Source organism: Kogia breviceps, chromosome X (assembly GCF_026419965.1).
Source record: "Kogia breviceps isolate mKogBre1 chromosome X, mKogBre1 haplotype 1, whole genome shotgun sequence".
NCBI classification, from domain to species: Eukaryota; Metazoa; Chordata; class Mammalia; order Artiodactyla; family Physeteridae; genus Kogia; species Kogia breviceps.
In genome coordinates this window covers 73,153,088-73,211,416 of record NC_081330.1, presented here as the reverse complement: position 1 = coordinate 73,211,416, position 58,329 = coordinate 73,153,088, and the positions used below count along the sequence as shown (strand labels likewise).

The window sequence follows — 58,329 nt, the reverse complement described above, 5'->3', positions numbered from 1 at the left end:
CAACTGCTTCCAATATGCCAGACACTGTTACAAGATTTTTGCATGTATTATCTGGTTTAGTCCCCATTTTACAGGTGAGGAAACTGAGACACAGAGAAGTTACATTTGGTAACAGTTTAGTACCTGAAGATTTATTAAGAATTAGGGCTGTCTAGCCTGGAGACAAGAGGATTCATGGGTCTCTTGTCTTCAGACTTCTGTCAGAGTCCAAGAAAATTTGGATGTGGCCCCAGAGGACAGAGCTGGAACCCAGGAATGAAAGCAGACTTGGACTCAATACAAGGAAAAAAATCTGTCTTAGGAATCAGAGTGGTCTGTGGCTAGAACAGGCTTCCCGGGGAGGGAGAAGGATGTCTAAGCAAAGGCTGCATGGCCATTCAGGAAGGAGGGAGGGCAGGATGTGTCTAAAGTTCTCTTGTAGTGCCAGCGGGCTGGTACATCTCCATTTTCTGGCTGCACAAATGTGGGAACTTCCCTGGTGGTGCAGTGGTTAAGAATCCACCCACCAATGCAAGGGACATGGGTTTGATCCCTGGTCTGGGAAGATCCCACATGCCACGGAGCAGCTAAACCCGTGCACCACAACTACTGAGCCTGTGCTCTAGAGCCCGCGAGCCACAACTACTGATCCTGTGTGCCATAACTACTGTAGCCTGTGTGCCTAGAGCCCGTGCTCCACAACAAGAGAAGCCACTGCAATGAGAAGCCCACGCATTGCAACGAAGACCCAATGCAGACAAAAATAAATTTTAAAAAGAAGACCCAAATGTGATACCTTTAAATTCCTCTGGGAATCCACTCTTCAGCTGCTAGAGAGAAACATGTCTCTCTCTATACTCAGGAAGCCCCCTGTGGCCTGCTTATGGTTATCTTCCTTCACATGTTTCTCAATTATCTTACCCACCTCCAAGAGGTTTGGGCCATGCCTTGCAAAAGAATCCTACCCACAGTCTTTCCCCATAGTTTCCTACTCAGGCCTTGGGCTGATATTGTTGCTGTGGAACTGCAGACCGAGAGCCAAGCAATGACTCTTTCTCAATAGGGTGGTCAGACCACACCGGATGACCAACAGGTCAGTCACCACCAGCCAGGTCCACATAGCCCAAAGGATCCCATGCCTCATACACGGTAAACTATGGTCACCCATTAGTCAAGCCCAGCAGCTGTTCTGCTACCAAGATAAATACTCTGGCCTTCCTCTAAGTCTGGCCCTAAGCAGAGCATCCAGCAGTGGAGAAGATTGCTAGAAGTGGTCAAGCTCGTGAGGTGGTCAGGCATGACCCTCAGAGTCACCCCTTTCACAGCTTGCAGGCTCTGGTTATGAAGGTCCAGACTGGCCAAGGGATAGCAGCCAAGGCCCTTGGTTGGGAAGGCTGCTCAGCTTGTAGCCAGAGGAGTCAAGGCACTGAGCTCCTGTGGGCAGGGAGGCTGTGCCTGGGAGTCCCTCATGCTATTGCCATACAGAGAGAGCTTCCACGAAGAGAAGTGCAAGCCTCGGAATGTCCCTGCAGTTAAAGTCAGCCCCATATTACCCGAGAGATCCAGGGAGCAAAGGGTGGCAGGGGCAGATTCCTGAATGTAAGACCCTGGGCTTCTTCCACGAAGGCCCAGATGCTTTACTAGGAAGACTACCCTGAAAAGACTTTGGGCAGGGCAGCTTTTGAGGAGCTCTTCCCCCATGGCACCATACCTCCAACACAGGTGCAAACCCTTGTTCCCCAAGTCCATGGCTCCCGGCCTGGGCATAATCTCAAAGAACCAGGTGGGCAATGACTAAATAATATTCCCCCAGAGATCCAGAGATGTCAAGGGCAGAAGGACAGTGGAAAAGTAGGGACCGGCCTCAGAACTGGTGATGCCATGGGGCAGTGGGTTGTCACATTCTGGAAACAGTTCCAGTCCATTATGAGGCGCTGAAGGGCAGGAAGCCTACCAAGGAAGTCTCCTGGGAATGCTGCCTACTTAGGTCAAGTGAGATATGCCAAGATAATGCGTTCAGGTTGGATATTATATCATGGTACCAACTGCAACCCCCAAAGCTGGGGATAGAGGATTTGATTCTAGGAAAGCCAGGGAGCTGTCAGAGAGGTTAAAATAGAGGAGATGGTATTGGGTGGGTAGAAGTGGGAAGGTACTCAGTCAGTTATGACTCGGGTCTAATACTTGAAACTGGTATGCCCTCAGCTATGGATAAGTGCAGACCACTGGGGCTCAAGTGGAGCTGCCACAGGTTGGGAGGCTGAAGGTGGAGATGCAATGAAGAGAATTCCTGGCCGAGATGAGCTCCTACAACACGGACAAGCAAGCAGATTTCCAGAATGTAGCTGTTGCTCGGGTTGATGCCCAACAGGAAAGGGGATCCAAGAAGGCACCCCAAGCCAGGTGAGTCATGTGGTTGTCTGAGAGATTTAGGCTCTCCAGTGAGCTGAGTTTGGTCACCTGGTAAGCAGTCATGTCACTGATGAGGCAATTGGCTGAGAGGTCCAGAACCTGAGGGTGACACAAGAACTGGAGCGCTCTGTCGTTAGCCAGGCAGTTATGGTCCAGGAGACTGGATGCCAGGGTGAGGAAGCTGAGCCAACAAAGCTGGTCGAGGGCCTCTGAGGCCAGAACCTCCAGCTGGCTACACCTAAAGTCCAGGCTTCGGTCGGGTCTCAGTTGCACCATCCCCTCTAGGGCTTTTACAAGGTTGTGAGAGAGGTCGAGTTGTTCCACACTCCCTGATAGCCCTGCCAGAAAAGTTTGGAAGCCAAGGCCCTGGCAGGAAACACTCAGCCTGGCTGTCAGGGAGGAGGAGAGAAAAGAATATCCTGTGAGCTAGACAGAGTGGGGTGGAGTTGGGGAGGAAGAGCCAAACCCCATTTACACACACACACACACACACACACACACACACACACACACACACACACACACACACACACAAGGTCTTGAGTACCTCCCTTGGCACTGTCATATACATTACCTCACTCCAAGAAACAGGAGTAGTTTTCCTGCTTTATAGATGATGAAAGAAGTGCAGAGAAGCAAAGTGACCTGCCCAGTGTACAGGATTTTAACCCAAGTCTGGCTGACTCAAAGCCTATGCCCTTTCCACTGTTTATCTTGCCTCCTTGAGCGTATCTTTTTCTAGTTCAAAAAACCCTTGTTCTCTATGGCAACAGGAAATTTGTTTCTATACATGAATGAATCAGGCGATCCTACAGTACAGTACAATCAATACAACCTTGAATGTTAGAGCTGGAAGAGACCTTAGAGACCATTTCTCTCTGACAATACTCTCATTTTATAGCTGGAACAACAAAAGGCTCAGAGAGGGGAAGAGGCTTGTCCGAGGGGACAGCAAACCTGAGTCTGAGTCTGCCTGCTCACCCTGTTCCCCAGGAACTCACCAAGTGGGCGTGAAGAAAGGAGGGAGAGGAAACAATGAATCCATGTATAGATTCCTTAGGTAGACACTGCCTACCCCTGGTTACTCTTTTTTTTTTTGGAGATGGGGCACCCACCCAGGACAGGAGAAACCTATTTCTAGCCTTTTCTCTTGGAAAAAAGGTCAACCAGGGGGGTTCTCCTCCCACCCCCCAACCCCACCCCACTCCCCCTCCCAAAATAACTTACTGGGTACAAATGCATTTTGAGGTTAAAAACACATGGGTCTAATTCCTGACTTACCAGTAACTAACCTAATAATCTTGGGCAAATTCTACCATTTCCCTGAGCCTCAGTTTCATCCATAAAATAATGACACTAATACCTCCCTCATTGGGTTGTTGTGGAGATGAAATGCAATGACATCTACAAAGCACTTAACACAAAGTACCCGTATATAAGTATTCATTTGTCCCTTTCTTACCCACCACAAACTCCTATATTTTCACCCCAGATTTGCCAGGAAGGCAAAAGTCCCCAGCATGGAGAAGATAGCAGCCTTGGGGCAGAGGGGCAGAATTTCTACTACTACCCATGAGGTGCACAGACAGCAAGGCCAAAAGCAGGCTGAGTTCTGAATGGCCCTTGCTGTTGGGCTCCTTTAGTTTTCTTCCAAACTGTGGGCCTGGGCTGGACCTTGGGTAGTTTTAAATAATCCCATGCCGAGTAGGAAGTACTGATAAAAGATGGGAAAAGCAAGAACCAACAATTCTCCCTGGGGAAAGATAATGCAGAGAAGGGGGTGAAGGTCTTTGAAAGTGAAAAGGAAATAGAGGAGAATTGCTGGGCTTTCCTAACGTATTGGCGTGCCAGGAAATGAACAAACTGGGATACCTTCTCTGACTGGCTTATAAGTTTCCCTCAGTCCTTGGGGACCATTATAGGGAAACCCCTTAAGTGGAAGGGAAATCCAGGCTCTGAGTAAATTCACCAGCCTCTCAGCGCTTGTGTCATGGGACTCCGTCTTAGAGATGAGAGGGAAGTCAGAGGATGGGGTCCATGCTGAATCTGGGATAGGCCCCTACCACTTGACAGGTATTGGGCTAGGTGCCCCTCCCTCCAGTCATTCAATTAATTGGTGCCAGGTGCTACGGGGACTAGAAGAGCCTCAAGTCTCACCTGTATTAAAAAAAAACAACAAATGTAACATAATTTCCTTCTCTGGACCTAGCACTCCTTCCTTTTTCAGGCAAGCTTTTAGAAAAACTTGCTTGCTGATTTCTTCCTCTGAAAAAAATCCATAGTCTTCATTGTTCTCTATCCCCACTACAACTTCCCCAATCTAAGCCCAGCTAATCTCTCACCTGCTTCCAGTCTCTGCCCTCCCTCAAGGCAGCTGAATCTCCAAGCCAGCAAGTGTAACCATCATTTCCTTGCTTTAAATTCTTTGATGGCTCCCCACTGCATGCCAGATCAGGTCCCAATCTTCTTCTCCATGAGGCCCTTTGTGATCTGTCCCCCCCGTCTTTATTTCTTGTCACTCCCCCACAGGAAACATGCATTTCAGCCATATTAACTACTTACAGTTAGTCAGGGATATACACATACTGTTTCGCGCCTTTTATTTGCACATACCACTCTTTCTTCCTGGGGTTCTCCTTCCAGCTTTACAGTCTGGCAGATTTTGACCTGACCTATGAGCTACAGCTGAAACGTGGTCTCTTATGCAAAGACTTCCTGGATCTCTCACCTTTTCTTGGCTTCAGCCTTCTAATCACCTAAGCGGCACCCTCCTCATACTCCCTAGTCAGTTCTTGTCATGTCTGGTCTTATTTATCCCCACCTCTGCCCCTGATTTTTCTTCAATTGAGCCTTCTTCCATACCAGGCACTCTGCTAATGTTGTATACATACATTATCCCATTGAATCTTCCTATCATCCAGTGAGTTTGGAACCATTATTATCCTCATTTTACAGCTGAAAAAACTAAGGCTTGAAGAATCTGGGTCAGTTACCCAACATCACCCAGGATACAAGGTTAATAAGCAGCACAGTAGAGATTGAAACCTAGGCTGCCTCAAAAGGCTTAACCCTGGCACTAAAGTACCTAGCCTTTACCCCTTTAAGGAGTGTAGTAACACCGCTTAAGGGAGAGGCTTGCTGGGCTGGGCAGAAGTGGAGATGAAATCTCTTTAGGTCCATGTTCCCTGATGTCCTAGAGGCTGCAGACAGTGACCTTGGAGCAGCCCAGTGGCTACTATCTATGGTTTCTTCCATTTGAGACAGAAAGCAGAGGGGGATAGGAAAGAAACTAGTACCTTTCTAAGGAGAAAAAGATGCAAAGCTTCAGGTACTAATGCTGCCTACTTCAACAGCTCACACAAAATCCCCTGGCCAAGCCTTGGCAGAGGTCAAACAGTCCTGGGCAAGACTGACAGGTGGCAGGGAGAAAGCTGGAGGTGGGGCGCGGGGGCGGGGGGTGTGTGTGTGTGTGTGTGTGTGTGTGTGTGTGTGTGTGTGCACGCACAAGCAAATGAAGCCAGAGTTCAGGCTCCAACTGCCACCTGGTGGTCAGCCTTAGAAAGGCAAGTGGATGGGGGCTGGCTGGAGCCCTGTCTTGGCACAAGCTACAGGGCAGAGAGACTGCTCAAGTGAGCTGGCCCTGGCTCACAGGATTCTTTCACTCACTCATTCATCCATCCATCTATCCACTCATTTCTTCATTCATTCAACAAAGGTGTATTGTACCAGGCACAGTGTAGGCACTGGGAATACAGCAGTGAACAAAACAAAAATGCCTGCTCTCCTTGAGCTCGTAGTCTAGTGGTGGGAGACAGACAAAGAATAAATACGTAGATGACATTGTGTATTAGACGGTGATGAATGATGTGGAGGTAAAAACACATGGGAAAGGGGAGAGGCAAAGGCTTTGCCATTTTAAATAAAGCCTCGCTGAGAAGATGAAATTTCAGAAAAGACTTGAAGGAGGTAAGGGAGGTAGCAATAGAGATGTCTGTGGAAAGAAGGTTCTGGGATAAGGAAATAGCCCAGGAAAGATTCTAAGGTGGGAACATATGTGATGTGATTAAGGAGCAGTCAGGAGGCCAGTGTGGCTGGAGCAGAGTGAATAAGGGGAGGAGTAATAGGAGATAAGCACAGAGAGGTAGGCTGGGGTTAGATCAGGCAGGGCTCTGAAGGCCTTCTTATATACTGAGTGAGATGGGAAGTCATGGAAGGATAACTTGCCCAGGATCACCCAAGCTAGCAACTGGCATTAGGCATTCTGTCTCAAAAGCCCGTGCTCTGCACTGACAGGGATATACACATAGACTAGTGGAAAAGAGAACCCAGAAATAGACCCAGACAAATCTGCCCAACTGAGTTTTGACAAAGGTACAAAGCAATTCAATGGAGGAATGATAGTCTTTGCAACAAATGGTAGTAGGGCAATTGGACAACAATAGGCAAAAAATAAACCCCAACCTTATACAAAAATGAGCTCAGAAAATAAAATTATAAAACATAAAGTAAAACATATAAAATTATAAAACATAAAATTATAAAACTCTTAGAAAAAAATAGGAGAAAATCTTTTGGACCTAGGGCTAGGCAAAGAGTTTTTAGGCTTGACTCGAAAAGCACAGTCCATAAAAGTAAAAATTGATAAATTGGACCTCATCAAAATTAAACATTTTGCTCTGTGAAAGACATGTTTGACTCACACAAAAAGACATGAATGTTCATAGCAGCCTAAAACTGGAAACAATCCAGATGTCCTTCATTAGGTGAATGGTTAAACAAACTGGTGCATCTACACCATCGGATTCTTACTATTCAACAATAAAAAGAATGAACTCTTGATATATGCAACAACTTGGATGAATCCCCAGGGAATTATGCTGAGTGAAAAAAAGCAATTCCAAAAGGTTATATACTATATGATATCATTTTTATAAAATTCTTGAAATAACAGAACTGTAGACATGGAGAACAGATTTATGGTTGCCAAGGGATCAGGGATGAAGGGAGGGAAGTGGGTGAGTGTGGTTATAAAGGGACAACACAAGGAATTCCTTGTGGTGATTGAACAGTGCTGTGTCTTGACTGAGGCTGTGGATACATGAATCTCCACATGCGATAAAATTGCATTAGAACTACACACACACACACACACACACACACACACACACACACAAATGAGTTCATGTAAAACTGGTGAAATCTGAATTAGCTCTGTGGATTGTATCAGTGTCCGTTGACTGGTTTTGATATTATACTGGTAGTTAGGATGCCAACATTGGCAGAGGTGGGGTAAAGGATGCACAAGACCTCCCTGTAGCTTCCTGTGAATTACTTCAAAATAGAAATTTCAAAACAAACAAAAAACCTTAGAACAAACCATTAGAGATTCTAAACAATAAACTTATAGAGTATTCAATCAAAAAATTTTGAAGACCTCCACTATGTCAGTTTAAAAAAACAAAAACACCTTAACAGATTTACTAGCATTCATACCTAAAAAAAATAAGTTCCTCAAGAGAAGATCAGAACTACTTATGATCTGACATTAACAAGGGGATATTCAAGGTGACAATTAGTCCAATATTGTTATTTTATAGATGGGTAAAATGAGGCTCAGAGACAGGAGACTACTTGCCCAAGGTCATACAGCAAAGAAGAATGGTGGAAATAAAATCCTCTTGGTTCCCGGTTTCAGTGAGGATGATAAGAGGCTCAGCAGGGGAAACAAGGTCAAGTGCCTCCCCTTCTGTGAGTCTTTCTCCCTTAAACTCTGTAAAATGTCTGGTTTGAGTATGTAAAGTGCCTAGCCCAGTGCCTGGCACCTAATTGGTACTTATAAACTGTAATTTCCCTACCCCCTTTGTTGAGAGAGGGGCTCCCATGCCTTCATTCAAAGCCAGAGGAAAAGAGACAAAGACTGCAGCCACAGCAGGGAGTCACCCTCACCTTCCTTCCAGCGCCCCCTGATTTCTAGACCTCTAGTAGGGATTGATCCTGGTTATGTCCTGGGGGTAAGGTTGAGGGTCACCATGGAGATGCCTGGGAGGATGGGGATGACATTTCTGTTTCTATGGTGACAGCCTGAGAAGCAGGATTTGATTTGGAAGAAAGGTTGGGGAGCATGGAGTTTTTTCCATGGAGATGGGGAGGGGGCTCTCTGAGTCTCACCTAGGGGTGGAGATAGGGGAATTAGAGAAGTGAAGCCACTCATCTCCATGGCAACAGATGGGGAAGGGGTGGAGTCACCTAGGGAACAGCGGGAGGTGATGTTTTCTATCTGTGATGCTAGAAGGCTGCTAGGGGTAGCGCTTAGAGCTATTTAAATGTTATAAGTGATCCTCCATGTACCACCTAAATTCATCTCTCATATCACCAGTATGCCTCCACCTTTTGGAAAGACTGACCAGTATACCTACTGTAGTCTCTCTCAGAGCTACTATGGGGTGCAGTTAAGACATTATCTAAGTTCTTTGGAAATAAGTGCTATACAAATGGGCATGCAGTAGCTCCTGCTTGCTTGCGATCCACAAGGGCAGGGGTTTTGTCTGTCTCATTCACTCCAGCACCTAGAACGGTGTCTTGCACATAGCAGGCATTCAATAAATACATGTTGAATGAATTAATTACCTACCTCTTGTTGCTTCCAACTGTAAGTTCCAATAATAGTGAAATGCTTCAAGTTCCCTACACATCCTGTCACCATTCAAGACTTAGTTTTGGCATCATCTCCTTTGAGATGTATCACTCTCAATGTATCACTATGTATCACTATAAAATCAAATACCACTTTACATTGACTTGTTGTCTGTCTCCCTCACCTGGCAGTTAGAGCTTCGGGAGCAAAGACTATGCATATTTATATCCCAGCAGCTAGCACAATGGCTGGCACATAATAGGTCCTTAATAAATATTGAATTAAACCAAATGCCTCCCTATTGCTTACAGCACATCAAGTCTACACACTTCTGGCTGACTCCCCATCCTCCATAATGTGGGCCAGCCTACTGATTCAGCCTTGCTTCCTTTTACTTTTTAGCACAATCTGTTACATGTTTATTTCCCCTTTCCTTCTTCACTAGGTCTGTAATTTATCCCCTCTTTTGTAGTATAGTATAGTGGTTAAGAGCATGGGCTCTGGAATAGGATCTGGATTCAATGGAGTTGGGTTCAAATCCCATGGTAAGGGAACACTAAAGGGCCAGTTACTTTAACCTCTCTGAGCCACAATTTCCTCATCTGTAATATAAGGATATAACAACACCTATTTCTTACGGCAGTTGTAGGGATTCACTGAGAAAATACATATAAAATACTTAGCACAGTCATCTGGCAGGAAATGAGCACCCAGAGAAGGTAAGGTATTATTGTTTTGTAATTCATTTAGCATTAAGTCCCTACCTAATGACCCCACAGTGTCAGGTGCTGTGCTGAGGTAAACAAAGTCGAACAAGACACTCTCCCTGACCTCAAGGAGCTCTCAGGCTACTGAGAGACAGCTGTGGATAAAGAAAACCATAGTCCAGTACTGTCATAGGGAGATGAATAAAGTGCTGTAAGAGCTAAGAGGAGGGCACCTCACCTGCAGGTAAACGATCAGGAAATGCTTCCTGGAGGAAGTGAGCCTTCAGCTAAGTTGTCAGTACTAAATACAAATTTGCCAGGCAGACAAGGGAGAGAAGGACATTGCAGGCAGAAGGCATGACCCATGTAAATGCATGAAGGCCTAAGAGGACATGATAGTTTGGAGAACTAGGAGAGTCCACTAAAGGTGGAGCTTAGGATCCATGGGTGAACAGAATGAAAAGGATGTCAGCAGCAGGTCAAAAAGGATCAGAAAGTCAGGTATGGAGTTTGACCTTTAACAGAATGCCCCCTCAGGGCTAAAGTTATTCCCTCCATTCTTACCAAATTCCTATTTGATTATTTGTTTACTGGTCTTTCCCATTGCACTGTGGGCCCCTTAAGGGCTCAAACCCAGTGTCTTGTTCTTTGAATTTCCAGTGCCTAGGATTTAGGTAGCACATAACTAATGTGGAAAAGAGGGGACTTGTGCAAGGTCACACAGCTACTCAGTAGCATAGGTAGGACTCAAATATCAGTCTCCAGAGTGTTTTTAACTGTTTTACCACATTCCTCAGAGTTGGATATAAAAGTAGGAATTTAAATCTTTCATTTAATTCAGTCTTCATTGTACTGGAGTTTTTCCTTTCATGGCTTAATGAACTTCTTGCTACTAGTCAGGCAAATTCAAATCTCAGATACTTAGTGAAGATAGTTTGAACACTAGGGATTAAGTCATTATTCCATATATAATTTTTGGCAAGTTACAGCCTGCTCTTGGCTTTACACTGTGCACAATTTGATCTCATCTAGTGTTATTGCTGGCATTTACAGGTACAAATATCAGTAGAACATTACTCACTCAAGACAAAACAGCAGTAGACCAAAGAAGGTCTAAATTGCCAAGTGCCTCGATTCAGACAGGCAGGAAGAGGTCTGCTATACCATTTCTCTCATGACTCACAAAATTTATCTGAGAGAACAAATCTGTGTTGATCCAGACATGACAAATGAACATCCATCATTTTAATCGGGGAGTCACAACAGGAAATACTTGAAGGTCATCTCATTTCTATAGCTATGCATAGATTACTTAAAATGTTTTCTACTATTTTCCTGGACTTTAGTTTCTCCCTATTCTGACTCACTCTGTATACTGTTAGCCAGTTAGTCATCCTAGCTCTGCGACTTTGGGCAAGTTACCTAACTTCTCAGGGTTTCAGTTTCTTCATCTGCTAAATGAGGGGGCTGTGCTAGGTTAGTGCTTTTTATACTGTGTTACTTAGAGCCCTTGAGTCCCTCAGAAGTGCTTTGGTGCCATGGGTGCCACCGCACAAGTTGGGGAAAAGATGGGCTGAGTTGGCAGGCTTCTGTGTACCTACTTCAAACACAGCAGCCCTTTTAAAAACTACGGGCCTGTCTAAAATTTGCTTTGGAAAAAGAGTTCCGCTACTACAAAAAGTTTAAGTGACATTATACTTACAAGATTTCTAAGGGCCCTTCTGGTTCCCCAAGCTAGGATTTTTTTAAAAATCTCTCGTACACAACTGGGATTTAATGTGATAAAGTGTTTACACACAGAAACACAATAAATGACTCATTTTTATTATTACTTTTTTCTGACCACTTTTTCATCTTAGTATTATCTCAATAAGATGCAATTCAATATTTAAAATGATGATGTGAATATATGATATGCACTCTGAAAGTAACTGGCGATTCTCATGAAGACTGTCATTTTGAAAGCCATAGAAAAATGGCTTGCAAAGTTCAAGACCAGATTCAAATTCTGCATATTTTTTTTTCTCTTAGGCAACAGTAAAGCTATGTGTTAATCCAAGCAAATGTGCAGGAACAAATTAACTTCAGTCTCACAATTACTGTTTCTAAGTCTCCTTCACAAGTACTGTCTTTCTTCTTTGTATTCTTGGCCAAGGCTGACCCTGAAAGTTCAGTTTACAAGACTCATTAGAGGTGCCAGACAAATCAAATTGGTGATTCACCAGAGCTTCCTTTCCTCCTCAGCTTCTAAAGCAGGTTGCAAGGCAAGGCATATTAGAATCACCTGGGAAGCTTTTTCAACCCACACTTATGCCCCACTCTCCTCTGCTTCTTGCCAAGCACTGGTTTAGCTTGGGGCTTCATTCTGTCCCACATGAAAGGTCTCTCCATCTTTTAAAATCCTACTCAATTTAAGATAGATGGAGTAAAAACAATTGAACTTAGAAGACACTGGCTTTGTCACAACTCGTTGGGCAAGTCACTTATCTGGTCTCAGGTTTTTTTCCTCTTATTTTTGAGATCCTCTTCCAGCTTTGAAATTCTGTGACTGCATGTCATGTCTAAGAAGCTTTCTGACTACTAACATAAAATGACTTGTCATTTCTTGGGTTTCCAACAACCTATGCAGTACAACATATCCCCTAGTTATATACTGTCCTATATTGCCCTCTAGTTGGTTTTACATGAATTTTTTTTTCTTCCCAATGATAGTGTAAACTACATTTAGTTTAAAAGCTTATTTTCCAGGGCAGGCAACATGCATTTTACTTAAATTAAATCTCCTATGACAACTTGGGGTGTGTCCTATGGTAATCAGTACATATTTATATTGATTTGTTCAAAGCAACGCGGTCCCTTCTTTCAAAGTCCTGGAATTATATTTTTACATCAGCGCTGTACAGTAGCTGTTAGCCACAAACGTGAACCCAATATGTAATTCTAAGTCTTCTAGTAGGCACATTAAAAAAGTGAAAAGATACAAATGAAATTAATTTTAATAATGTGTTTAACCCAATATATACAAAACATTAGCATTTCAACATGTAGTCAGTGTAAAAATTATTGAGATATTTTACATTATTTTTTCGTAATAAGTTCTCAAAATCCGGTGTATATTTTACATTGAAAGCACATCTCAATTCAAAATAGCCACATTCAAGTGCTCAATAGCCCCATGTGGCAAGTGGCTACCGTGTTGAACAGCACAGTTCTGCGTAATTGAGCTGCTTTCCAAGCCACTTATTTTTCTATTCATATAATGACACTGGGCACTTAATAAGTACTAGGCACTGGGCTAGCTGGAGAGGTGCAAAAATTAATCAGACTCATAGTGGTAAGAGAGACAGATTTGTAAATCACTAGCTGTAATACAATGTGGTAGGTGTTCTGATAGAGATGCACAGAAAATTCTCATTTGGCGGGGGAGAGGGGCTCAAGGAAGCTTGAGCTTCCTTGTGTGTGTAGGAGGGGTGACAGTAACTTTTGAATGTGTGTGTGTGTGTAAAAGGGGTTGGTAACAGTAACTTTTAAATGTGTGTGTGTGTGTGTGTGTGTGTGTGTGTGTGTGTGTGTGTGTGTGTGTGTGTGTGTGTGTGTGTGTGTGTGTGTGTGTGTGTAGGAGGGGTGAAGCGACGGGAAAGAGAGCAGGCGAGGATTCGCTGGGAGGAACCCAGAGCTCTAGCTGCTGGGTGGACGGAAGCCGTAGGGCGGCGCTACTTGCACGACTCTGGCCGCCCTGGCCCTTCAGGCCAGCGAGAGCCTTGCGAGGTAAGGCGCACGCCTGGCCGACTCCGGGGAAGCGCCCGCACCTACCCTCTCGCGCCCGCCCTAGCTCCGAATTCAGCCTCGTCACACCCGCACTTCAGAACCTACAGCACTGCCCAGACCCCGATCGGCGACGAGTAGCCACGCGAAAAGCAGCACCTGGGGTTTGCTTGTTTTTTGCGCGCTGTGTGTCTGTAACAGATGCCTACTACTGGTAATAGGCAGCCTGGTAAAATGAGTCTATGGAAACAGTTGCTAGGTTTAGCTAACATCCGCTTCTGGCAGTTGTCCAACGCTTAGGTAACAATGGAGCCACTGGAACAATGCTGCGCCCCTTCCGGTTTCGCTGCTGGCAGCCCAGTCCATCTGTCCCAGGGCCGGAAGTGAGGTCTTACGTGTTCTTCCCTGCCCCAAGATGGCAACAGCCGAAGACGAGTTACTGCTGCCGCGGCTCCCCGAGCTGTTTGAAACCAGCAAGCGGCTCCTGGACGAAGTGGAAGTCGCGACTGAACCCACTGGCTCCCGGATCATCCAAGATAAGGTGTTCAAGGGACTGGACCTCCTGAAGAAGGCTGCCGAAATGTTATTGGAGCTCGACTTGTTCAGGTACGGGGAGAGGGTAGTATGACTGAGAACGTAGGTAATAATAGTTACCAAGGACGGAACCATTGATCCTGGGTGCAGGAGACCTTTAAAACCCGGAGCCTTTCTTTCCTACCTCCCACTGCGACCTTGTGTACATTGTTTACATTCTCCACCTCTCTCCCGAGATACTTAATATCACACGATTCTGCTCCCTAGTGTTGGCTATTTGCATAGGCATTGGGTGTGAGGGCTCAGCCGCTGTCTGTGAAGAAAACTGGCAGCTGTTCCCGGTGCCTCTCCCTTTGTCCCACCCCCACCCCCACCCCAGCCCTTTCTTCCCCCAGGAAGCCAGGGCCACAGTTTGAATGCCCAGCCAGACTTCACAGCCTCCCCTTTGCTCTTTCCAGCCGAAATGAAGATTTGGAAGAGATTGCTTCCACCGATCTGAAGTACCTGATGGTGCCAGCATTTCAAGGAGCATTCACCATGAAACAGGTCAACCCCAGCAAGCGTCTAGATCATTTGCAGTGGGCTCGAGAACACTTTTTAAACTACTTAACTCAGTGCCAATACTATCATGTGGCAGAGTTTGAGCTGCCCAAAAACAAGACCAACTCTGCTGAAAATCACACTGCTGATTCCTCCATGGCCTATCCTAGCCTCGGTGCTATGGCATCTCAGAGACAGGCTAAAATAGAGAGGTGGGTCATTTGAAGACTGCCCAATGGCAGTGCTGTTGTGGGGGGAGGGGTGCATGGTTTTTTTCTGGGGAGGGTGGGAAAAATGGTGTGTGTCACCCTTTGGGTTCTTATTTAGCATAGACCCTGGTGAGAGCAAACTCCTGAGTTTTTCAAGAAGCCTCTGCCTTGGTTGAAATGATCATACCTAACTGTCAGACCCCTAGCACCTTATGGTTGCCAACAACAGCAATGTAGTTTAGCAGAGTGTCTCCCAGTCTCTCCCACATCACAGCACAGCAATATCACATGGTACAGTGAGGCAAGTATTTCTGAAGGGCACAAATATCTTGTAGCTATAGTCCATTTACGGTCAATTGATTGAGAAGCTGTGTTCTAACAATACTGGATCAGGTGTGTAACATCATGAACTAATCTTAGTACTGGCATAGCTTCATTATGTGACCTTGAACACCTTGCTTACTCCCTTAGTTTAGTTTTTTAAAACGAGTGCTCACAGTGTTTAGGAGCTGTGCTAGGCACTGGGGATTCAAACTGAGTATGGGCGTTTGTATGGATATGGGTAGTCTCTGCCTTGGAGGAGCATACAGTGTGGTGAGGAAAAGAGGCATAGAAACAGTATAAATTATAAAATGATGTGATAGGGAAATGCAGAAGATATCGGGAGAGCAGACAGGAGGGACACCTAACCAAAGAGGGAGCAGGAGAGAGGAGAAGGCTCCCTGGACGAGGTGACTCCTGTGATGAGTTGTTTAAGGATGCATAGGAGTATCATCTAGAGGAAGAGGAAAGGAGGGCTTTAGCCAGCAGAGATAATAGCATTAGTAAAGCTACAGGGACATTAAAGACCCCAGTGCAGGGGTGGGGAACAACTGTAAGCAATTAGGTGATGCTAGAACACAAAGTGGGTGGTGAAGAAGGGGAAAGAATGATGCTGAAGAATGTTGTAGGGTTCCGACCAAGGAGAGCTTGGGGTGTGAGGAAGGTGAAAGAACGACCTTGTTCCTGAGAACTTGGGAAGGAGGTTTGAATCCCAGGTCCAAAATTTAATCATTCTGATTTTGGGTAGGTTGCTTAATCCCTCAGTGCCTTAATTTCCCCAGATGTCAAATTGGATAATAATAGGTCATATAAAATAGAAGAGAAATGCATAAAAAGCTCTTACCACATTGTCTGATACAGTAAGCACTCAAAGTCAGCTATTGTTGTATCTTTGTAGCTGAGTACAGGTCGTGGAATGAGAGACCTGGGTTTGAGACCCAGCTTTACTTATAAGCCATTGGACTTTGGGTAACTTATGTAACCTGTCTGAGCCTCAGGTTTCCTCATATGTGAAGTCTAAGTAACAGTGGTACCTATCTCATAGGGTTAAGAGGCATTAATAAAATAAACCACATAAAACAGCTAGCACAGTATCTGTTACATAGTAAATATTCTATAAATGTTACCTATTATTAGGCTATGCTAAAGAGCTTGAGATTTGTTTGGTGACTAGGGATCCACTGGAGGTTTTTTTATTTCCTTAAAGAGTAGCAAGGTCATATTTGCATTTTAACTAGCATACTCTGGCAGCAGTTAGGAAGCATTCTGAGAGAGATTAGATCCAGTTAGGTCACAGAGGTGATGAGACTTTACTACTGCAATGGCAGAAGGGATGGAGGGGATATAGGGGAGAGTATGAATTGTATATTGAGACATGTTGCATTTAAGGTGCCTAGGAGACATCCAAGTCAAGGTATCTGTAGCATGAAGCTCAGAGGAGAGGCCTGGTCTAGAGAGCTGAAAATTGATTGGTTCATTTAACATATTTATTGAGCCTTTACTGTGTGCAAAGTAATGGAGACCCAGACAAAGTCCGTGCCCTCATGGAGCTCTTGTTTTGGTGAAGGAGACAGACAGTAAGCTAGTAAATAAAAATGTGATTTTAGGTGGTAAGGGCTTTAAAGAATAATCAAGTATGGTTAAGAGCTGGTGAGTGACAGAGAATGATTTTTGAGGAAATGGGATAGATTGATATGAAGTGGAATTCAGTATCATGTCCTTTGTAAGAAGGTAGGGGCAGCCTGCTGGCATATAACAGGTAGTTTAAACAGTGAATTTGGTATCCAAATAATCGTAATATATCCAAAAAAAAAGACTGTAAATGCACTAGAGAGATACAAATGATGTTGTGGACAAAGACCAGGGAGTGAGCACATCTGGTTGGAGGGTTAAGGAAAAGGTTTCCGAATGTAGTAGCATTTGAGGTGAGGCTAGAAGGATGGTTAAAAATGCAAATTACAGGTTAGCCTGAATGTAAAAGTAATATTACTCATTGTAGGAAGTTGGAAAACAGAACATTTTTTAAATTAAAAATAAGTCTTCATCCTAGCACTCAGAGATGAGCTTTGTTAACTATCTTTGTTAACTATATTTCCTTCCAGATACATAGTTATTTTAGTTAATAAATTTGGAAGAATACCATAAATATAGTTTTTTTATCTTTTTTTTTAAACCGAACATCCTGTTTTGATTTCCCCATGTCTTTTGAAGCCATGGTAGTTAATGGTTAAATAGTATTCCAGCTTACAATCATATCATAATTATTTAAACTAATCTTTTATTGTCAAATACTTAGCCTGTTTATGGGTTGATTTTTTTATTTGCTATTCTAAGTAATGTTATGAGGAAACATAACTGCATCTGTCACTGTTTCTGTAGGACAGATTTCTAGAAGGACCAGTGCCTAAATCAAAAGGTTTGAATCTTTTGACTCTTGATGATAATTATATTGCTTTCCACAATAACAGAGTTTCAAAGTATGTCCCACTGCAACAGTATTGAATGGCAACACTTAGAAAATCCAGATGAGCAAGCAGGAAAGATACCTCATTGTTTTGATTTGCATTTCTTTGGTTAGAAAGCTTGATCTTTGAACTTTTTTTTAAATGCCTGACAGACGAGATACCAACACTATCTTTTCGCTAATGGCTCCCATATTTGTATCACTAACCCAGACCTCTCCTGGCTTTGAACACCATACGTGGATGTTTCACAGACATCTCAAACTTAACATGCCCTAAATTGAACTGCTGGCTTTTTAATCCCCAAATGTGCCCCGCACACTCATGTCTTTACCATCTCAATAAACAGACCACCACTCACCCAGGTTTTAAGCCAGAAACCTAGGAGTTAGCTTCAGTTCCTCCCTTCTGAATTACCACATCCAGTCCATCAACAAGGCCTGCCAGTTCTAGCTACAAAATGTACCTTATGTCCTTCTGTTTCTCTCTTTCTCCACTATCATACCTTCATCTAGGCCACCAGCATCTCTCACCTGAAATATCCAAGCCATTAACTATAAAGACCTGGATGATCTGGCATCTGCCTCTCTCCAGTCTCATCATATATCATACTCCCCTTGTTCACTAGACTGCTGCCATAATAGCCTTCTTTCAGTTCCGAACAGATCCAGTTCTTTCCTTCTACAGAGTCTTTGTACATGTTGTTCTCTTTGCATGGAATGCTCTTTATTTATCTGTCTTTCTGGGCTTTGTCTTTCTCCCCTACTAGAATGTATACTCCATGAGAGCAGTAGCCATTTCTCTCTTGTTCTCTGTGGTATGTCTAGCATAGGGCTTGGTATATAGAAGGTGCTCAAAAAATATTTATTCTTGACAAGCAGGGGGGAACAACATGAGCAGAAGCCCAAGGCAGGGTAGTTGGAGGTATGTACAGGAAATGGAGAATAGTCTGATTTGGCAGAAGCTAAGAGTAGTATGGTTGGAGGACTGTAAGGAGGTGATGTGTATGGAACATTGAAAAGGAAGAGAGGGGCAGAAAGACAAGTTAATGTGTTATAATAGTACTTCAACTGGGAAGAAGTGATAAAAATAAAGTTACAACTATCAGAGATATTACTTTTGCAAGAAGCATTTATATGATTAGAAAACAAATTGTTCAAATCCTTATTTAATTTCTGTAGGTCCTCCATCCCCCATCTCATGACTTTACACAGTGAGGCAATCCTACATAAAACACCTAAATGGTATGTCCTCTGTCTCCCTCAAAACCTGTTTCTTCATGTATCTTCTCTACTCTAATTCCCATCTTTGAGGCGTAAGTATAAGTCTTGATTAACTGTACCTACATTCTTTCGACAAAAATGGAGAAGTAGAAGCTGGGTAAGTAATGAGTCTAGTTTTAGATTTACTGAATTTAGGTCCTAAAGTGACAACTGGATAGCCATGTCCATAGACAGATGGAAATGCATAACTAAAACTTATCAGACTGTTTTGCTGCTAGTGCTAAAAATTCAGGAGTGTCGCTGGGTGTGGATAGCTTGCCAAGAAAAAACATGTAGAGAGAAAAAGAAGCCAAGGATAAAACCTTGGGGCAAATTAAGGGAGAAGGAAGAGGAAAGAAAGAGCAGAGGTAAGAGACTCAAAAAGGTACAGGTAAAAGTACTTATAGAAAGAAGCCTGGGGAAGAGACAGGACAAATGTCATGTCCTCTTTGAAGCTTCTCTCTACCTATCTCCCCTCCCAGATACTGTAGCACTTAGTTTATGTTACTTATCAGGCCATAACAATCTGTTATTTTCTAGACTTGGAACCTCTAAAGGTCAGAAACCTTGACTAATTATATCCTTAGTATCCTAATTATATCATTATATCCTTGGTACCCAACCAGTAATTGGATCATAGTAGGTACTTGAGGTATCTTTGGGAAGGACAGATAGAGTGGTCATCAGAAAGATGGAAACAATATGGTATAGCAGAAAAAGCCTGGGCTTTGGAGTCAGACCTAGGGTAACCAGTCCAATTTCTGCCACCTAGTAGATGGGGCATCATCTAGCCCCCCTTAACCTCAATTTTTCCCATCAGATAATAATATACTGCTGCTTACAAAGCACTTTCATGAATATTGTTCATTTGATCCTCTTAACAGCTCCATGAAGCAGATATTATCCCATTTGAGAAATAAGGAAATGGGCTCTGAGTACTGACTTGTCCAAAGTTACATGGCTGGTAAATGGCCAGGCTTTAAACTCAGGTCTTCAAATTCCCAGTTCTAGTGCTGTTTAGAAAAGAGAGAAGAGTGGTCATTTGAAAAGGCAGAACATGGATCAAGGGAAGGTATTTCTAGGATAGGGGAAAGGCACCAGTAGTGTGAAAAATTGTAACTGCTAATGACAGGGAGGATGATTGATTGAGTGAGAGTTGGAAGAATGTGGATGGGGACAGGATTGATAGCCAAAGTGGAATGGTAAAGACAACATTAGCTCCTTAAAGGCAAGAGGAGAGGAGGAAAGGTGAAGCTATAGAGATTTTAAGGTAAAATGGGAAATTGAATTTCTACATTGGCTGGCCATCTGGTGAGCATGATGTTGGCATGGAATCCACAAAAGATGAGTAAAAAGATAGCTGAACAAGAGTGACCGTTCTGCTGAAGTTTGATCATATGAATTTGTAGTTGACTCATTTGACACAAATTTGTAATTCATTACCTCTCTTCAACAGCTTAGGAACAGAAAAGGGGAATGAATGATGAAAGTTGCCCGGAGTCAGAAGGGTGACAGGCACTGGGGAATTCTAGGGTGATAGGGAGTGTTTGCATGCAGTGGCTCACCATAGGAAATCTAGAACAGTGACAAAGGTCTAGGACAGTGGTTTACAATCTGTTCCTTTGAGCCGAAAGATTCCACCGCAGTGCCTGGGTAGGGAGCATGTTGGGAGCCCTCCTCTGATTTAACCAAGGCGGACTTTATCTTTTATTACTTTCTGGAGTTCCAAATAAGCTCTCATAAGAAGAAATGGTTCTTCTGCTAAGACAGAAAGGTTTAAAAAACACTGGCCTCAAAAAATAGGAGGTCAGGAACTTAGAAGTCCCAAAGATGACTAGGAGCAAAGTCATAGAAGCAAAGGAAGTAGAGAAGAAGGAAAGACCAGATAGTGTGACTAGACCGCATGCATGCAGAGGATGGGAAAGGGAGCACAGGAACCTTATTCAAAGGCCCAGTAGACTAACCAAGAATTTACCCTGGATTACATACATTCTAAGGCCCTGATATATATGTGTGTGTGTGTGAGTGTGTGTGTGTATTTTTTTTTCCTGACTTAGGTACATCCAGGAAAGAGGGTGGGGGTAGGAGTGGCACCAGAGTTAAATGTTCTCAAGTGATATCTGTAGTAGCATTCATGAACTAGGAATCGACCTGTGTAGTGTTTTACTCAGAAGACCACCTATGATGGTGCTGTGACAGTTATTTGTAACATTACATAAAGTGCCCACTTGTTGATTAAAAGGAGCAGAAGAGCCTAAAAGTTTTTATAATAAAGAATGTTTCCAGAGCAGAGGTTCTTGACTTTTTGTGGGTCGTGGACCTGCTTAACCTCTCCCCAGTAAAAATAAAAAAATTTAAAAAAAAAGGAGAAGAAGAAGAAGCATACACATAAAATTCTATACGAAATTTGGGGGAGTTCAAGAACACCCCTCCCTCCAAACTCTCTCCGTGGACCTCAGGTTAAGAACTTCAGATTTGGGTAAACACCCACAGAGGAGCGTCTGATTCTGGAGGTCTAGAGTGGAGTTCCAGACATAGATATTTCAAGATACTTCTCTTGGAAGTTGTGGAGTTTTCCCTTGACTCCTCTCTTTGCCTCAAGACCTTACATCCAATAAATCAACAAATACTGTTATATTTTAATTATGTCCACATCTCACCACCTCCCTATTTCAAGTCGCTGTCTCTCACCTGGATTGTGGCAATATCCTCTTAATTGATTTTCCTGCTCCACCCTTGCCTCCCCCCACCCCGAGTCTACACACAACAGAGTAGTCCATTAAAAAAAGTTCATTTCATGTATTCTATTTTAAAGCTTCCAGTGGCTTTCTCTTCTCAAAATATCATGACATTTGCTATTTTGTGTATTCTTGGCTACAGAGTTCTACAAATTATGGCCCTGGCTATCTCTCTGACCTCACTTCCTATTATTCTTCACACCATGCCAGCCACACTGACCTCCTTGCTATTTCTCAAACATGTCAGGCCAGCACTCTCCCACCCCAGGACCTTCATATTTGTTTTTCCCCCTTAGAACACTGTTTCAGATACTGGCATGACTTCCATCCTTATTTTCTTGAAGTCTTTGCTCAAATGTCATCTCTTCAAAGAAGTCTCTCCTGATCACCCCTACTTTCGCACCATCACTCTATCCACTTTACCTTGTTTTTTTGCTTCTTCAGAGCACTTCACCACCACCTGACTCATCTATTTCTTTTTGTCTGCTCACACTAGAATGAAAGCTTCAGGAGAGCAAGGACTTTCTTGTATGCGCTGTTGTGTCTCAAGCACTGAGAACAGTACCTGTCACACAATAGGTACTCAGTATATAGTTGTCCAATGAGTGATAGATGACATACTAGAACGCATCTTGGAAAAAGGCAGGCAGGGTGGATATGAGTCTTCAGATTATACTAGGATGAGTTGGAGGAGCTGGAAATATTTTGCCCAGAAGAAAATAAGAGATGACCATTTTTTAGGCTGTTTCACAAGGAATTCCTGCATCAATGACAGGTAAATGACCCCTAAGATTCTATGACTATTTGAAGCTGTAATTCCCAAATGGATATTGTATATACTAAGCACCTAACGTAGTAAAGGTTGATGTCATAAAATTACTAAGGCACTCTCATCGCAAAATATGATGGAAAGAGTTGCTCAGATCAGGTTACTTCGATATTTTTCTGGTTTCAGAATGTATTTTTCAGCTTCTGCTGATCCCTTCCTTGCCTTGTAGTCTTGAGAGAACTGCCTTGGTGGCAAATTCTGAGGTGTAGAATCTGTGTTTTTGCCTAAATGGAAATCGGGGTACCTGGTCATTTGTAAAGGTAAAATTGTATTGTGGCCTTCTTTGGAAGGAACACGTCTTTATTTTTAAGTTCATGGCTAATGCGTTTCTGTGGAACAGATACAAGCAGAAGAAGGAGGTGGAGCATAGGTTGTCTGCACTGAAATCTGCTGTGGAAAGTGGTCAAGCAGATGATGAGTGTGTTCGTGAATATTACCTCCTTCACCTTCGAAGGTGGATTGGTATCAGCTTAGAAGAGATTGAGAGCATTGACCAGGAGATAAAGATCTTGAGAGGAAAAGACTCTTCAAAAGAGGTAAGCCTGGTCACTGCCTATATCACTAAAAAAGCTACTGTCAGAGATTTGAATCTTCTACAGGAGAGTAATCAAATTAAAATCCTTTTAAGTCTCCATAAAATCATTGTTCTTATTAAGATTAGTGGAGGAAGGCTGAAGGTTCACTAGGATAGCTTTCTTTCTAGTTTATAGTATTGTTCCCCAGTGCTTTCTAACCTGTAACACACTTACAGTCTTTTGTAATTTTGTGACATGCCAGGAGGGAGGGAGGCTTCTCTGAAGTAAAAATTGGTTTGGGCTGTGAGCAGTCATGACTGCTGAAGGAAGGCATAGGAAGGTGGGCCTTGAAAACCTCTGCTTAACTGTCATAAACAGGAAGAGGGATAGGATGGGAATAAAGCAGAGTGTAACTGGAGAAGAGAGAGAAAAGAGTAAAAAGAAGATAAAGCAAAAGACATGGAATGTGTTTAGGTTGGGGGAGAAACCAGGATTTAACCTTACACAGTGATACACTCTCACACCTTAGGTCACCCAAGTATGAAACACAGCAAGGACATCTCTGCACAAAATGTCAGGCATATTAGTAAAGAAAACTTGGTGTAACCCCACTTTGGCTGTCTCTGAAGATCATAACTGTGTTTTGGAGCTGCTACTTCAAAATATTAGGCTCTGATGCCACTTATTTTTTAGTTCAGAATATAACATGAATTGAGTTGAATTTATCAGTTAGTCGCAGGCATTTAAGTCCTCCGAGAAACCTCTTGCCAATTCCGTTTGCACTAATTAGCCCAGGAGCTTTTGCCTCAGGGTAACATCAACCTAGTTTCTCCTGGAAGGATCAAAGAATGAACAATTAGTATTCTAAAGCCTTAAGGCCACTTGGGCATATCTAGATGAGTGGTTTTCAAGCATCATGAGGCTGGACTCTTCTGGATCCTCCCATCTCAGTTTTTTGTTTTTATGCTCTCTCATTTGGTATTGGGATTGGCTCTGGAAGTTATGGAGTTTAGAACCAAGTGAACATCTTTTCTTTGACCATAGTTTGTTTTGGTGTGCCCCTGGACAGCCAAGTTCCTTGAAACATTTCTGTGCACCTATATATGAAAGATACTAACCCATTCTTCCACCCTTGCATTTAGGAACATCCACTTCTAAAACACCCTAGGGAGCTCATGACAATAGCAAAATTACATTGGACAGGGTTTTAGCAGAAGGGTCTTCATAATTCAACTTTAGCACTGAAGGCCAGGCTAAGGAAAGGGGCCTCAAATTGAGCTCAAGGGTTTTATTTTTTTTTGTTGTTTTTTTTTGTTTTTTTTTGTTTTTAAATGGGAACAATTTAATGGAACATTTAATGGGAACAGCTCCACTTTGCTACTCTCTTGCTCACATGCCAGCCATGCCATTCAGACAGAGCTGAGCTAAGGCCAGGAGAGCTCCCTGGTGTTAACAAAGCACCTGGAAACCAAATAGCTCTGCTAGTGCCACTGTACCGTCTTTCCTGAATGTCAGGATACGGTGCAAGGGCAAGAGGTCAGAAAATCCTGAAGTGTTCTCACTGCCACAGCTGGCATACATCTGCCATTCCCGTCTGTTTCAAACAGCACATTCATTTTCTTGAAATATGTAACAAGCACTCTTTCACTCCACAATAAGAATATAAACCTAATCTGGGCCACTTGCCCATTTCTGCCACCTCTTATAGCCTGTGCCCTCAGAACCATTAATCAAGGGGCCAAAAGTGTGACAGGGCAGCCACACCACTGGTTTTCAAGCTGCAGAGGGATGATACATTAGGACTGGGGTCTTGGCAGGGTATGCACTGTGATCCCTTATAGAGCCTGAACTTCTTTTAAGGAGCTCAAGGGTTTTAGATGGAACATGGAAGAAGGCTTTGGAATCTTCCTCTTTGGAGGGGAGTATTTTATTTTTTTTATTTTTTTTTTTATTTTTTTATTTATTTATTTTTTTTTTTTGTGGTACGCGGGCCTCTCACTGTTGTGGCCTCTCCCATTGCGGAGCGCAGGCTCCGGACGCGCAGGCTCAGCGGCCATGGCTCACGGGCCCAGCCGCTCTGCGGCACGCGGGATCCTCCCGGACCGGGGCACGAACCCGCGTCCCCTGCATCGGCAGGCGGACTCCCAACCACTGCGCCACCAGGGAAGCCCGGAGGGGAGTATTTTAAAGTCAAGTAATTTTTCACTTGTGGAGAAATGATTCCTGGGAGAGCTTTCTCTTCCTCCCTTTCCAGCAAGATACTTGGGCCACCTCAGGAGAGCTAACCAACCTCCACCATTAGTATTCTGCAGATATACCTTAGAGACTGATAAATAGGGCTTTTCAAGCACCTAAAGACATAAGAGCCTGCATAGTGGGGTGGGCAGAATGACAAGTACACTTCTGATAATTAATTTCCTTTTTAGGCATCAACTTCTCACTCATCTCGTCAAGACAGGCCTCCAATGAAACCGTTTGTTCTCACTCGGAACATGGCCAAAGCCAAGTAGGTAGTATTAAAAAGTGGGTTGCCTTTGCAAGCCCCCTGCTTTTATGGTTCATTTACAGTGCATGAGTAACAGAAGGTAATGGCTTCACCTGGGGAGGTTGTTCTTTCATCAGAGGTATCTCCTCTGATACTTTCCCTGTCTTCATCAGACATTTCCCTCACAAACTCAAGCTTAAAAATAGACTAGAAAGAAAACCAACAAAAATTAATTAATTAACTCATTAAAAAAAAGTAGAAAAGAATCTAAGGGAGAATTGTAGACCTTAAAATTGTTTCTCACTGTTTCCTTCAGCTACAGTTCTCAAAAGGACATGTTTGCCTATCTAGGTTTTAATTCTGAGTTTGGGGATGCTTTTCCATAGGGTGGCAGAAGAGTCTTCTTCCTCTGTGTATCTTTTTTACCCTCCAAGTATAAATACTCCTTCCATCGTATCATCATTCCTCTGTGGGGCATTAGCCTCCAGGATTGCTTACTGGGAGATGATTCTGGGCTATTTATCTTCTCACGAAAGCTCTTGCCTTTAATTCTCCTTCCTGGATGCCTCTTTTTACATATCCTAACAGGAGTTTGCACAAATCCTCAGAAGATAGCTGGGTAGGGGAGCAAGGATGAAACAGACACAGGCTTTATCACTAAAGAGAAGAGGCTTTTTAATAGAGCTATTTATGTTTACTTTTCTAAATGCAGTGTGATTCTTGCAGAGTATTTGGAGCTGGTTATCCAAGTCTGGCATCTATGACAGTGAATGACTGGTATGAACAGCATCAGAAATTTGGAGCATTACCTGATCAGGGTATAGCCAAGAAAACATCAGGTATGGAGGGGTGGGAGGAGAGTAGTTATACTACTACACTACTGGTCCCTAACTCTTGAGCAATTAAATTCAGACCAAGTATTGTTGCCCTTTAGAAGCAAAAGAAGTTTGGACAAAGATTCTGAGTAATAGAAAGATTCTAGTCAGTATTTTATTTCACTGATTATTAAAATAGATAGCACATGATTTTGGGAGTATGGGGGCAATGGGACAGCATAGGGTTGTTGTTTTGTTTTGTTTTTTTTGTTTTTGTTCTTTTTTTTGCAGTACGCGGGCCTCTCACTGCTGCAGCCTCTCCTGTTGCGGAGCACAGGCTCCAGATGCGCAGGCTCAGCTGCCATGGCCCACGGGCCCAGCCGCTCTGCAGCATGTGGGATCTTCCTGGACCAGGGCACGAACCCGTGTCCCCTGCATCAGCAGGCGGACTCTCAACCACTGCGCCACCAGGGAAGCCCAGCATAGTTTTTTAATTTCTCCAAATATCATGGCATAAAAACAGACTGAGCAGCTAGATAGCAAAGCCAAAAATCCATAAATAGCAGTTCTGTTCTGGTAACAGCAGAGTAGGTTGTATCAGGCCAACCCCTCCTATAGATAACAATTACAGACTGAACAGAATATAACAAAACAGCTATCTGAAGGCCCTGAGAGTGACCAAAATCAGACATAGACTGTAAGGCAGTCAACACTTATATAAGAAGGGAATGGTACTTGGAACTTCTTGAGGGCAAGCAGTTTGGCTTACTGTGTTCTTGGTGCTCAGTTTGGTAATTAGATCATGGTAGGTACTTGGAGGTGTCTTTGGGAGGGAAAGGTGGAGCTGGTAGTCATTAGAAAGATGGAAGCAATATGGCATAGCAGAAAAAGCATGGACAGATCTGGAGTAACCAATTACTCCTACCACTTAGATAGGACATCATCTAGCCCCTCTGAGCCTATTTTCCTTATCCTATGTATTATCTCACTTAATGCTCTTAACAACCCCATGAAGCAAACATTCTTACTCCCATTTTAGAATGAGGAAATGGTGTCTGAGAACTAACCCAAAGTAAACATATAGCTAGAAAGTGGCCAGGCTAGGATGTTAATACAGGCCCTAAAATTCCCACTTCCAATGCTGTTTCTACTGTAGCGAAGAGAAGAGTGGTCATTTGAAAAGGTTTCCTGTTTTTTTATAGCTTTTCACCCATGCGCAGGCTACACTTGCTGTAATATGGAGGTAGGTAAAACTTGGATAGAAACCAGTCTTATCGGATGAGGAAGGAGAGAACTGAGTTCAGGGTGACTGTAGCAACTGAAAACTGAGAAGATATCCCAGGAGAGAACCACAGAGGAGGAGCCCTAATTGTATAAAGCCTGCCCAAATCTCTGGCAGGCTACTAAGCTATACAGGATCAACTCCAAGCACCCTCGATAGAGCTAAAATAACTGAATGGATAATCCAGCTACTGCCCAATGCAGAGGAAACAGAATTTGGAATTTTCATTCTAGACAAATGAAAACTAACTAAAATGAAAAATCAGTACTTTTTAGAGGAACAAAACAGAATTCATAATCTCTACAACATAACCATTCACAAAGTCTGGGATTCAGTCCTCAACTACTATATGTATGGGGGAAAAAAGAAAGAAAATGTGACTTATACTCAAGAGGAAAAGCAATCAATAAAGACCAACCCCAAGATGACTTAGATGTTGAAATTAGCAGATAAAGACCTTAAAGTAACTTATTTCTATGCTCAAGGGCATAGGGGAAAATATACTTGTAATGAATGAAAAGGTAAGAAATCTCAGAGAAGTAGAAACTATGGACAAAAAATTCTGGAACTGAAAAATACAATACCTGAAGTTTAAAAATCAAACCAGACTCATAGATACAGACAAAAAACGGGTGGTTGCCACAGGAGAGGGAGGTTGGAGAGGGGAAATAGGTGAAGGGGATTAAGAGCTATAAACCTCTAGTTATAAAATAAATAAAGCCATGGGGGTGTAATATACAGCATAAGAAAAGTGCTCAGTAATATTGTGATAACTATGTGTAGGGACAGATGGTTACCAGATTTATGGTGGTGATCATTTCATAATGTATGCAAATGTCAAACCACTGTAATGCACCTGAAACTAACATAATATTGTACATCAACTATATTTCAATTTTTAAAAATTGGATGAGATTAATAGCAGATTGGCAATGACAGGAGAAAAGGTTGGTTAGTTTGAAATAAACCAATCTGAAAAAAAAAGATTGGTTAAAAATGAAGAGCCTCAATGACCTGTGGAACAATGTAAAAAGGTCTACCGTATGTACAATTGGAATACCAGTAGGAGAGAAGAAAGAGAGAGAAGGAGCCAGTAAAAAAATTGAAGAAATGATGGCTGAAATGTTCCCCAAATCTGTGAAACACAAATTTAGAAATATCACTAAGCCCTAACTAAGCAGGTTTTAAATACAGTGAAAACCAATCATAGGGACATCATAGTCAAACTGCCGAAAACAAAAGAAAAAGAGAATCTTGAGAGCAGCCAGAGATAAAGTACATATTACACACAGAAGAACAGTGATATGAATTGTTGTCACCTTCCCATTTGAAACAGTGGGTCCCAGAGATAGTGAAGTAATGCCTCAATTAAACACCCCAATTTTATTTATTTATTTATTTATTTATTTTTATTTTATTTTTCGTTGTGTTGGGTCTTCATTGCTGCACGCAGGCTTTCTCTAGTTGTGTTGAGCGAGGGCTACTCTGTTGCGGTGCTTGGGCTTCTAATTGCAGTGGCTTCTCTTGTTGCAGAGCACAGGCTCTAGGCGCTTCAGCTTCAGTAGTTGTGGCATGTGGGCTCCGTAGTTGTGGCACAGGGGTTTAGTTGCTCTGCAGCACATTAGATCTTCCCAGACCAGGGCTCAAACCTGTGTCCCCTGCATTGGCAGGCAGATTCTTAACCACTGCCACCAGGGAAGTCCCTAAACACCCCAATTTACAAATGAGTAAAAGACCTTAGACACCTCACCAAAGAAGATTATATAGAGGGGAAATAAGCATATGAAAAGATGCCCAACATCATATGTCATTAGGGAATTGCAAATTAAAACAACAGTGATCCCACTACACCCCTATAAGAATGGTCAAAATCCAAAATACTGACAACACCAAATGCTGGCATGGATAATGGAGCAACAGGAACTGTCATTCATTGTTGGTGGGAATGTAATATGGTACAGAGACTTTGGAAGACAGTTTGTCAGAACTAAACATTCTCTTACCATACTATCAAGCAGTCATGCTCCTTGGTATTTACCCAAATGAGTTGAAGTTAGGTCCACACAAAAATTGCACACAAATGTTTATAGCAGCTTTATTCATAATTGCCAACATTTGGAAGCAACCAAGATGCCCTCGGTAGGCAAATGGATAAACTGTGGTACATACAGACAATGGAATAATATTCATTGCTAAAACAAATGAGCTATCAAGACATAAAAAGACATGGAGGAAACTTAAATGCATATGACTAAGTGAAAGAAGCTAATCTGAAAAGGCTACATACTGTATGATTCTAGCTACATGACGTTCTGGAAAAGGCAAAACTATGGAGAGAGTAAAAGGGTCAGTGGTTGCCAGGGATTAGAGGAAAAGGAGGGATGAATAGGCAAAACACAGAGGATTTTTGGAGCAGGTAGACTATTCAGTATGATGCTGTAATGGTGAATATATGTCATTATACATTTGCCCAAATCCATAGAATGTACAACACCAAGAGTGAAACCTAATGTAAACTGTGGACTTTGCATGATAACGATGCATCAGTGTAGGTTCATTGATTATAACAAATGTACCACTGTGGCTTGATGTTGATAGTTGGGGGAGGCTGTGTCTGTGTGGGGCAGGGGGTATATAGGAACGCTGTGTACTTTTCATTCAGTTTTACTGTATACCTAAAACTGCTCTAAAACTAATATCTATTTTTTAAAATTAATGCAAAGAGAGAAAGCTATAAAGTCAATGGAGAAATTATAAGGGAGGAAGGCAAGAAAGAATGGAGAAACAAAAAACAGATGAGATGAACAGAAAACCAATAGCAAAATGGTAAATCCCAATCCAGCCATGTCAGTAATTATGTTGAATATAAATGGAGTAAACCTTCAAATTAGAAATCAGAGATTGATTACCAGACTCAACTGCATGCTGTCTACAAGAAGTGCATTCTATTTGTTTTTTAATTGAAGTATAGTTGATTTACAGTATTAGTTTCAGGTGTACAGAAAAATGATTCAGTATTTTTGTAAATTATGCTCCATTATAAGTTATTACAAGATAATGAGTATCATTCCCTGTGCTATATAATATATCCTTGTTGATTATCTATATTATACATAGTAGTTTGTATCTGTCAATCCCATACCCCTAATTGCTCCCTCCCCACTTTCCTCTGCCCCCTTTGGTAGCCACAAGTTTGTTTTCCATATCTGTGAGTCTCTTTCTGTTTTTCATATCCGTTCATTTGTATTACTTTTTAGATTCCACACATAAGTGATATCATACAGTATTTGTCTTTCTCTATCTGACTTATTTCACTAAGCATAATACCCTCTAGGTCCATCCATGTTGCTGCAAATTGCAGAATTTCATTCTTTTTTATGGCTGAGTAATAGTCCATTCCCTGTGTGTATGTATGTATACATATATACATATATATATACCACATCGTCTTTATCCATTCGTCTGTTGATGGGCACTTGGGTTACTTCCATCTCTTGGCTATTGTAAATAGTGCTGCTATAAACATTGGGGTGCATGTATCTTTTCGAATTAGTGTTTTCATTTTTTCTAGATATATACCTAGGAGTGGAATTGCTGGATCATATGGTAGTTCTATTTTTAGTTTTTTGAGGAACCTCCATACTGTTTTCCACAGTGGCTGCACCAATTTACATTCTTACCAACAGTGTACGAGGGTTCCCTCTTCTTCACATCCTCTCCAACGTTTGTTATTTGTAGACTTTTTGATAATAGCCATTCTGACAGGTGTGAGGTAATACCTAACTGTGGTTTTGATTTGCGTTTTTCTAATAATTAGTGATGTTGAGCATCTTTTCATGTGCCTGTTAGCCATCTGTATGTCTTTGGAAAACTGTCTCTTTAGGTCTTCTGCCCATTTATTGGGTTGTTTGTTTTTTTGATGAAGAATTGTATGAGCTGTTCGTAATATTTTGGATAGTAATCCCTTATGGGTCACATCAGTTGTAAATATCTGCTCCCACTGTGTAGGTTGTCTTTTCATTTTGTCAATATTTTCCCTTGCTGTGTAAAAGCTTTTAAGTTTAATTATGTCCCATTTGTTTAGTTTTGCTTTTACTTCTTTTGCCTTAGGAGACAGAGCCAAAAAAAATATTGCTATGATTATGTCAGAGTGTTCTGCCTATATTCTCTTCTAGGAGTTTTATGGTTTCAGGTCTTACATTTAGTTCTCCTAATCCATTTTGAGTTCATTTTTGTATATGGTATGAGGGAATGTTCTAATCTCATTGTTTTACCTGTAGCTGTGCAATTTTCCCAGCACCACTTGTTGAAGAGACTGTCTTTTCTTCATTGTATATTCTTGCCTCTTTTGTCATAGATTAATTGACCGTAGCCTATTTCTGGGCTCTCTATTCTGTTCCATTAATCTGTGTGTCTGTATTCATGCCAGTACCATGCTGTTTTGATTACTGTAGCTTTGTAGTATAGTCTGAAGTCTGGGAGAATTATACCTCTGGCTTTGTTCTTTTTCCTCAAGATTGCTTTGGCAATTCAGGATCTTTTGTGGTTCCATATGAATTTTAGGGTTATTTGTTCTAGTCCTGTGAAAAATATCATGCGTATTTTGATAGGGATTGCATTAAATCTGTAGATTGCTTTGGACAGCATGGCCATTTTAATAACATTAATTCTTCTAATCCAAGAGCACAGGATATCTTTCCATTTCTTTGTATCATCTTTAGTTTCCTTCATAAATGTTTTATAGTTTTCAGAGTATAGGTCTTTCACCTTCTTAGTTAAGTTTATTCCTAGGTATTTTATTCTTTTTGATGCAATTTTAAGTAGGATTTATTTTTACTTTCTCTTTCTGATATTTTATTGTTAGTGTATAGAAATGCAACAGATTTCTGTATATTGATCTTGTATCCTACAACCTTGCTGAATTCATTTATTAGTTCTAATCATTTTTGGGTGGAGACTTTAGGGTTTTCTAGATATAGTACCACGTCATCTACAAATAATGACAGTTTTACCTCTTCCCTTCTGATTTGGATGCCTTTTATTTCTTTCTTGTCTGATTGCTGTAACTAGGACTTCTAATACTGTGTTGAATAGAAGTGGCAAGAATGGGCATCCTTGTCTTATTCCAGAATTTAGCGGGAAGGCTTTCAGCTTTTCACCATTAAGTATGACATTGGCTGTGGGTTTGTCCTAAATGGCCTTTATTATGTTGAGATATGTTCCCTTGATACCCACTTTCAGAGTTTTTATTATTAATAGATGTTGAATTTTGTCACATTGGTATTTCTACATCTATTGAGATGATCATGTGATTTTTATCCTTCCTTTTGATAATGTGGTGTATCACACTAATTAATTTGCATATATTGAATTAACCTTGTGACCCTAGAATAAATTCAGCTTGATCGTGGTATATGATCCTTTTTATATATTTTTAGATTTGGTTTGCTAATATTTTGTTGAGGATTTTTGCATTTATATTCATCAAATATACTGGCCTGTAATTTCCTTTTTTTATAGTGCCAAACTGTGGCATGGAGTGAGCAGGGCCAGAACATTCAGCTTGGGCTGGGGTACACACGCAGCAAAGCAGCTGTGGGAAACCCAGCAGCTCTGCTGCCATCAGAAGTCTGGGATGCTTCTGGGGTGCCTCTTGAGTAAATTCCAGCAATGGTCACCACTGCTGCCCCACCTGGGCTCCACCCCAGGGCTGGGTCACCTCTCCATCTCAAGGTCGAGTCTCGTCCCAGGTCCTGGCCACCCTAGATCCAGTGCCATCCTTGTGGCATGAAGTGAGCAGGGCTAGAATATTCTTTCAGCTCTGGCTGGAGAGCACAGCATGGCTGTTGCATGAAACCAGTAGCCTAGGACAGCAGGCTACTGGTTTCTCTACCCTACCTGGGGGCAGTCTACCCACACAGTACTCATGAGTGGAGCCCAGGCTTCTCTGTGGACTTCTGTGTATCTTTCTTACAGCCTTGGTTGTACAGGAGTCTTTCTGCCAATTTCCAGTTAGTTTTCGTTGAGAATTGTTCCACATGTTGATATATTTTTGATGTGTTTGTGGGGAGAGGTGAACTCCACATCTTCTTACACTACCCTCTTGATCTCCTATCAAGAGATGCATTTAAATATAAAGGTACAGATTGGTGGAACGTAAAATGATTTTTAAAATATACCATGCTAACAGTAAACATAAGAAAGCTGCAGTAGCTATATAATGTCAGATAAAGTAGACTTCAAGACAAAAGGTGTTACTGGACTTTCAAAAGGACATTTAGTGCTGATAAAAGGGGCAATTTATCTGGAAGACATAGCAATCATAAACATGTTTGTGATGAATAACAACCTTCAAATTACATGAAGAAAAAATTGACAGAATTAAATGGAAAAATAGACAAATCTACAGCCATAGTTAGAGATTTTCATACTTCTCTTTCAGGAACTGAAAGAATTTCTGGACAGAAAATCAGTAAGGACATAAAAGATCTGGAGAAAACTTGCAGCCACCTTAACCTGTTTGACATTTATAGAAAAATATATCCAATAGCTGCAAAATACACCTTTTTTCAAATGTACATGGTACGTTCACTAAGATCATATTCTGGGCCACCAAATAAGTGTCCATAAACTTTCTTTTTAAAAATGTATTTATTTATTTTTAAAATTAATTAGTTAATTAATTTGGCCGCATTGGGTCTTAGTTGTGGCACGTGGGATCTTCGTCGTGGCACACGAGATCTTTCATTGCGGCGTGTGGGCTCTTCATTGCAGCATGCGGGCTTCTCTCTAGTTGTGGCGCATGGGCTCTAGAGCACACAGGCTCAGGAGTTGTGGCACACAGGCTTAGTTGCCCCGTGGCAGGTGGGTTCTTATTTCCCCAACCAGGGATCGAACTCACATCCCCTGCATTGGAAGGTAGATTCTTAACCACTTACCACCAGGGAAGTCCCTCAGCCTTCATTTCTTTTTTTTTTCCTTTGGTTTGTGGGCCTCTCACTGTTGTGGCCTCTCCTGTTGCGGAGTGCAGGCTCTGGACGCGCAGGCTCAGCGGCCATGGTTCACGGGCCCAGCCGCTCCATGGCATGTGGGATCTTCCCAGACAAGGGCACGAACCCGTGTCCCCTGCATTGGCAGGCATATTCTCATCATATTCTCTTCAGCAGTTCCAGACTTTTTCCCGGACTCCCTCCCGGCTAGCTGTGGCGCACTAGCCCCTTCAGGCTGTGTTCACACAGCCAACCCTAGTCCTCTCCCTGGGATCTGACCTCCGAAGCCCGAGCCTCAGCTCCCAGCCCCCGCCCACCCTGGTGGGTGAGCAGACAAGCCTCTCGTGCTGATGAGTGCTGGTCGGCACCGATACTCTGTGCGGAAATCTCTCTGCTTTGCCCTCTGCACCTCCGTGGCTCCAAAGCTTCCCCCCCTCCACCCCCGTCTCCACCAGTGAAGGGTCTTCCTAGTGTGTGGAAACCTTTCCTCCTTCACAGCTCCCTCCCACTGGTGCAGGTCCCGTCCCTATTCTTTTGTCTCTGTTTTTTCTTTCTTCTTTTGCCCTACCCAGGTATGTGAGGAGTTTCTTGCCTTTTGGGAGATCTGAGTTCTTCTGCCAGCATTCAGTAGGTGTTCTGTAGGAGTTGTTCCACATGTAGATGTATTTCTGATGTATTTGTGGGGAGGAAGGTGATCTCCACTTCTTACTCTTCCACCATCTTCCCAATATTTTATAATAAATCTAAATGGAATATAATATATAAAATAGTAAATCAACATGTACACCTGAAACTAATATTGTAAATCAATTAGACTTCAATTTGAGTAAAAGAAAAGAAATGAAGGCTAAACTAGAAGAAAACAAGAATGAGTGAATATAACAGAAAATTCCTTTCTAAAGTAAAAAGGAAAATGTTTTAAATCAAAAAGATACAAAGATGAACAGATTTCTAGAAAAAGTGACAAATATGAAAGATAGCAAAGAAGACCTGACATATGGATAATAAGATTATCTGAAGAAGAATACCAAAGCAAGGAAATAGAAAAGAAAAGCTTAAAACTAATATTGGATGGACCTAGAGACTGTCATACAGAGTGAAGTAAGTCAGAAAGAGAAAAACAAATACCATATGCTAATGCACATATATGGAATCTAAGAAAACGGTACTGATAAACCTAGTGGCAGGGCAGGAATAAAGACGCAGATGTAGAGAATGGACTTGAGGACATGGGGAGGGGGAAGGGTAAGCTGGGACAAAGTGAGAGAGTGGCATGGACATATATACACTACCAAATGTAAAATGCATGGCTAGTGGGAAGCAGCCGCATAGCACAGGGAGATCAGCTCAGTGCTTTGTGACCACCTAGAGGGGTGGGATAGGGAGGGTGGGAGGGAGATGCAAGAAGGAGGGGATATGGGGATATATGTATACATATAGCTGATTCACTTTGTTGTACAGCAGAAACTAATACAACATTGTAAAGCAGTTATACTCCAATAAAGATATTTTTTTAAAAAACTAATATTGAGGAAACTTTAGATTTGCTTTTAAAAAGCACACCGTGTACCTAAGAATTTTGACCCAGAATGACCAGCAGCAAGACACATTCTAATAAAATTACTAGACTTTTTTTAAAAATAGAAATGCCTTGGATACTTCAGCAAAAACAGCAGGTGGGTTGTAAAGGAAGGAAAATTAGATCATCTTCAAACTTTTTGACACCAACACTTTATGCCAGAAGAAAATGGAGTAACATTTAAGATACTCAAGGGGAAAAATGCGAGCCAAGGACATTATATCTGGTAAAACTGACTTTTAGGTATAAAGGGTACAGGTATTTATCAACATGCAGGAACTCAGGAAATATCGGTCCCATGATCCCTTCCTGAGAAATTTGCTAGAGAATGAGCTTAAGACAACCAAAGTGATGAGAGAGACATTGATATAAGGACTATCAGTCAGCATTAAATATATAGTTACTTGTAGAACTAAGACTAAATGAGATTTGAAAGAGAGAAAGTATTAATGCCTATATGCCCAGTGCTCTGGTAATGTATAGTGTAACTTTTAATGGAGAAATGGGGAAAGAATATGCAAAAAAAAAGAACTGTTCTCAGCAATTATATTGGTAACAGTATTAGTGTATTCCAGGACTGTGTAATGTGAGATAATATTAACTGAGTAATTGTGAGATATTCAAATTCCATGATCCTCTGTCTTTGAGAGCTAAGACTTTTAGTGTGGAAGAATACAGATGTAATTCAAAAGAATTTGAGTTAGAAACAAAACACCCCTGTAGTCCTGAATATGAACTCATGAGAAATTTTATTGAAAAGTACACACTCACACACACACACACACACACACACACACACACACACACACACACTTTTGCTTTATCCACTGAAAAGGCTTAGAAACAATGACCAGCCCAGAAGCAATGAATACACCTACTAACCCAGGTTCTGTTCTTAAAATACCATTCCCATTAAAAGAAACCAGGATGTCTTAGAGAAATAGCTAATTCCAAGTTTGCAGCAGGAAATAAATAAGATGAGCTTGGAACATCTTGTCGTAAAGGATAGGAAAGAAGCTTTCAAAGACTACCATGGTCATATCAAAAGAACTCAGAAGCCACTTTGAAGACGTTTCCACTGGCCGAAGACAGTTTGGCTTGAAAAAGGATAATTGCCAGTAGCAACGTGCACATCTAGTTCCCAAATCTTGGTTTCTAATACTATTCTCCAATTAAAGGGCTTCTTAGAGAAATGGATAATTCTAGGGCTGGACAAGGAATATACAAGATGAACCTGAAATATCTTGTAGAACTAGAAAATAAAGAAGCACTCAAAAAACAACAACAGCAAACAAAAAACTATTGAGGTATGTTAACGTGACACAGGGCCTTCTGAAAGAACTTGCTGGCCAAAACTGGAAGAATGTGAGCAGGAAAATAACAGTATTGGATTATAACACAAGGAATAAAATGTGTCCGTGAGTCTGTAGTGATAGAAATAAATGATTACATAAATAGATGGGGACGAAGAGACCAATCTCCCCTATAGAAACATTCTAAATAATTTTTGTATACACCTGTCTCAAGGAGGTGCAGCATAACTCCTCACGCCTTAAATGTAGGCTATGTTTAGTTACTTGCTTCCAAAGACTATAGTATAGAAGGAGGGGGGAGCAGTTGGGAACCCTACAAACACTACCTTAAGTGATCCCAGTTAACATCAGCAGTGGTAAGTCATGTTGGTGGTGTGTAGCCTTGGTTTGATGTGATAAGGAGGAAACTTCACTGTGTTATTCTCTTCCAAAAGTCATAACCCTAGTCTAATTATGAGAAAAATATGAGGCAACCCCAGGTTGAGGGACATTCTGCAAAATACCTGATGAGTACCCCTTAAAACTGTCCAGGTCATCAAAAACAAGGAAAGTGAGAAATCCTCACAGCCAAGAAGAGACAAAGGAGACAGAGGACTAATGTAATATGGAATATTTGATGGGATCCTGGAAGCAAAAATAAACGGACATTATGTAAAACCTAAGGAAATCTGAATAAAGTATGAACTTTAGTTGTTATGTATGTATCAGTATTGGTTCATTAGTTATGACACACAAACCATAGTAATGTAAGATGTTAACAATAAGGGAAATTGGGTACGGCTGTATAAGAACTCTGTACTATCTTCTCAATTTTTCTGTAAATTAAAACTAAACTTAGAAAGCTTATTTGAATATTTTTTAGAAATCATTGCAATTAATTGAAACCCATCAAATATGTTTAAATCCATGAATTCATAACTATAGTTAAAACAAAAATTGTTCAATTTCAGAGGATGATAAGGAACCAATTTATTACCTTGAGAAATGGTAAATGAAAGCAGAATCAAGCATTAATCTTGTTTTCTTTTCCTGGGTGACTAAATAGTAGTAGATGAGGGAAAGCCTCTCTATAAAAGCATTCTACTTAATAAAAAAAGAAATGTTAAAGAGTATCACCATTTTGAAACCCTGAGAAAATTAACGAATCTAGGCATCGAGCATCAACAGCTGCTAACATCACAACATATGAGACACAGATACTGTGTGCCACCTGCTGGGGGAGGACAGCACCACCTGTATTCATGAGAAGGGATCAACCCTGAGTCATATCAAGCTGTGTGTCCACTTGCCAATCTGCAGAAATACAGAAGAACATGTTGGACTCCGTCATGACTATGCGGTTGGCAAAATCCAGATTTGGGGAAACTACAGGTCAAATGCCCCAGCCTCTTCAATAGAGAACTTGTAAGGAAAGAAGAGGATGGAAGAAGAAACCTTTAGATTAAAAATATATCAAAATATTTGAAAATGGGTAAGACTAACCTCGAAAGCATTATGCTAAGTGAAAGAAGTCAGACACAAAAGACCACATGTTACTTGATTCCATTTATGTGAAATGTTCAGAATAGGCAAATCTATAGAGATAGAAGGTAGGTTGGTGATTTCCAGGGAGGGAAGGAATGGGAATTAACTGCCAGTGAGCACAGGGTGTCATTTGGTAGATGCTCATGGAGAAGCTTTGGGGATGGGTACAGAAAATATATATATATATATATATATATATATATATATATATATATATATATATATATATATTTTTTGGTGGTACGCGGGCCTCTCACTGTTGTGACCTCTCCCGTTGCGGAGCACAGGCTCTGGACGCGCAGGCTCAGCGGCCATGGCTCACGGGCCCAGCCGCTCCGTGGCATGTGGGATCTTCCCGGACAAGGGCACGAACCCGTGTCCCCTGCATTAGCAGGCGGACTCTCAATCACTGCGCCACCAGGGAAGCCCAGAAAATCTATATCTTGACCCAAGTGAAGGCTATAAAGGTATAGCCTCATTATCAAATTTTAAGTTATATATATTTTTGTGTGATTTCCAGTATCTTTTATTTTACAATAAAAGGGTTAAAAAAAAACAGAACACAAGACTGCTAAGCTGTAAGGAGAGATCAGATTCCCCACATATTTCATTCTTTATCATGGTAATGAGAGTTTCTCCTGGGTAAATTCAAGGTAGCTAGGAAATGTTCCTTTACCTCAGAAAGGAAAGACAAAAATAGTGCAAAAGAGACCTAGTATTTGGTACACTGCATGACAAGTGCCATTTGGACCTCAGACCCTGATCCAAACGTGCAAAATAACACACATTCTTTTCTGGTAGGTTCAACTGCCCCGTGATTTCCAATTTTATACACACACAGCATTGAAGAACTGTAATAAAGGAAATGGATGAAGGAGGAGAAGTCACCTATAGTCCCACCTCCCTGGCGAATCACAAATCATAAAATCATAAATATTTTTTACTTTAGTGTTTTTGTCAGGCGAGTGTGATAACCACTATACTATGGAAACACTTCAGTGTTTTTGGTTTGCTGGGGTTCTGTTGGTCAGTTGGTGTTTTTGTTTTCTGTTGTGAGGGGTTGGCCATTTTAGCAAGAATTCTTTCCCAAAGTAGAATTCATTTTGAGGGGCAACTTTTATGTTTTTGCCTTCTCGTGAAAACCACTCAGAGGATCCTTTCTTACTATTATTTAACATGTCACCTGTTAAGTAATAGTAAGTACTCTTCCCAGTTCTGCTGGCCCCAGGGTAGGCAGCTAGGTATATATTCTTTGTTCTCTTGTTATGTGGTCATATTCAGAGTGGAGCTGGGGCCCATGACAGTCACTCTTTCCCTCACCCTGTTTTCTCATTTTTCCACTTGGGCAGCTCAGCGACAAGATCAGGAACAGGAGGAAGAGGATGATGAGCAGGCAGTCCACAGAGCTCGGGAGTGGGATGACTGGAAGGACACCCATCCTAGGGGCTATGGCAACCGACAGAACATGGGTTAGTCTCCCCACAACAAGACAGAACTACAGGGGCTTCTGTCTTCCCCACCAAGGAAAGCTGTGCAGTCTTCCCCTCCCTGGGCTCCTACTTCAGCCGTGTACAATGAAGGCAGAGATGCTTAATCTTGCTTTGTGTTCATTAAAACGTCAAACGAGTGTGTATTGGGGGGTTTCGGGGGGGGGTGCGATACGCAGGCCTCTCACTGTTGTGGCCTCTGTTGGGGAGCACAGGCTCCGGACACGCAGGCCCAGCAGCCATGGCTCACGGGCCCAGCTGCTCCGCGGCATGTGGGATCTTCCCGGACCGGGGCACGAATCCGTGTCCCCTGCATCGGCAGGCGGCCTCTCAACCACTGCGCCACCAGGGAAGCCCAAGTGTGTATTTGTACCCTAGATGATGAGCCAGCAATCTTGTCTTGGAATTATAATCCTCATCATCATATATTCCACTTTTCTTAAGTGGAAAGAAAAGAGTACTGATAAATGTTTCTGTATAATCAATGGCGGTGTGAATTCTCTTTGAAAAATAAAAGTCCCCTCTATCATGTGAGCCTGTGCAGAAATATGAGTATCAGCTGCTATCTTCCAGGTGGTGAGGGGAGGGGGTCAGCTGTGGGTCCCTGGGCTTATGGAGAGATCCTAGTCATCTCCCTTTGATGTGGGCAGTGAGTTACCCAGCATCAGAGCTGCCCAGACTGGCTGGAGCTTGCTTTCTCCTTTCTACCCCAGTGCTGTGAACTAACCCAACACTTGTTTTACAAGGGACAAGCACAAAAGCCAGGACTTGCCCTGCCACACGGCTCTATTTCCAGGAATTACAGCTGTAAATGAACAGAACATAACAATCCTATCTACCCAATCTTCTTTGCTTCAGCCATGAGAAATGAGGAAACCGATAAGGCACTATGAGAGCCATCCTTGTGTGAACATCTGAGGCCAGGGCCTTTACTCTGGAACTATCTAGAACCCTGAGGGTAAGAGCAGCTCAGGCCATAGCCTAGCTCTTAAGTGGGCTGCTGGAAGACCATTTTGGCCCTCTTTGCTTGTGCTGTGCCATACCTGGCACAGTCCCAAGCGGTCAGTGTGCCATGGCAGTCATTTTGCTAGTTAATAAGGTACCTGCAGTCATGCCAAATAACTGGAAGTGGAGGAGCGAGGACAGCACAGACGACAAGGAAAGGTACCTACTTTCTGCGGTCAAGAGAAGACACGTCCTCAGCTCCTGGGTTGATACCCTAGAAAAGCAGCCATGTGTGAAAACAAATGATCTGTATAAAAAACATACTTTTGTTCTATGTGGCTTTGGTACACTTCATTTTCTTTTAAGAAGATGACTCAGCCTTCCTATTCTAGCTTCTGCAGTCTAGCTTAGGACAGGGGTTTGAAAAGGAGACTCAGATCCCTCTCCTTTGTAGGGTGGTAAATAGAGGGCTGTCAGACAATGAGTAGGACGTTATGTTTAGTGGGAGATGACAGAAGACTACCAATAATATATTTATTGCTAAATATATACTGCTTAATAAAGGATTCATGTCACCCTCACAACATAAGCTCCTGAAACTTGTAGAGCACAGATTAACTTCCCCACAGATTTGGGAAGCAAACATTCATTTGTAGTTCTCTTCCAGTTATTGCCAGGCTGCCTCTAGCAATGGCCTATTTCATGCCCTTGAAACTCCACCCTGAGCTCATTCCCCAAATGGGCCAGGTTGGGGTTATCCCCTTGGTCTGAGTCTATGTAAAGATGGTCCTTCCAGAAGATCCAGCCTGATGAAGCCCCCTTCACATTCTGATATCTAAGAGGCAAACTAGACAAAGTGGGTTTGAATCCTGGCTTTAAAAGTTGAAAGCTGTGTGACCTTGGGCAATATAACTTCTCTGAACTGCTCCTCTGTTTTCTCTATGTTAATAGATGAGCTGTTTCATAGGGTTGTTGTGAGAATTAAATGAATAATGGCAGCCATTATAATAGGCTGAATAATAAGTGTTTTCCTCTGAGCTCAGTGACTATGGTCTGTCCACCAGGAAGGGAAAGGAAATGGACAGGTAGGTGTTGGAAACTCTGTTCTGTGCCAGGCACCAGACCCGGCACTTTCACATGCTATTAATACTCACAATGACCCTGCAAAATAGGTAGCGTTGTCCCCATTTTACAGATGAGAAAACAGGCCTGGAGAAGCTGAGTGAGTTCTTCAAGTTTACATTAGTAACAAGCTGTGCTTCTGTCATTTTCCATGTGCTTCCCAATTGCGTGTGCTTTTAGTTCTGCATCTTAAAGCAGCTTAAAAAGAGGGAGCAGCTTGAAAAATCCAAACCCAAACCATCACTTATATGTTATTGGAGCTCTAGAAATTCCTTTTTAGCTGACTCACCGAAGAAAAGGTTATGCCAGCCCGCTTCCCCCCTGCCATTTCCCCCTCAGCTCGGGGATAAGACAGAGGCGGTGAGCAAACCCACCTTCCTCCATTTTCCTCCCCAGTTCAGTCTGCCTGCCTGGCGGCTAGAGAAAACAAAAAGAGAACCACCTTCTCTACTTCCACCAGAACAAGGCGTTTCAGGGTCCTAGAGTGAGCTGGGTTTGGTAGACTCCGGGAAGCTAGGACTCAAAGCATTCCACAGATAACAGTACTGCTTCATCGTTTGCACTGCTTATTTCACGTATGCTGCATATTTCATTCTCACAACCCATCAGGCAGGAGATGATGCCTTCGTTTTACAGGGAAGGAAACTGACTTGGGGAAATGCAGTGAGTGATTTACTTCAGCACACAGCTAATACATAGACGGTGCAAACATATCCGTGTAGCCAAAATATTTGCCCTCTGTAGCTCTCACATGGAGGCCAATTAGTTATTTGGAAAAGGTGAACGCTGGGCACTGCTTCTTTTAATGCCATCATGTGGTGATTTGTCCTTTCCACTCTTATTCTTTTCAACACCCCTGTAAGAAAGACAGGGCAGGGGACTGAATGAGCTGATTTCAAGCCCAAGAAGTTGGAGTCAAGGGTTCTGAATTGAGTCTCAATGCTCAGGGCTCTGCCCCTCCCTAGCCGGGTGACCCAGGGCCACCCAGGTCACCGGGGTCACTGCTGTCATTTAAAACAACGTGCGAAGGATAAAACTTTTGAACCTAAATCCACCTCTCTATGCCAACTGAATTCCAAAGTCCTCCTCTGCTTACTGTGGGGCTCCGGTTTGCTCATCAGCACAACAGATACACTGCCACCCGGCTCTTTCAGACACCCAACAACAAGACGGCAGTGTGACCTTTGTCTCCTTGCAAAACAGCTCCCTCCAACACCTGCACATCATTTCCTCACAGATTGCTTTTCACCCATTCATCTAAGGTTTAACCTGGCTCAGTTCACTCATGCTCCATAGCAAGGAGGTATGGGTTCTGATACCAGCTCTGTCAGATTTAGCCCCTCCCAGACTCTGACAACATCTGGCCTACTTACCTCACAGGCCAGAGTAAGGAGCAAATGAAATCAAATATGGAAAAGCACTTTGAACAATTAGAAAACATGGCACAAATGTAAGTTTGGTGGCCAGAGGAGGGGATACATTGTTTTTTGTTGTTGTTGTTTTTTAAGAAGATGTTGGGGGTAGGAGTTTATTAGTTAATTTATTTATTTTTGCTGTGTTGCGTCTTCTTTTCTGTGCGAGGGCTTTCTCTAGTTGTGGCAAGGGGGGGGCACTCTTCATTGCGGTGTGCGGGCCTCTCACTATCACGGCCTCTCTTGTTGCGGAGCACAGGCTCCAGACGCGCAGGCTCAGTAGTTGTGGCTCACGGGCCCAGTTGCTCCGCGGCATGTGGGATCCTCCCAGACCAGGGCCCGAACCCATGTCCCCTGCATTAGCAGGCAGATTCTCAACCACTGTGCCACGAGGGAAGCCCGATGCATTGTTTTTTAAATTCAGTATTTCACAACTTATTTTAACCCCTGCCCCCCTATTGCTTTCTCAGTCTTCTATATATATCACCACCAGGAAAAAGGTTTGTGAACATGCTTTTCTTTGTGTGCTGGAGATGACCAGCACAGGAGAGAATTGTTACATGCAGTGGAAATTGAGAACCGGTGTTTACTTATTTGCCCACCAGGCCGCCTTTGACAAATGTATGTGAAAAGATGGTAAACAAAAGATTTCAGCTTCTTGTCCCAGCTGGCAATAAATCCCTCCAAGAGAGTACAACTCAGCAATGACTTAAGCCATCCTATTCCCGTGTGGTAGCATACATAACAAGAATTCGTGTATTGAGCACCTACTAAGAGTTGACTATTTCTAATCCTCACAACAACGTCCCAAGGTAGATATTATTATTGCCTCAATTTGTAAATGAGGAACTTGAGCTCAGAGAAGGGATTTCCCAAAGATCACTCAGCCCAAAATGTCGAGCAGGGCCTGGATTCCAGTTGGGCCTGATTCCACAGGCCACGTCCTTCCAGTCTGCCACACTCCCTGGGAAGCACAAGGCACAGGGGACATAGGAAGGTGGGTGAGATACCCCACTGGCACACTGCTCTGGGGATCACCCCTCCCCTTTCTCTGTCTAAATTCTGAGCAACAATTCTATCAGCTTTGCCGGCCAGGCCCTCTAAGGGCACATCTGAGACCTGCTCACTAGGGGAATACCCCAGACTCAGAACTCTCCCCTTCCTGGGGCCCTACATCCCTCAACCTGTAGAACATTCCTGCTCCCTATATGCCAGGCCCACCTGTTTCCAGCCCTATCTGATCTTGGTACAAGTGAATCTTTTAAACCCTCTCTCTATTCCACCCTCTCACTTAAGTGTTCCTACACATTTTCTGAGCCCCCTCTCTTGATCTACCAGGCCCTCCTGGACAACTAAGACCAGACCCAGGTTTTGAGCGCATGAGACTTGGCAGCCAGGGGCTGGGAGGGAGGATTTCTGCCTGAACTCTGAGGCCCTCCCACACTCAGCGACAGGTACCACCTCTGCTACCCTGGTGCACTTGTCCCCGACTCTGAGACATTGAGAGATTGGCAGAAAGACTCCTCACCCACTTTATGGAACCTGTCTTCTCCTTTCCTTGTCTACCTTCTGCCTGAGTGAGCTCACCCCACCTCCGGCTTCCATGACTCACCACATGTATGCTGATGGCCAGCGCTAGCCCTGACCTTTCTGCTGAGCTCCCTGACCCATATCCTATCATCTACCACATCGCTCCTCTCGATGAACAAAAACTCAAATTCAATAGCCTGGCAATGAACTCATAACACTCCCCACCCCTCTGGCTCCATTAGAGTTTCTTAGGGCCTGTCGCCTACTTAGTGCTCTTCCTGGGAAGTTCAGCACTGTTCCTGGCCTTCTGACAAAGCTGGCATTCAGTGTCTGCAGAATGAATTACTGAATGAATGAGTCCCATGATGAATCATGCTTCTTCTTCAGGCAGATTCACAATAATGCGCCTCTTTCTTTTCATACTCAAACAACTTTACATAAAAGGAAGCCCAGAATCTCTTCACCTTAAAGCAGCAATCATTTCTCTCTCAGACCCCCTTTCATCCTATCACTGAAGGGACCACATTTTCACAAAGTGTATTCAGTGGAGAGGTCTGCTTTATACTCTGCTTTGAAAGCTTACCATATCATATACTACACAGTCTACCTTATAATAATTTTAATGACTTTTAATGACTGCAGATTGTCTATAGGATTGCTATATAATAGCTTACTTAGCCAGGCCCAGATTTTGAACATTTGGATTGTTTCCAGGTTTCTACTGTTATTTCCTTTATTCATTTAACAAAGCAAATTACCTTATTTGCTTGGGCACGCATAAAATTCCCCTGGAGGAGGATGAGGGGTGTGGGATTGTTAGAGGCCAGGAGTGGGAAGGAGACTTTTCACTGAATTTCCCTACAGACTCTTGAATTTTGAATCATGTGAATATGCTGACTATTCAAGATATATATACCAAAAGCTTACTGTACATGAAACATCTCACTAGAAGCTGGATATAGCAGCGGAGTCTACTCTCTCAAACTAACTTCCTAATATGTGCTCTCCCAAAAGTATGCATAAGGTACCTGGGGAATCCAGAGGAGAGAGCAGGGTGGAGAATCTCAGACAATGACGTTTTCACAGTAACTTGAAGCATGCGTAGGACTTAGTCAGTCTGATAAGAGACCACCGTGGGCAAAGGCCCAGAATAGCAAAGGGCACTTCCTGGTTGGGAAAGGAGGCTGTATCTGGTGTGGTGTGAAATTTATGGGAAGTGAGACTTTCAAGGAGGGCAGAAACCAGTGGAGCAAGGGCTCTGGAGGCCGGGCTCTGGGCTTCGAACTTGATCCCGGAGGCCATGGGCACCTTTGGAGGGTTAGAAACAGGGCAGAGGGTAAGAGCTGTGTTTGATAGCAATCCTCTAGCAGCAAAGGACTAAAGGAAGGTAGAGCAGCGGGGAGCAGCCTGCTGGAGTCCAGGAGACAGTGACAAAGGCCTGAACTAGGGGACCAGCTGTCCCAATGAGCCCCAAACCACCCTGGTTTTAGCACTGAAAGTCCTGCGTCCCGGGCAACTCCTCAGCCCCTGGCAAATAGACATAGTCGGTCATTCTAGCCTGAACCAAGGCGCTAGATGCTGCTGTTCCCCAGAGCCTGCCTGCCCTGAGAAGTGATCCACTGACTTCCAAGAGATTTTGAAATACCCTGTTTTGTCCCACCCTCCACCTCCTCGGTCCCCACCTCCAGCCACTACTCCTGGGTTCATTTACTTTCTGTAGGTTCTTTCTAGAGCTGCTGATCTGCAGACATAAACCTGAGGCTCCCGTCAAACGAAACTAGTCCCTGTGCCAAAGCAAACCTGCAGACTTTTGTGTCTCCCCAGCTGTCACAAGACAGATCACTCTCCTTACTTCTCTGCCTGTTGAAGCCCATTGCAAAATGCCACCCCCCCCCACCCCGCACAGCTGAGTACCAGTACCATGGAAAAGCTCCTGGGTGGCAGACACTGCCTGAGAACTTTTCAGACATTACCACTACTCCTCACAGCAAATAAATATGATTAGTCCCTGTCTCCAGAGAGGAAACCGAGACTCAGAGAAGGGAAGTGTCTTGTCCAAGGTCACACAGCTACTAACTAGCCTTCCCCTCCATCTTCTTTGTGCTTCTTTGATAGCCCCAATCCTTGTATTGATGATGTGTGTACTTCTTTCACTCCCTGCCAGCCCCCTGACCCACCACACACGTGATTGTCAACCTAGAATAATGCCAGGCTTGTAGTAGAACCTCAATAAAAATTTGGTGAAAGAAGGAACTATGTATGTCCCTTGTATAGTACCTAGCCCATTGACTGGCATTAAATAGGTTCTCCTATTCAGGTATTGCTGAAATTGCAGTACCAAACCAAGTAAGGGTATGATTGAAGGGGAATGATCAGAAGAAAACACATTATGGCAAAACCTCAGCTATCCAAAACTTTCTAGAAATGAGTCATTCTGAAGGCTGAGGGTGAACCTTCAGAATCCAGGAAGAAGAATCCTAGGGCTGCTTCTTTCTCAGCGTTTCCCTCGCTTCCACCCACTTCTTCTAAGCTCCCCGGTCCCCTCACTCTCCTTTTCCTCCCAGTCTTCTTTGGTTTTCTGTTGTTCCTGCAAAGCTTCTCAGCTTCTGGTTTGGCGAGCTAATTGCAGTCTTCCCCTTGCTGTCCTTCCATGACTTCTGCACCCTTTCTCCTCACCACAGCACCCCCGCTTCCATAGAGACTTCCCTGCCCTCCTCAGGCTGGTGGATGCTTCTCTCATCTGCGTCTGCACACCCCACGGCACCCCATATGGTTGTCTGTGATTCCATCCACCTCACATGCTGGACTGTGAGTTTCTTGAGGGTTAGACTCATATCAGCCCTAAATGTCTATGAATGAAATTACCAGACCGTTTTGTGCTTCTCGGCCACCTCTCCTTTGGTACTGCTTACTCCGAGGCAGCTAAGGGTTTGCTTGTTGGTTGGTTGGATTGTAATTGGGAAATCATGAGTGCTACTTATTCAGTATTTGTCTGTTCACCTACTTCTCTTCTTCCTGCTTCTACTACATTCATTGGTGTTCATGTTATACTTGTCCAGTTGGCTCAGGAAGGCTCCAGCTCAGACAGTATGCTCTTTGTTTTGGAGGGGATAGGGCTGGCAAATCAGGGTCATGACCCAGCCCTGCCAGTCCATCTTGCTTAAGGAACTAGGAGACCAGACCTCATTATTTGCTCCACAAGCATTTACTTGAATGCCTACACTGTATCAGGCCCTGAGCCAGACATTAGGGAGACAGAAATGGAAATCGGTGTGTCCTTGCCCTGCATCTAGCACCCTGTGTGAGCCCTTTCTAGGCCTCTTCCATTTACCCATCTGAAAGTGAAGCGGGGTAGAGACCTGATTTGTAAGCAGCCTTGGAGCTGGCAGCATTGTGGAACTCATCTATCTGGGATACTCTCGCCCTCCCCACATCTGTGCTTTGCCCTGGAAGAGCCCAGGCCCACCTCTTACCTCTCTCCCTTCTCCCCTGCAGATTCTGAGCAGACGTGCTCTAATACGTCTCACCCTGTATGTGGCCAACTAGCCCCCAAGAAGCAACTTGGTAACCCCAGCTAGCCAGGGGGAAGAAAGAAAGAGGAAGAGGAGGAGGGGTGGCATGTCAAGTGGCCATGGAGGGTACATTGGGAGAGGACAGTACATCCCACGGTGCACCAAAACCGTCCCCTAAGCTCAACTCTGAAGATTCATATTAGTCAGTCTAATCGAGGAGGCCCAAGCCAGAGTGGGAGGTAGGGAGGGAGAGAGAGTTCCACTAATATTCCTGGAAAAGGATAAGGAATCAATATTTCCTTGTACTTGTAGGACACTTGATACCTTTTTGTATTTGATTTTCCTAGCAACCTTTTTGATTACATTCAGAAGACTTTTTTGAGCACCTACATTAGAGGCCTTATGCTGAGAATTACTGGCCTTTTCCTTTAGGAAACTTATCAGAAATTCAAGTGTATAGACAGTTTTGTAAGTTTTTAAAGTCTGTCTCCTCCACTAGACTGTGAGTTCAATGAAGGCAGGAATCATGCCCATCTTCTTCCCCAATGAATCCTCAACACCTAGAATAGCACCTGGCAAATGGTAATCACTCAACAGATAGTTACTGAAAAAAGGAATCCACGGGCCTGGGACCTGGAGACAATCTTTAATTTTGAAAAGGCTGGTGTGCAGAAGCAAGCCTTTTAGCCTGAAACATAACAGATGTTCAGTAGACATTCATTTAATTAAACAAAGAATAATAATAGGAAACAGTTAACAGTAATACCTCCTGTGTGCCAGGCCCTGTGCTAAGTGCTTTACATTCACTCACTCAATCCTCAGAACAACCCTATGAATCAGGTACTATTATTATCCCCATTTTACAGTTGGGGAAACCGAGGCACAGCAGTTTGCCAACTTGTAAGTGGCAGAGCTGAGATCTGAACCCCAGCTATCTGGCTCTGAAGTCCATCCCTTTAGCCACTAGATTGCCTCCCAACAACAGATCTAGAGAGGCAGAGCGATTCCCCCACAGCGTCCGGGGAGGAACTTGGTGGAGCCAGGACCGAAAGCCAGGTCTGCTCTCTGTGCAATGCTTCTCCCACTGGCCACTGGCACAGAACCCCTGGGAACAGAGGCACAAGGAGGGATCTGAGAAGTCTAGATATTCATGCAGAAAAAGGCTCTAGTTGACTAGGTGGCTCTCAGCAGAAGACAGGAGTCAAAGAGCATCCAGCAGGGCAGACTGCTTTTCAGAGATCCTATTTGAGGCCTAAGCCATTCCCTTTTCCTGCACTAATTTATCAGGGACCCCTCCTCACAAACACACACACACACACACACACACACACACACACACACACACACACACAGCTAGAACCAGCCCGAGGCAATTGAGCACCTGTGGGGAAAGGATGCATATTAGAGCAATTAGAAAGTATGACCTAAAGCCTGGTGTGTGCATAGGAAGTTGAGGTGGGGAGAGAACAGGGAAGACTGGAGAAAAGGTTAGGTCAAGGCTAAAACCTCCAGCAGATAAAGGGACTCAGTGATGAGATTAAAACAAAGCACCTGCAATCAGCTCAGCTTTGGAGGCACCAGCCTTCTTACCACAACAGAACAGCACCATGGCCATGGCCTTCCTCTCCCATCTGGATCTTCAGGAAAGCCTCCAAACACTCTCTGTTTTGCGGTGGATCCCAGTCTATGTCTTTTTAGGTGCGTGAACCCCAGGGGCTGGAGAGCACAAGGGAACAGATGAAGAAAGAGACCAGGAATCTCCAGATGAGGAGAGCTCCAAAGAGATCATTTGGTTGGTCCCCTCTCTCTGGGAAGGACTGTGCCTCGCCACCCAGAGAGATGACTACTGTTGAGTTCATTAGATTTCTCTCCTCCCATATGAGGGGCATGAAGGCCAGGAGTGAGGCAACAGGTTTCCTTGTTTAAAGATCACCCCAGCCTTCTCTCAGGACTGCCCCCTGTGAACTAGCTGAAAAGAGTCCTATTCGGGGGCAGAGGTAGAGTTGGTGTTACTGGATAGAGGTAAGGTGATTTTCCAGTATAAGACTATGATGAGAGAATTATGGAAAATCTGCGGGCTGTATGAGTGACTCATTAGACAGAATTTTGAGAAAGGGCCAGTTCTTCAACGGACTCAGAGAATGACGGTCATCGGTACTGGGCAAATGGGCTGCGAGCTCAAAGCTTTTCTCAGTCAGAAACCAGGGCTTTGTGAGCAGCCAATTACAGTGGCAAGTTTGGAAACTGGACGTGGAGAAATGTCATCCTGAAGGATGGGACAGGTTAGGAGGTTGCCAAGTCCAATCTGTGGGAGGCTATATGACCCCATAGAGCAGTGGTTCTTAACTAGGGACCTATAGACCTAGAATGAGGCAGGGAGGGACAATGTTGAATTTGGATGGAAAAAATTACCTGTTTATTTTCACTAACCTCATATTGAAATGATGAATGTAGGCAGCAAACCACAGAAATACCTGTGACTTTGTCGGTAATAGACATCACAGAGATTTACATTTCACATGCCAGTTGTTGCAGTCTTTTCAAAAGTTCATTTATGCTCATTACCACTTCCAAATTCCAACAGTTATTGGAACTACCATTAGGCATGGTTATTTAATGCATAAGTCAAGAAGCCCGTGTTACTGTATGACATTTTTGGCAATATTTTGATAACGGTGTTTTACTATGATGAGTTTCCTTTGGAAGTCTGTGTATTTTATTTTGCGCATTTAAAAATACTATTCAGAAAAGGGCTTCACCAAACTGCCAAAGGGGTCCATGGCCTGGTTCCCAGTAAATGCTCCTTACAGAAAAGTGTCCTTCCTTCCTTCCTCCCTCCCTTCCTCCTTCCTAATTCCTTTCTTCCTTCTTTTTCTCACCCTCTTTCCTTCATTCTTTCTGTCTTGCTCAGAGCCTCCCTCAGCGCTTCTCCTCCTTCCTGAATGACCCTCTGCCAAGACAAGAAGGAGGAAAGAAGCGAGGAGAGAAGAATGAAGACATGGTTTGGGGGAGATGTGGAATATAAATTTTCATGACCCTTGGAATTAGGCAATGCTCCTGAGAGCCCCTCTGAGGCCCAGCTTCCAGTTAAAGGATGGCTCTCCATCTGTCTCTTCTTTTCTGGCCTTGTATTGCCATCTGTCTAAACTGTTGCAATATCCTCTTTCCTGGCCTTCTATTCTCCACCCTCTCCCATATATTCCACTGCCTACAGCCAGAAGAGTCTTTCAAAGGCATCTTTGATTTCAGCCCTCCGCTGCTCAAAAATAGTCGGTGGTTTTCCCTTGCCTTCTTGATGAAGTACAAATGTGTTATCCTGGGCATTCAAGGCCCTGCTCCACCCTCTGCCTCAAACTCTTTACCAGCTCATCCCCCTACTCTTCCCCTAGGTGAAGCTCGTATTCCAGGCAATCTATTCACAGAACAAATAGAACTACCATACGACCCAACCATCCCACTCCTGGGCATATACCCTGAGAAAACCATAATTCAAAAAGAGTCATGTACCACAATGTTCACTGCAGCTCTATTTACAATAGCCAGGACATGGAAGCAACCTAAGTGTCCATCATCAGATGAATGGATAAAGACGATGTGGCACATATATACAATGGAATATTACTCAGCCGTAAAAGGAAACGAAATTGAGTTATTTTTAGTGAGGTGGATAGTCCTAGAGTCTGTCATACAGAGTGATGTAAGTCAGAAAGAGGAAAACAAGTACTGTATGCTAACACATATATATGGAATATAAGAAAAAAAATGTCATGAAGTACCTAGGGATAAGACAGGAATAAAGACACAGACCTACTAGAGCATGGACTTGAAGATAGAGGGAGGGGGAAGGGTAAGCTGTGACGAAGTGAGAGAGAGGCATGGACATATATACACTACCAAACGTAAAATCGATAGCTAGTGGGAAGCAGCCACATGGCACAGGGAGGTCAGCTTGTGCTCTGTGACCACCTAGAGGGGTGGCATAGGGAGAGTGGGAGGGAGGGAGACGCAAGAGGGAAGAGATATGGGAACATATGTATATGTATAACTGATTCACTTTGTTATAAAGCAGAAACTAACACACCATTGTAAAGCAATTATACTCCAATAAAGATGTTAAAAAATGCGAAGGGTACTTACTCTCTCACTCCTTCACTTCTGCTCTATTTCCTCCACTTAAAAGATTCCCTGATCACCTTCCTGGACTATCCCTGGACAACCCCTCCTTTGAGATATTGCTCAAGTTGTACCTTCTCTGCAACATTTTCTTGGCAACCTGAGACCACATTATCTCTGAAAGTCCAGAGCACTCTGGAAAAATTGGTTGCATAGCAGCCTTTGTACCCTTTGCTTCCTCTACCCCATAAGCTCCATGAAAACAGGAGCCACGTCTTGTCATTGTTCTATTTCTTGGAAGACCAGGCTTGACACTGTTGATTCTTCCAGATTTCTTCTCCTCAGTAAAGACCTTTAAGTCCATGTCTTATTCTTTTTTCTCTCTCATGGACATCTTTTTTTTGGGGGTGGGGGGTCTGCCTCCTATCTCTGGTTGCTGATAATACAAAAAATAGAACATACTCTTGGGAGTCAGACAGACCAGGTCTGCCATTTACTTGTTAGGTGAGCTTGTGCAAGTAAGTCGTTCACCCTCTACCATTGTAGAACAGAGCTCTCAAGACCATTCTGATAATCAAAGAGGAAAGAAAACCCTCAGTAGATGTTCATTTTCTTTCTGTTATAGAAATTGATATCGGAGCCCAACCATCCCACCTCAGAAGACATTTGATCAACAGAAGAGTGACTACCACTTCTGAGACAGGCAACCTAGACTCTGATTTCATTGCACCTTCAGGAAGAATAATGAGTAACTAGATCCTAGAAAATGAGGCAAACAGACACTCTGATACCTTCCGAGCATTCCCACAGGCCATTTCAAGGCATCGTTCACTACTCCCTCTCCTTCACCCCCTAATCCAGTCAACTGCAAACCCCTGACATTCTGCCTCCATAGTATCTTTCAAATTGATTTCAGAAGTAGTAGCCAATTTCAGGTTCCCATTGCCTCATCGAAGTCACTGCAACTCTTAGCTGACCTCCCTGCCTACCATTTCTCCTGCTCTCACAGTCATCTCAAATGATCTTACTGATACACAGATATGATCATGTTCTTCCTCTGCTAAGAACCGTCACTGGCTTCTCATTCCATTCAGCGTGGGACCTGAGCTCCCCTGCTTCCTTCCCAGTGTCATCTCCTGTTCCGTGGCTTCCCATGCTCCCTGTACTTCTGCAGGTTATGGTATTACACACAGACCTTGGACTCTTCCATCTCCAGGCCTTCATTCGAGCTCTTCCTTGTGCATGGAAGGCCCTTCCACCACTAATCCATCTGTCAAAATCCTACTCTTCCTTCAAGATTCAATTTAAATCTTACCTTCTGCAAGAAGCCTTTCTAGGTTGCCCGGTAGTAAAGAATGGCCTTCTCCTTTGGTCCCCATATAATGACATTTGAACCCTAACTGTATTGTTCTCACCATCTAGGATATATCCATTATTTATGGTATCAGTTTTCCTCTCTAGACTACGAGTTTCTGGAAAGCAGGAACTTTATTTTTTACATGTCTTAATATGACTTAAAATTAATTAAGCATACACCAAGTGCTTAAAGTAGCTCTTGGTTCATAATAAAGACTCAACAAATGCTACCTACTTTGTTTCTCAAAGCTTGAAATGAAGATACATGACCTTTCTGAGCCTCAGTTTCTTCATATGGAAAATGGGGATAATAAAATTATCTACCTCTCAGGGTCATGAGAGGATTAAATGAGATAATGCACATTAAGTGCTGAACAGAGTGCTTGTTGACAATAAATGCTCTATACAAGGTATCAGTAACCATACTTACATTATTTTCATCGTTTTCATACTTATGCTCTTCACCCTCCTCCTTCCAGGCCCCAAGGCTGCCCCCATTGCTTCTAGCACAGGGACTTCACACGAGGTATGTTCAGTCTATGTTTGCTGAATTACTAAATTATCTTTTTTTTACTCCCATGGGTTCTTATATTTATAGTAATACAGATCCAATAAGTAATCACAAAGCCACAGAAATTCGTCTTTGACAAACCAGCCACGTTCTTGGATTTCTGAAGGCTTTGAGCCAACTGATTAAGATGCTGGGTTTTCGCTTTACACTAGAAATGACAGGCTGCCCATAGCCTTACACACTCATGCACACCCTGGAATCTCAGAAGGCCTTTCTTTATTTGGAATAAGGGCATCGGTAGTTTCTTTCCCTGTTAACATTCACCTGCCACTTGGAGAATTTTGAAATCAAACTTCCCTGTGCTACAACTGAATGTAACAAATATATTTATCCTGAGTCATCCTCCTGTGCTTGGCACTGTGCTGAAGGCTGTTTTCAAGAAGCTTACTGTCTAGGGCTTCCCTGGTTGCTCAGTGGTTAAGAATCCGCTTGCCAATGCAGGGGACACGGTTCAAGCCCTGGTCCAGGAAAATCCCACAAGCTGCAGAACAGCTAAGCCCGCGTGCCACAACTACTGAGCCTGCGCTCTAGATCCCGTGAGCCACAACTACTGAAGCTCGCGTGCCTAGAGCCCGTGCTCCGCAAGAAGAGAAGCCACAACAATGAGAAGTCCATGCACCACAACAAAGACCCAACGCAGCCAAAAATAAATAAATTTATTTTTTTTTAAAAAAGAAGCTTATTGTCTAAAAGGCAAAGGGCCAGACGTGTAAGGTGCTAACTACACAAGCAGCAAAATGAAATAAGGCCAAATAGATGCAGAAGTAATGTGCTGTGGGTGTGTAGAGGAGGGAACTCTTCATTCTGACCAGATAATAAGCAAAGATATCATCAAGGAGGTATCATTTGAGCTAAGCCTTGACAGATGAGAGGATTTTGATATAGACAGAAAGTTGGAGAGAGGGTAGTCAGAATAAGGGAACAGCATCACCAAAGGTATGGAGAGGTGAAATTGCATGGTGGGTTGAAAGAATGGGGAGTAGACTAAGGTGGTTGGACCCCTGTTTCCCATTCTTCAGCTGTTTGCCTCCCAGTTTCTGGTTCTTTCCACAGCTGTGTATCACCTATGCTACTATTACTTAACATTTTTCCCCCAAATTGACTCATTCCTGTAACCTAAATTAATATATTCTTTTTTAAAATAAATTTATTTATTTAATCATTTATTTAATCTTTGGCTGCATGGGGTCTTCACTGCTGTGCACGAGCTTTCTCTAGTCGCGGCGAATAGGGGCTACTCTGTTGTGGTGCACAGGCTTCTCATTGCAGTGGCTTCTCTTGTTGCAGAGCACGGGCTCTAGGCGCACAGGCTTCAGTAGTTGTGGCACGTGGGCTCAGTCGCTGTGGCTCATGGGCTGTAGAGCACAGGCTTGGTAGTTGTGGCACACAGGCTTAGTTGCTCCATGGCATGTGGGAACTTCCCAGACCAGGGCTCGAACCCATGTCCCCTGCATTGGCAGGCGGATTCTTAACCACTGCATCACCAGAGAAGCCCCTAAATTAATATATTCTAACAGGAAACTTTACATTACCACCATGAATTCACTTTTATTCACTACACATTAAAATAACTTTTCATCCATGAGCCACTTCAGATCACCCTGTGTCCTTACAGTGGCGTGGGTATGATCACCTCATGCTAGATCATAAGGGATGTGAGTGCTGGTACTGAGAGATGAGGCCAAGAAGGTGTGTGGGGCTGGCCCATGGAGGGCCTTAAACACCAGGCTAACATGTTCAGACTTTATCCTGTCAGCAGTGGGAAAATACTGAAGGCTTCAGAGGAGGCAAACAACATTATGACTGTACCTTAAAAATATATAGACTGGAGGGGAAGAGACCAGCAGGCAAGAATAGACAAAAGGCTGCAGTCCAGACCAGAGAAGATCAAGTTCTGGACCACAGCAGTGGCAATGGAGACAGAGGCAGGAGGATGAATGGGAGAGACTATTTTTTGGAAAGGGAGAGAAGTTAAAGATAGCTTCAAAATGTTGAAACTGTGACATTTATCCTGAGGCCTGAAATATGAATAGGAGCTAGCCTGGCAATGAGCTGAGAAAAGAGTCTTCCAGGCAAAAGGGACAATATGCAGAGAAGCCCGGAGGCTGGGGAACAGAATGAGTTGAAGAAACTGACAGAAGAACAGTATGGTGGCATGCAGAGAACCAGGGGTGGCCAGGGGCTCCATCACAGAGGACCTTCAGAACCAAGGTTATGAGACTGGACTGGATCCTAAGAGTCATGGGAAGTCATGTGAGTTGTTGAATTATTGAATTACCATTAACCCCCACAGGTTCTCATATTTATCATTAATTTTGATCCATTAAGTAATCACAGAGCCACAGAAATGTCTCTTTGACAAACCAGCCATGTTCTTGGTTATATGCTATAGAAGGACAGAGATTTGCATTTAGCATGCTGGCTGCATCATGGCTCAAATCGAAGCAGGTAACCTGTTTAGAAGACATTGGCAGTCGGCTTAGAGAGAGAGAATGGTGGCTTGGACAGGATGGTAGTGTGGAGGTGGGGAATAGAATAATTTGAAAGATGTTTGGAGGATAGAACTGATGGGAATTAACAATTGACTAAAGGAAAGCAATAATTAGAGCTCAGTGGCAAAGAATACAGTCTCTGGAGGAAGAGTGTGAGGTCTCAACTCTGGCTCACCCACTAGCTGGCTGTGTGACCTTAAGTGGTTATTTAACTTCTCTGAACCTGGGTTCCTCATTCACAAAATGAGAATGCTTATTGTCCTAATGGGGGCTTTATGAAGATTAAATAAAATGCACATGTAAAATACTTAGTTTTACATGATGAGTGTACGGTAAATGTTGGCTATTACTATATGGGGAAAGTGAGCAAGCAAGATGAATCAGAAATGATTTGAAGAAAGGACCCACTTAGATTCATATTGGTACCATCTTTAACTTAAGCTAGTAATCATTAGTAATTTGAGGGTGTACAGGTTTACATTTATTTTTTTAAAGTCAAGACCAAGGGTGAAAAAGGATATTACATAATGGTAAAAGGGTCAATTCACCAAGAAGACATAACTATCCTAAATGTCTATGGACCTAGCAATAGAGCTTTAAAATATATGAAATGAAAACTGACAGAACTGGAAAAAAATAGACAAATTAACGATTATATTTGAAGACTTCCTTGAAAACCACAAACAACCAAAACTCACCCAAAATGAAATAGATAACCTGTAACTATTAACTAAATTAAATTTTAATTTTGGAAGGATATAAACCTTCCAAAACAGAAATCTGCAGACCCAGTTGGTTTCAATGGCATATTCTTCCAAAAATTTTAAAGATGATATATCACAAATTCTACACAATCTTTTTCAGAAAATAGAAGAGGAAGGAACACTTGCCAACT

The 58,329-nt window shown here is 43.0% G+C and overlaps 2 protein-coding genes across 4 annotated transcripts in view; both read left to right on the top strand.

The window, feature by feature from the left end:
- The first annotated feature begins 13,386 nt into the window (after nucleotides 1-13,386).
- On the top strand, nucleotides 13,387-40,915 carry IGBP1 (immunoglobulin binding protein 1). 3 transcript variants are annotated; one of them, XM_067023058.1, is made up of 7 exons: nucleotides 13,400-14,103; nucleotides 14,490-14,783; nucleotides 22,733-22,928; nucleotides 25,334-25,413; nucleotides 26,119-26,231; nucleotides 33,932-34,071; nucleotides 40,244-40,915. In XM_067023058.1, the coding sequence occupies exons 1-7, from the start codon at nucleotides 13,913-13,915 to the stop codon at nucleotides 40,757-40,759; spliced, it is 1,530 nt and encodes a 509-aa protein (XP_066879159.1). In that variant the 5' UTR covers nucleotides 13,400-13,912; the 3' UTR covers nucleotides 40,760-40,915. The 3 variants fall into 3 exon arrangements, with proteins under 3 accessions (XP_066879161.1, XP_066879159.1, XP_066879160.1); XM_067023059.1 differs by lacking the exon at nucleotides 40,244-40,915 and adding an exon at nucleotides 35,051-35,101 and having other exon boundaries at nucleotides 13,884-14,103; XM_067023060.1 differs by lacking the exon at nucleotides 33,932-34,071 and having other exon boundaries at nucleotides 13,387-14,103.
- A 9,600-nt stretch (nucleotides 40,916-50,515) lies between these two features.
- The window catches only part of DGAT2L6 (diacylglycerol O-acyltransferase 2 like 6), a 15,969-nt gene continuing 8,155 nt past the window's right edge, over nucleotides 50,516-58,329 (top strand). The window contains 1 exon segment of the mRNA XM_067023171.1: nucleotides 50,516-50,600. Coding sequence (XP_066879272.1) covers nucleotides 50,516-50,600 — 85 coding nt within the window.

What these genes read in the sequence shown, in the direction of transcription:
- IGBP1 (XM_067023058.1), top strand. Translation starts at nt 13,913, where the DNA reads ATGGCAACAGCCGAAGACGAGTTACTGCTGCCGCGGCTCCCCGAGCTG. An exon ending in GAAAAGACTCTTCAAAAGAG is followed by an intron (nt 22,929 to 25,333) that starts GTAAGCCTGGTC and finishes TTTCCTTTTTAG; the next exon opens with GCATCAACTTCTCACTCATC. An exon ending in CGGAACATGGCCAAAGCCAA is followed by an intron (nt 25,414 to 26,118) that starts GTAGGTAGTATT and finishes TGATTCTTGCAG; the next exon opens with AGTATTTGGAGCTGGTTATC.